Source organism: Talpa europaea, assembly GCF_964194135.1.
Source record: "Talpa europaea genome assembly, chromosome: 9".
Lineage (NCBI taxonomy): Eukaryota > Metazoa > Chordata > Mammalia > Eulipotyphla > Talpidae > Talpa > Talpa europaea.
Genome location: NC_140076.1, coordinates 45522268 through 45594356, shown reverse-complemented (window position 1 = coordinate 45594356; position 72089 = coordinate 45522268).

Below are 72089 nucleotides of genomic sequence, written 5' to 3'. Positions count from 1 at the left end.
TCTAGAGGTACAACGGGTAAATTTTATTTCTCTAACTATATTGTCACCTTTAGAGGTCATCTTCTAATTTCATTCTGTCCTTCCATGGTCCCTAAAAAATTTAACAAAAGAGGATTTTCTGAAAGAATACTGTATACCACTATTTTCTTGTGTATTTTCTCAAGAATATTATTATTCCCATACACATTTTTAAAATATTCCAGCTTTGACAATGAATTACCTGATCAACCTATTAATGAGTGACTGCAAAATGACAAATTGTTCCTTAAAGTTATTTATGTACTCTCTACCATCACAGTGGAATTAAATTTGTAGACATAAGCCAATACGTGTTATTCTAAATGTATCATCTTGTCATGAATTCTCATATTTGACCTAATAAATGAAGAAAAGTGGTGGCTAAACATCTATTTACCTTTTGCCTTTTAAAGGACGGCATCTGATCTCATATTCATGTCTGGTTTTTCTCAAAACATGATGTGCTGATGTTCTAAATCTTTATTTGTATAGTGGGAACTCATGGCATATTTCGATTCTATTTATACTTTATTTATATTTCAAGGCATCAGCCCAAAGTAGAGTGAGTTCAGCAAAGTATACAAAATAAAATGCTTGTGGTTAAGCATTTATCAATGCCTTTGGAGTCAAACAAGTCAATGAAAAGTGCTGTAAGCAGAAATGTATTAACATCAGAAGAAAACCATAAAATAAAGCCTAAACTTCTGATTTTCCTTTTCTAGAATTTATATTATTTGTTTTTATAGATATAAAACTGTTGGTTTTAATGTGCTGTGGAAGATAGTAAGCATAGATTTTATGGTCATGAAGACCTGAGTTCAAAAGTCACCTTTGCTATTACTATGTGACCTTGAAAATACCTTGCAATGTCATTTTTAATTTGTGAAATAGAGGTCATGTCATTTTCACTTAATTACTGTAAATATTTAATTTAAAAATAAGTAAAGGCAGCATCTGGCACAAGTGATACTGTTGATAAGACTAAACACTTTTCTCAATGATAAAATCTCCTCCCCTAGTTACTAAAAATTATTGGAAGTTTCTAGATACAAATTTTAGGAATTTCTCTGGTGATGCATCCAATTCCAAATATCTCCTCTCCAATCTCACCGGCATGAGTTATTCAGTGATTTTAGAAGTCTGTATGAATAAACAAGAAATGCACCTGGGGAGGAGATGAAGTTCTCGGTTATAGATCTAGATCAGAATGCAAGTCATATCTTACTTTTATGGGCTGTTCTCACTACTGTTGCTAGAAGGGAATGATCTAACTGTAGGTCAGAGTAATCTATGAGAGACTATGAGGGAAGCCAAGTGCTCAGTTCACAATTACATAACCTTATGTTTTAGTGAAATCTGGAAAAACTGCAGTAACTCTACTGCATACATGGCAGGTAGAATAAACATGCCAGTCTCTCCTTAAAAACAGACCACTTTCAACAGATCAGTTCTAGCCCACTTATAGACTAGTCTTAACAATTCAAGGTAAAATGAAATGACCTAGATCTTTATGATTTTGAAAGAAAACACCTTCATTTATTCTTCCTTAGTCATGAAGATAAACTAAAATATAAACAATCCTGTTCTAATATGTAAGCAACAGTTTGTGCTTCCTACCAATTTTGATGGGTTTTTATTAAAACAATTGGCATACGGTTTCTACATATAAAGAAAAGTAGCACTAAATCTATTACTTGAATCACCTACAGATAAAGTTTATTTTTGTCAAAATTGTTTTGATGTCGCATAATCCTAATCTAAGTACTTCTACCCTGGGTTTACAAAAAATTCGAGTAAATTTAACTTAATCTTTTCTCAGCTTTGGGTTGTTCACTCTGGAGTTGAGTAATAGCAAGACTTACAGGTATTTAATTTTAATTTGTGCTGAGAAGGTAAGGAGGCTTAAATATATTTAAAAATTCAGCAATGTGCTAGAACTAAATATATTTATGAAATCTTGAAGTCTCATGGAAAATATATTTGATGTAGGAACATCTTTCATCACAAAATATTGTAAGGAAAAGGCAATAATCAATTTTCAAACTAAGTCAAATGTACTTACAGGTTAAATGAAATATATGTTGGCTATTTTTTTTTTCTTAGACAAGGCAGAAGTTTATGAAGAGATCTAAAATATCGTTAAGAAGCATAGCTTACTCTTATCCGGTTATTAAATACTTAAATTTCTTCATAAATCTTAAGGACATCAGTTGTCAGGATGTCTGAGCTCTATGGGTTATCAGTTTTTGTTCCCTTTAATAGCTTAGAAAGAAAGATATGAACTATGAGAATTGTTAAAGCAACAAAAAAGTCTCTCTGTGTTTTCTTTTGAAGGGAAAGGTAATTTGTTAAGAAACCTCCTTGACAGGATGATGGAACATACTTCTTTTGTTTTTTTCCCACCGCGTGGAGCCAAGAGAATCAAACGAAAGCTAGGCTTACTGTAACACATTGACTGACAATTAGATTTTAAAACCCCAGGAAATAGGATCTCATAATGGTACCTAATGGGATTCTGAAATAAAGTCTACTGCTCTCAGGTATCATCAGGTAGTGAAATTAAAAGAAAAGCACAGAAACTCAATTATTGCTAGAATTGGCTCGTTAAGTCGGTTGCTGTCACAACTGGAAGATTCTTTAACTCCATGGCAATATTGCATATTTTCAGTTTCGTGTATCATTAGAGATTATTATGCTTCATAAAATTAATAAATATGAATCAAATTTTGGCATCTTTTACACATGAAAATCATTTGAAGCTTATTTTCTATATATCTTTCTCAGAAAACAGTAATTTTATTAAATTATCTAGCCAATGGAATTTGATGCATCAGCATGATGACCTAATAATTGCACTGCTATTGTTAGAACTTCGTATTTTAATAGACTTTATTCAATGCTTAATTTTGTATATAATACTAAGTTTCATTAAAGAACACAATACTTGGAGATCAGTGAAACAGTATTGAACCATGATTGCATGTAAAACCTAGACATTCAATAATGTATAAATGCAAATAATGAGAATCATGGCTTTTTTACCACCGGATTTAATTATATGACCACAATAGATATTAATGTTTGACTTCTGTTTTATGATTTAAAAAAAATAATCCTTGACTTCTGTCTTATGATTAAAAATTTGCCCATAATATTTTCTTCCTTAACCTCCCCACGGTACATTCTTAACAATGATCCAAAAATTAATTAGAAAATGAAAAATGTATTATTTGGAATATGAATCAGTTGCTATTTACAAAATTTTCAGTTATGAAACGCATTATGCCAAAGTATTTTTCATTTTTTTTTTTGTTTTTAGTGAAAGTAACTTAATCACAATGTCCTAGTAATTCGCACACATTGTTTTTCTTTTGCAGCTGGCAAAACCTAATGTCAAAAGAAAAGCTGTTTCTTCTCATCAGCTTTCTTCTTGCTTAAAGAAAGTGCAAGAGTAACTTGACAAACCAAAAAAAATCTGTGCTTTGAGATTCCTAAGATAGTGTTCACACCTTGTAATCTGTCCAGGGATGGTTTGCTCCTCAAAATCTGATTTCTCCTAAGCTGCAAAAGGAGCTACTTTGAGAAAACACCATCAAAAGATATGCTCACTCTCTTCTATAGAAACAAGTGGATGTAAATAGAAAGGATAAAGAAAAACTCAGTGGATTTAGGAGAACCAAGTTGTACCCATGACACATGCCCTAACTTTAAAATATAGATCATTTGAGCCTATTTAATTTCCAAGTTATTATTAATCCTTTATTCAAGAGACCAAAAATTAATGAGCTTTTGCTGAATTCTGGGAAGCAGAGAATTCATAAAGATATGTTGCTCCAGACATGAGAACAGAAAATCAAAAGAATTAATTGAGACAATTTGGTTTGATTATAGGAAGTTAGGAATGGTTTGCATAGAAAAAAAAAGATTTGTAAACTGTACAATAAAGTTAGTAACATAAGAATTTATATAAAAGATTTTGACATGTTTAAAGTACTGGATGGTTACAGTACATCCAACACAAAAACTATTAAGCATATTAAATTCTATAAACAGTCAAGTATATTTTTTTAGCAGTAAGGGAAAGAAAACACATACCAAAAATTGTCCAATTCAAGAAATGCAAAATACAAAGGAATTAACTCTTAAGTTATGGTTCTAAAATCATAATATTGATAAGAAGAAGCAAAACTAACTTATGAGTATTCATTCATTATGGAGAACTTTGGGTGAGTGAGAAAGGGGGAGAAACAAAGGTAATGAAAAGCTGCAAACTGGAAATTAGCATTTCCTATAAGGGTGGAATGGTCATTTTAAGTCTCATTTTCTTAATTTTCAAAGTGAGGTTAATAATAGTACTTGTTTCATAAGGTTGTTAGGAGATTAAAATTAGACAGTTCTTTCAAGTGCCTAACATAGTACCTGATACAAAGTATACACTAAATAAATGTTATTATCAAGACACAGGCACAAAAGAAAAGCAAAGAATACAGGGTTCCTACTTGACACTGTGGGCTTCTGTGATCTTCCCAAAGATGTTCTTTTGGTGGAGGCCATCTTACAATAAAAATCACCAAGTTCCATTCGCTAAGCTACTAAGTGTTAAGCGCTCAACCAGGGCTCTGTCCCAGAACAGAGATATCTTCAAGCCCCCAATTTAACATACAGAATATGCTCAGATAGGTACCATTTTTTTTGAATTTATGCAAAAACCCCATATTGTCTCAATTTTTTAGCATATTATCCTTCCAATCCAAGAAATCCAGTAAATGTACTTAGCCTCATACATTGTACTACATTTTAGCTTAAATGCTTTCAGTCCATTTCAGATTTATAAATTGCTATGGCTTTTGATGTTTGTATTTAATTCCTAGAATTATATACGTGAGACTTTAGTTACCTCTTTAATCACTTATTTTTATAGTTTTCAATCCAGCATTTACCTCATTAATCATTGTTTTACTTTTCTATAGCAAAAAAATGATACTTGCCGTATAAAGCAATTAGTTTTCAATATCTCTACCTTTTCATTGTTGAGTGATCAGGAAGCAATCACACGATTTGAGGAAGTTTGAAACTTTTAATACTACAGACTGTGTGATTTCAAAGTCAATGATGGTTTATTATTTGTGTAAAGAATCACAAAGGCTCTGTTATTTTACCCTCTTTGCAACTTACAACGTTACCTGCTATAGTGTTTATGGATGCTAGTCTAGGTCAGAGACAAAACATCTTTCACTATTCACAGCAATAGCAGTAACAAGATTAACAGTATTTTGTGTTGATTATCTGAGCCACAGTTCTTACAGGGAGATACAAAGAGCACATGTTGTGGGTTTCATTACAGGAAAATAATACCAAATATTAGGAACCCAAATATTTTTCAATATACAGTAAGAATGTCAGCCCTTCCAGTGTGCTATAGGAAAACATTGTCTCATCTAAGTCTGTTCTGTATAAAATTATAATTAAAAGTCAATTAAAACAAAAGGCAATGAGTGTGCCTCTGTTGTCAAGAAGCACAAAAAAAGCTACCCATGCAGGATTAGCTCACATGATAATCTTACTTTCACAAATTTGACTAAAATGTGATTTTAATAGATTTTTGGTATTCTTTCTGAAAATATATTTTAAGCTTTCATGTATTTCTGGAGTGAGAAGTGTTCAAGGCAATTGTTCTCAAGAAGCGAAAAAACTGAAATGCTAGCTAAGCTCAACTCCCCTGCGCTTTTATCTTCTCCCCCTTAATATTGATAATAACATTTTGTTTATAACATGACATAGATGATCATGGGTTGATTACTCCTTGGTTATTCTTTAAAATCTCGTCATTTTCAAAACAATTTTAATAAAACCAGAGATATTGCCTTTAAAATCTAATAGAAAGATTATATTTTTGAAATGAAGAGGAAATCATGTTATAATTTTCAGTTAATCTCCAAAGGGAAATGATGACAAATAAAAAGAAAAATGAGATAACTATAAAGAGCTTGATTTAAATGGAATGTTTTTTAGCCGACTATGGAATTAAAGCATAGAGAGGGGGAAATGGAGAGGTGAGAATAGGGTGAGGAAAGAGCACAATGGACTATGATAGTGGAGTATTAGATCATCTAATAATAAGTAGAGGAAAAAAATTAATGATGCTGTAACACACTTGAGTTATTGAGTTCCTTCTCTATCAGATATCAGTAGGAAAAAAATGAAGAAAACATCGTAAACAATTAAGAGATAATGAAGAATCAAAAAAATGCCATCTTACTGAGCAGGCATGGAAATTTGAAAATAATTTAGATTAAGCAAGACTTAACAAAACTTGAATTCAGGACTACTAAGAAATGATGAGTATACTTAATAAACTGCTGCCTTTTAAATAATCATAAAGAAGTTAACAGGCATAAAATGATAAGTATGTGCCCTTAGAAAACATTCAAAGGGAAGTGAATAACTGATAGGACAAGTAGAATATGCCTAAGTTATGAAACTGACCAAAAAGAAAGGTTTGTTGAGAAAGACGTAACCTACAGAAGTAACCACTCAGAGTCTGAAATAGACTAAAGGAAAAATAAATAACTTTTTAATAATAGTAATAAAAATCAATATTGTAGCAGGTAATATTAACCTTAAATTTCAGATGAATAGAATTTTTAATAAGTAAAATGATTAAGCACAATTTCACAACCAGTGATTTTTAAAAAGAGAACCACATAAGAGCTATTAAAAAGTAAAATATTCATTATATCCATAAACAAACCTATGGAAAAATAGTCTCCGAAAAAAAATTCAGCTCATATGGATGAAAATAAAAGTATATGTCCATAAAATTGAAGGAGAAGGCATGTAATCAATCACATTTTTTTTAAATGTCACAAAATCGTAATGAGGAAGGTTAAATCTACAAGGAACAATGCTTTCAACATAGAAAGCAAGCAAGGAAACCTTATTTAGCTCAAGAAACTTGATTGAACATCTTTTATTGAAGAGTTAAGTATCAGAAAATGTTCAGGATGGATGTTAAAATGTTTGTAGTTTGATATCAGTCTTAGTGGGAGCATTTACAAGATGGAAATCAGCAAATTATACAAATCATTATGATTTTTCTTCAGCAAATTCTCTCCTTCTTGCTAGCCACCACTGAAGCTTTTACAAGAAAGGAATTATTTGTTACAGTGTGCAGATCCTGCAATACTCACACATAAAGTTAAGACTAAACTTATACTGCTGCTGCTTTCTTCTCAATTCAGAAATTTCAAAATTGCAGAGGATAAACTCATGGTGCTAAACAGGGACTAATTTACAATCACAAAGCCTGATCTATCTGGATTTATTGTTTCTCCTTGATTACAATAAACAAATTCCCACTATTTCAGAACTACAATTTAAAAAAAAAAAACAGGTCAAATCTCTCTTTTTTTCTTTCATGTATTTTTTATATTGTTCTTCATTTTTTTCATCTCATTTATAGTTCTGTGATTTTACAAAGAAATTTAAGTTCTATAACACTATACCCTAGGAATAAACTTTATTAATATTTCAATGTATTATATTTATATCTTAAATATATGTATATACTCACAAATACACAAATTTTGTCTTTGGCAACTTGCTTTTTTGTATGCATTGCATTCTAACTGCATAGTATTTAATTGTCATCATTCCACGATTGTAACCATTATAGCCATTCCTCCATGGTTGGTTCTTTAGAATATTTATCTTATTTAGCTCCAATTATAAATAAAACTCCAATGAGTCTCTCTACACATGGACCATTGCATTTCTGGCTATTTCCATAAGATAAATTGCCAGGAGGGAATAAACTTTGTTGTTAAGCCTTTTACTTTATTATTATGTAGCTTCTCATTTTACCATTTTACTCTACTTGAGACATTGGTGTATATAAATGTCTGTCTCTCTGTACCTGGCTGGCATTGATTATTATCATTCTTAGGAAACAGGGTCAGCATTCAAAATCTGTAAATGGCTTTCTGAGTCTGAGGCCAGAATAATCTACTATTAAAAGTTTTCTATTTCTAGGAGTAATACATTGTATATTTAGGTCCCAAATTGTCCATCTGAATTCCCTTAAGAGGGACGTTTAAAATTGTCCCCAGATACTTCAGCTGATCCAGAAGTGTTTTTTTTTTTAATTTCCTTTTCTCTTCAATACCATTATAAGTTCAGTCTAATTTGTCTCTAAACAAAGCAAGCTCTTCAGCCTTAGTATTGCAGTTAATCCTAAACTTAGCATATACTAACAAATCATCGGTGGTAAATATAGCTAGTGCCATTATCTATTTTTTATTAGTAACTTAAAGGTGTCAGTTTTACTTACTGGAAAAGAAATTTCCAATTTCTAACCTTTATATTAGAATCTGCATTTGGGGTTTGACTATAATCAAGTACTTTCTGAACTTGTACAGTTCACAAAATAATTATCTTGTTTCAATTTACTTGACACACATCCAACTTCTGACAAGGGAGCTAATATTCATGATCTACCAATACCAACAACAACAAAAAAAAAAGCCCACATACAACTCAACAAAAAATAAAATAACCAGTCAAAAGAAGAGGTAAATGATCTAAATAGATACATCAAAGAAGACAGGCAGATGGCTCACAGGCAAATGAAGAAATACCTATCATCACTTATCACAAGAGGTAAATCAAACCCACAGTGATATCACCTCATTAGTGAGAATGAGATATCAAAAAGACCAGAAACAACAGGTATTTACGAGAATGTAGAGACAAAAGAAACCTCGTATGTTGTTGGTGGGAATGTACATTGGTCCAGCTCCTTTGGAAAACAGTTTCTCAAAAATATTAAAAAATAGATCTACCATGGCCTTTCTGGTGGTGCAAGGGGTTAAGTACCACACTATGAAGCAATCCACAGCCTCTGCAGCACAAGTTCGATCCCCGGCCAGCCAGGGAGCAACCCACATGGCACAACAGACCTCTTCTGTCTCGCCTGCTGCTCCCCTCAGCAGTGTGTTTCAGTCAGTCTGCCTGTTCAGTTCCCCTCTGTCTCTGGTGAATCCTCTTACCCTCCTTACCTCTGGCCTGTACCCCAGCTCCTGTATGCATAAATAAATCTTTAAAAAGATAGATCTATTCTACCATATGATCCAGCAATTCCATTCCTAGATATCCAAAGACTGCAAAAACACTAATACAAAGGGATTCACATGCCCATTATATCACTAATTTACAATACTCAAGCTATGAAAATCACCTATGTGCACAGCAACAGATGAGTGGACAAAGATGATATGATATATATACACTATGGAATACTACTCACCTATAAAAAAGATGAAATTTTTGCCATTTGTGACAGCACGGATGGAGTTGGCAGTGATTATAGGTGAAAGAAGTCAGAAAACAAATATTGGATTATTTCATTCATATGTGGATTATATGACTATGTATAAATGTGTGTGTGTGTAACCAAAGAGCAAAGGAATATCCAAAACTAAACCAAAATAGACCATTGAAATATGACTGCAGAATTGGTGCTACCAAGAAGGTTAAGGTAAGGGTGGGGATTTAAGGGGAAGGGAAGCCCAATGGAATGGTAGTGGGTAGTGGGTAGAGTATGGCATACATCTGAAGAGGTGTGAACCAACTCTCCTGAATTATATACAGTGTTGTATATAATCACTACTACTTCAATAAAATTTATATGATTTAGGGCCTCCCCGGTGGCGCAGCGGTTGAGCGCTGGGTTGCGAAGCTGCCCACAGCCACTGCGGCGCCGGTTCGATCCCCGGCTGCTCCCCGGCCACCGGAGGAGGATCCCACATGGCGCGCAGACCTCTCCTGCTGCCCGCTGCTCCCCTCAGCAGTGTACTTCGGTCCTTCTGCCTGCTCTGCTCCCTGCTCTGGCTCTGGTGAATTCTCTCACCCTCCCGCGCTTCTGACTGTACCCAGTGCATGTATAAACGAAACAAACGAACAAACAAACAAATAAATAAAGCATGCCTCTATAAAAAGAAAAAAAAAATTATATGATTTATTTTAAAAGTAGTATTAAATATAGTAAGTAATTTATAGCCATTTGTATTTCCTCTACAGAGCTGCCCATTAACACTTCTTGTTTTTGTTTTGGGGGAAAAGAGAAAATTTAAACATAAATCTCACTTGATATTTGATATTTAATTCCTAGTCTTACAGAATTGCCTTTTTCTTTCCCTCATCTCCTTCCCATTGTTAATTGCTTCACCATCTCTCTCAGGTTGAAGACTGGTTTCACTGCTTTCAAGCTTGCTACCTGTTGCTACAAGAGTAATTGTTCTAAAATAACTAAAAGCATTTACTTTTAAACAATTGGCTGGCTTTCTAACTCTGTTCTAGCGTCTATTGTCTATATCCACTTTCGCTCACCAGGCCCATGCATGTTTTTTTGCTACAAAATTCTTAAACTAAGCCCTGTAACGGCCCAAGCTTTCCTTCTCTGTGTTATTTTTAAAGCACAGAAAATGAAACAAAATGCTACTGTGAGAATTATCAGAAAAAAATATTCTAACTTCTATTTGATTATTGGCTCCTACTGAATCACATGACATATACTTATAAACTTAATCCATACATTTTTTAAAGATTTATTTATTTATTTATGCAAGCATGGGTACAGTCAGAAGCACAGGAGAGTGAGAGGATTCACTAGAGACAGAGTAGGGAGCAGAATAGGCAGACTGACAAAATAAACTGCTGAGGGGAGCAGCGGGCAAGACAGGAGAGGTCTGTCACACCATGTGAGACCCTCACTGGTGGCCAGGGATTGAATCAGCACTGCAGAGCTGCAGGCAGTTTCGCAGCCCAGCACTCAACCGCTGCGCCACCAGGGGAGGCCCAGTCCGTACATATTTTTTACACACATTCTATGATGTTTCTTTCATGCTCAACTTGTATAACTGGCTTTAAGCTCCACTTATAGGGTCATTCACTTCTTTTAACTGTTAACTTGTAAAAATCAGGGTGAAAAACTACACAAATGACCTGGTAACATACAAGCTAATTAAGAACTAGTAACCTACCAAGACCCACAGAGTGCTATATTGCTCAAAGAAAACATAAATCCTCTAAAACAATGCTGGTTCTTGGGCCACATGTTACTTAACCATAACGGGACAAAAATAGAAACAGAAAGTTTTTAGAAACTGTTAGAGATTTCCCCGACTATCTGAAAGTAGACTGTTCTATTTGATTTGACTGGTTATCTAGGATGGCTGTAATTTATTCCTGAGCATTTCTGACCTCCCAAATCATACCAGGTAGAAATGCTCTACTTTCAGATAGTGGGAGAAACTTGATAGCAATTTTACCTGTAATGATGTCTAATCCAATATGTAATTCTGTATTAGTTGAATATAATAAAAATATTTGGGGCTTATAGAAAAAAATAGGACCTATTATAGTTTGTGTTTGGATCCAGTAATAACACCTTTTTTAATGTTTGTCAATTACAAACTTTGTGAGACTGTCCTTCTCATATTCGTCAACTACACTAATGAAAAATGACAAATCAGACAAGTCACATAATGATTTACCCATGATAAATCATTTGAAATCCTCTACTTTGACATTACCTCAATATCAGCATCTTATGCGTTATTTTGTTTAGTAAAGTATACCTTACTAAACACCCTCCCCCAAATTTCTACTTGTTACCCACTTCTTATCCCTTCTTGCTTCATGAGAAACCAGAGTGACCTTCTGGAATTGCAAACAGGTCATCTTTTGTTGAAATTATTCAACAACAGTCCATCACCTACAAGGTCAAGTTCAATTCCTTACCAATCAAAATTTCACAGGGCACCCTATTACTTTTCAGAGCTATGACTACTTCTCCCCATGCAGTCTACTCAACAGACACAATGTACTACCCCTTCAGAGTTTTCAGCCTGCTTGGAACTGATGTGTCCACAAAGATTTTTTTTATGTGTCGTTGCTATCTATGCCCTGAATGCTCTTTCCCAATCTCACCTTTTAAGAAAGTCCAGTTCTTTCTTCAAAGCACCAGTAACAACCTTAAAAATGAAGCCCCCCTTGACATCTCCCATTTGCAAGTAGGATAATTCACTTCTCATCACTCTGAATTTCCATGCAACATTCCCCCAGTCATAAGTAAAACAATTCACTTGCCAGAGCAATATGTCTTAGAGCCTTCTGATATTCACTTAAAAGCAATTCAATTGTTTCACTCCATATTTATTATGTAGAAATTTTAGGAATTGACCACTGATAGCAATTTTTTCCCTATATCTGTATACTAGATTCAGGTGAAAGTGGAGTCGAGCCGTTTCTGTGGATATACCAGTTAAGATGACTGCCAGGCTGGAAAATATAGTGTGTACATTTTGTGTCTTCTTAGCCTCAAATACCTGGATCTTTTCTAACAAAATGACAATCATTAGTTGTATTTTTCCTGCTAATTTTACTTTTAGAGCTCTCTGACATCTAGGAGACACTCAAATATAGACCTTTTACCTCCTCTGATATCCGAGCCTCTCATATTCTCAACCTATTTCTTTCTGCTTGGTTTAGAGTACACTTTTATTGTTGACTGCAAATAGAAATTCAAGCTTGATATAAGGAAAATGGTCAGGCTTGTGTTAGGAGCCATATGAACTTGATCCTGAAATTGCTGGAATATGAAAGTTGGCCACACTCTATCACATGTATAGTAGTATCTGAGGGATATAACATGCCAGGGAGGTGGATCCTTCCTTAAATTTTTTAAAAGTTATATTAGTATTTCAGATAACTGAAAATAATGCCAAAGTAAGTATCTTTTTCATTTGCACTATCCTCTAGCAGTATGGGGTTACAGCCATTCTCTGACAATTTATGTCTTCCTCAAACTCTCTAAATTCTCCCTGCAATCTAAACCCTGCAGTGTTAAGTATATGCTTTTCCAATAATGATCTCATTGTTGGAAAAAATTTGGAGTAGATTTATATTCCTTAACAGTATAACATGTATTTACTTTTACATTATAATTTATTCTTGAATATGCTACATATATAATATAATGGCTTGTTATTATCCCAATATATGTATACTGTATTTAGTTAACTGTTCTGCTGTTGAGTATTTGTCTCTAATGTCCACTTGGAGACTCTGCAGAAATCTTACTCTATAGAAGTAACACTGATTCTGTATGAATCTTTATATGAATTTCAGATTAAATCCTTGCGATAATTCAGAAAGGTGAAACCACTCAAAGTACATGGATATTTTTAAAGTAGCATAAAACTTTCAAAATAGTCTTCTAAAATTTTGCAATTTACAACCTTACTAGCAGCAAAACAGTATGCATTTTCCATTCTTAGTTCTGATTCAGCAACTTGATTTTTAAAACAGAAAACATCCAGCTCATACTTCAGAGCCTATAAAAACCCAAGACAAAAGGAAAATGAAAACATGAATCCCTTCGCCTATGTAATAACATAAATATGATTTTCTTAATATAGATGTTTGTTTATGATCTGATCACTCTTTACTGGATCACTTGAGTGGGTTTATGAAATATCATTTCTATAATTTAACCCATGTATTAAAAAAAAGATATTTAAGACGTCAGTTTTACATCATTATTACATTCTCTCTCCTGATCAGTATATACACACTATTGGAGGGATGGGAGCGGAAGAATAAGAATTCTGACTCCCCTATCAAGCACCAGCTCTACAAATCCCTCTGGTTTTCATCACTTGGTAATACTAAGCAGTTTGCTTTGCAAAGCTTCCTTCATAAATATTGTTAGACATGTCAGAGAATACTATTTCACTCAATGTAGACATCTTAAATATCTGTCTATGTTTTCAAGTAATCATAATGTTTGTGTGCTTTCCTGATAGGGGTATACTTTGTGCCCTTGATAATTGCAAGTTAGTCAACAATTAATAATGTATGTGCATCTGTTTTAATGAGCACACAATGTAAAAGTGGGTTAAGGCTCATCCTTAATTCAGCTGTGGTACAGACACCTTTCCTAAGCTGCAAGGAAAATTTCCAAGAAAATCACATTTATCAGACAATTGCTATTTTTGAGATAATAGTTTTGGTTGAATAAATTACACAAACATATAAATTATCTCACTTTTTTTGCAAAACCCAAAGATCATGCCCTGAAATTATTAAGTGGCTTTCTTAACATATGACACGGAACACACTGAATCCAGAATCTAGATAAATATGTTTCCACCTCTACTTTTTTCTAGACACCCTAGGAATTAATAAGCATCTGCTGTAGAAAGTGATTTTACAGCCTGTTAATGTAGCTTGCACTTGATTGTCAAGCACGTGCTTCCAAACTGGCAGTGGTACGCAACTAGGTGGCTATGTGTTTAGAGGGCAAAGTGGAGGAAAATCCCAGTGTGACGCTGTTGGGGCATGCTCACAAATGGCTCAAGTCGGCCAAAAGGAAAGGTTGTAAATCATGATCCGAAGGAGATTGATGATGTTTGTGGAATATTCTCTCAGGGTGCCAAAGAGGTGTTTGTTCCTGAGGCTTGAGAATTATTTTTGTGGAAGGCTTTTATCATTAAGTTTGATGATGTGCCTGCAACCAAAGAACTGGGGTGGGGAGGAGGAGGAAATGGAGGAGGAAGAAGAGGGAGGGAATGAGAAAGAGAGAGAGAGAGAGACAAAGAGAGAGAGAGAGAGAGAGAGAGGCTTGCAACAGCACAATGATTTGTATTCTTTTGCATGACCAAAATTTTCATCATCTATCTCTCTGACAGTTATGATTTGCTCAAGTTTTCTTCAGAGTGTTTGTTACAAACCTAGAATTTATTGTTTCGTGATTTGCATCTTTATTTCCAAGGTATATGGAATCTATAGTATTTAGGTACTCTACAAGCATTAGATCTACTTTACATACAGTAGGAGACCTTTTTAAGCACAGATCCTTGGTGTACAATAAATTAGTTCTTTGGAAGAGTTTGGCTTTTCTTTTTATGAGGTGTTAAATAAGGATGGTCTCACCAATGCAAAAACATTGATTAAATTGGCACACAGCAAACACAGACCTATAATTGAGTGTTTCATTTAGCAAAGTGTATCACACATGCACATGGATTAGTATGTGGGATTTAAAAAAAAAAAGGAATTTGGGGAGAACACATGGAATTTCTTACTGAATTTATGAGTCCAAAAGCCCTTATTAAAAAAAAAAAAGAGAGACTTGTTAACAGGAAAACTTGACAAATCTTAAAATTATGGTGAAATCCATCTGAATCTTTCTTGTTTATGATTGTTTTTTACTGGTTTGTTGGAAGAATTCTCATTAAGAAGTAATTTGTCGCATAAAATAGAATTTTAAAGACAGCGTTTCCTACTCTAAATCCACTTTCAATTATCCCAAGTCACACCTTATAAAACTATGAAACATGCTATGGAATTGAATTTCACAGAAATGGGTTCCTTAAGCATTCATATTAGACATATACATGTTTCACAAAGTATAAATAACATACATACACTTAAGAGTACTCTATTTTAAAACAGCCAGGACTTTTATCAAATGTTGGTGAGGCTCCAACATTTTTGATTTAACAATCAATTTCTGTAAAAATTAGGTAATTTAACAACATCCAAAATAAAAAATAAAAAACAGACTGTTTGGGAGTTGCATACAGAAATATTCATCAGTTTTGAAATTCTCATTGCAAACTATGTAATCAAAAGTCATCATTGTATATATAACCTTTGTAGGAGCATTTTGTCATCAAGTATTTTTTTTTTGTACTAGCAAAATGTGAAATAAAATGAGTGTCATGATTTTATTCACTGTTTTTCCTGGGTCCCCCAATTAATAGAGGCCATGTAAAAAAGCACTTGAATGTATATTGCTGTATATGTAAATTGATGTATGTGAATCAGTGTATATGTGAATTGCTATATAAGAAACATTCATAAAGGATTTTCAACTTAAACCAAAGAGAAAAGATAAATATCACAGCGGAAAAGATATGACTCTGAAGGAACTCCAGTTCCTTCTTTGAAGTTCTGCATGTCTTACAGTATAATCTAATGTCTATATGACTCTTTTTCCTTATAAAAAAAGGAATTTGACAAGATTATCTTTCAGAGCTAAAAGTCTATATAGGTTACCTATAATCTATCTATCAATCATATACCTATAATACAAAACATGGGTCACTATCCTGATAATGACCTACACCAATAAGATTTAAAGCACAATGCTGAAAATTTTTACTTTGGTATAATCACTACTACTCTAGACACTAACAGCTGACTAGTATTTAAATAGCTTGACAAAGTTTTTATTTTTTTAAATAAGTGGGATAGTCATAAACAATGAACAAAATATGAAATACAAGTCTCTGAACAGAGTTCCAAAAATGAACGGTGTGAATTTATGCAAGCTATAATATGTAAAAGGCACTTGAGGAAATTGGATATTTCTTCCAGATTAAGTTACAATAACAAATTTTGGCACTGCAATTTTTATTTCTATTATTTACTTTTATTACAAATACTGGTTTTGTGATAATACATTCCTTTAAGTTATACATATATTACAGGTGTCTGGTAAATCTCATTTGCTCCAAATATTACTAAGGCTATATTTAGATATTTGTAATTATCTAAGAAAGACTAAGTAAACTTCTACCAAAACTGTAATACGAATCAATTAGGTTAATTTGAATATAATATTATGCTGATATTTTTATCAAGAATTATACATTTTAAGAAAAAAATCATCTAAATTTAGATGGCTTACCACTAAGTAAAAAAGGCACTAAAATTGAAAATCAAGTTCCAATAAATGTGCAATGTGCCCAAAGTCTGAGAAAGGAAAGAGCAGTTTAGGAAATTTGGTTGCTGGTCTGGCTCTCTTGTCAGGCCTTGGGGTTGCTATGCACTTAACTCAACTTGTACTCAGGAGGTCATGATCTCCTGTGGAACGTAAATCATCTTACAAGTCGCCAACGCCAAGAAACAGCCATTACGTGACCATGATAAAGTGATACTGCAACAAGACCACTCAGTAGTCATGGTTAAGCACAAACAATAACAAGATTGTTGTGCAAACCACACACACCACAATTACCAAATATATATCACCCCCTACTAATAGGAGTGATTACTGCTACTTTTCCAATCACAATTTTAGCCTCACTTTTTCCTTCCACCATCTAGATAAAAATCAAGACACTCACTCAGTCACATAATTGTTTCTGCTTCCAGAAAACACTCAATCTAAAGTACTACATTCTGAGACACTCCCCTTAAGCAACCTAGTAACAAGCTCTAAACATTTGAGTCCTTTTAATATCCTCTTAACTAAGCGGTTACCTGGTTTCCCATTGAGTGTGGTCTCCACATATCTCATTGCAATACTCAATAAATCCGAGAGTTTTCCTGGTGGTCTCTGAGCATGAAATATTAGCATATTCAAAGATATTTATTTCATGACTGAAAAATAGAAACCATCTAAATAATGAATAAGGCATTTTGTTATCCACCATAAAAGAGGGAGATTTATGTTCTACAAAATTCCCCATGAAAAATAATCCATATAATTTCTTTCCCTAAATACAAAATCAGAGCCCAAATAAATGAAGTCTGGATTTGCATAACATTATCTCTCATTCAGATGCAAATTCTATTAACATTAATTCATCACCTTTTATCTGCTAGCAGTGTATCTACTTTAACGTAAATGTTCTATTTAACCCTCATAGCAGCCTGTAAGGTAGATATTTTTATCCTGTTTAATCCCCATAACCATCTAGTAAAGTTGGGAGTTTAGCCTCATTTTACAGGTGAGGCAAGATTAAATATTTTACCTGCCATATAATGTTTGAGGTAGCAAAAGAATATGAATCCCCAACCATGATAACAAGAGCTACAAACTAGTCATTTACATAAAAATATTTGTTGTCCCTATCTTCTTCTATGTCACTGAACAGTAGTGGTGAAAATTCCCGTTGTCACAGAGTATACATTCTGTGACAAACAAACAGTATTAAGTAACAAAAGTACATAGAAAACAGTCTTGTAGAGAAAAAGTAATGTATCAGGAAGGGTGATAGCTGTGTGTTAGGGAGGATTTCAGTTTGAAAGAGGGCATTTAGGGAAGTTTTTCTGAAGGAAAAGTTATGAAGATATCTATGAAGAGGGGTCCAGGTACAGGAAGCAGCAAATTTAAAGCATGCCTGTACGTACAAGTAACAGCAAAGCGACCAAGCATGTATGGAGAAATGGGAGCAAGAGAAAACAAAATATGAGGGCAGGGGCCTTCCTGGTGGCACAAGGGGTTAAGACTCAGCACTACTACGAAGCTATTTGCAGCCACTGAAGCACACGTTCAATCCCCCGCCAGGGAGCTACCCACATGGCACAGCAGACCTTTCCTGTCTTGCCTGCTGCTCCCCTCAGCAGTGTATTTTAGTCAGTCTGCCTGTTCTGTTCCCCACTCTGTCTCTGGTGAATCCTCTCACCCCCTGCACCTCTGGCCTGTACCCTATTCCTGTATGCATAAATGAATAAATTTAAAAAAAATAAAATATGAGGGCAGAGGTGAGGATAGAATGTAAATGGGGTGCTGAAGCAAAAGAAGCCCTGGATAGTCATAATAGAAGTTGTCATAATATGAGTTTCACTGAGCAGGATTCTCATTTTGAGAATTGTGTGAAGGAAGCAAGATTCAAATCCTGAAAACCAGTTAGGAAGTTATTTCAATAAGCCAGGCAGAAGATGGCAACCTGTAACACAGTTGGTGGAGGTAGTTGAAGGTGCTTAGAAGTGTTTAGGTCTTGGGTGTATTATTGTGAAGACAAAGAACACATTTCTATAAAAAGACATCATGTCATTCGCAAAAATTAAAGGGCCAAGGTTGCAACCCAGATATTCTGATTCTCGCTCAGACCTTCTAAGAAGTACATTATGATAAATCTCAAAGTATCATTTTTAATCACATTTTTTAAAAAATAACTGGCTTATTTTCAGCTACATCCTCTAAAATGCAGCTATTTTTAAAAGTTAACATGATTTTCTTTATGATTACTCATGAGTTTAAAAAAAAATGAAAAATGATCTCATTTGATAGAAATTTTACCTCTAAGAAAAACAAGCCACTATCAATTACGTACTAATTCTTCAATTAACCACCAATTTTTTATACCTCTTAGAAAACTGACATTTTACTGAAACGATCCTGCTTTTAATAGTAATCAGGATATTTATACGATGTGCATCTTCCTAATTTTTTGGTAGCTTTTTTTTTCTTTTCCTCCGTCTCCAATTTTTTGTGAGTTTGAAGACTTCTCAAATAGGGTAAGTTCTCAAGCATACATCTAAAAGTCAGTGATTAATTCTTTTTTTTTTTTTTTGCCTTCTTTAAAGATTATTATTATTACCAATCAGTTTCCTAGGAAGAAACATTCTCTGTCAATTCATTTTCTCCATCTGCTTTCACATACTGCAAAATTATAATCATCCATAATTTGTGATAGATTCTTGCCAAACGTTGCTAAAACAATTTGGAAAGTGCCAGACAAGGACACTTGCCAACTTACACACATTGCAGATGCTTTTGTTCTTTATACTTTTCTCCAGAAAAGTTGAATATAAAAGTTATTTTTGATGGATTTTTATTTTAAATCCAAAGTAACTGTGACAGAATACATTTTTATCTATTTAAAACAAATGATATATTTCCCCCAAAAGAGTGGCAACACAAATGATATGGTGCTATATTGGTCTGCTAATCCTAAGTGGCCTGTTCTACCACTGTTTTTGTTACCTGCAGTTCTGCATTCCCATACAAGATCTGAACAGCCCGGTCAATCACTTATAGGAGCCCAATCTTACAAGGTGCCTTTCTAATCAATCAAAAGCAAAAAGCTTGATCATGTTGGGAAGGGCATGCATCACGAGATATGACCAGGAACAACCGGGGGCTGTTTACTGATGTATAACAAGGGACCCTAGAAGCTGATCAGTGGAACACCTTGTTGATAAGACTGGAACTATGGCTGGGGGTTTGGGGTATGGTTGCAACTATAACACTTGGCTAGCAAGCAGATAAGAAGTATCTGGTCAGCAGACTCATGACCCCCTGAAGCTCTAGATGACATAAGCACATTTTCACTTTCACCCATCTCTTTTTTTTTTTTCTGTCCTCCTACCCCAGGTAACTGATGCTATATGATTAATCTATCAATAAAAAGGCCAGGATCTTGCTCATTGGCCAGCATCCTGAATGTGTCACCTGCTCCATGACTCCCATTTGTAAGTCTGATGTTGCTGACACAACTGTGCTAAATTTCATAATTCAAAAATATAAGATAAACTCAGCACTTAATGAGGAATAATGAGGTTGCAAATTCATGATTGACCAAGGGCATGTATGTGTATATGTGTGTGTATGTATATGTATCTGTGTGTATATGTGTGTGTATATTATATAGATACAGATATAGATATAATGCAGAATCTTCAAAAGAGAGTCTGAAGAAATAGTTACTTATAGGGAAAGATCATTGCCTTTTACAGAGTTTCTAGTTTCAGAGTCTTGTAGGAAATAATACATGTAAAAAATGGGATTTACCTATTCATCTAGTTATTTGAACCAATCCTGAAGATAAATACTGTGACAGTTATTGTGGTCAAAGTACTTTCATGTTTTACTTTTTGAATGAAATGATTTTATGTTCCTTTTTAACCATTTATCTGCTCTCCTTCAGAGCTAATCTTCTCTGAAGATTTACCTTTTCTCCACTGTCTCTGCAATTAACTGTCAATACTTAAGCTTTTCTAATAAGGCTTTTCCTCCCCAAATGTTTAATTGATGTCAGAAAATATTAGTCATATCAATAGCTGTCTTACTCAACTTCTCATATGATCACACATGATTAGCCACAAATTTCTTTAACATAGTCTCTTGTTTTATACCTCATTCTCCTGACTTACCTCTTAATCTCTAGTCTTTTCAGTGCTGTTTTTTGTTTTTATTTTTCTGTTTCTTCTTTTCTTTCTATGCTAACATATTTTGGAAGCCTGAAGTCTTTATTTTTATTTTATTTTTTAAATATTTATTTATTTATGCATACAAGAACTGGAACACAGGTCAGACGTGTGGGGGCCAGAGGTATGACCCAGTAGTCATATTTAACTTCTTTCACTCACTGCCATCTCATCAGAAATATCCCTCAAAAATATATAATTCTGAATAACATAATTCTAAATCCGACCTCTTAGTAACTATAAGCCTAGCCTAATTCACCACTATTTCTGACCCAGTTTACATCAACTTCCAAGTAACATCTCTCCCTGTTTCTCACTCTTGCCCTTATAATACTCATCTAACAGCCAGAATTGTATTACTAATATTCTAATGTAATCAAATTACTACCAACAGGTTTTCACTGTAGGAAAAATAAAATCTAGCTTTTTGCCAAGTCACACAAGTCCCTATATGATGTGTTCTTCACTCAACAGCCTCTCCTCTTACTCTTCTTCCTTAATTGCCCTTTTGATTTTTGGAATATGCCCTATTGCATTCCAATCTCAGACTTTGTATCTATGCTTTTACTGGGATGATCTTCAAAGAAATCTTCAAAAAGCTTAAGACCCTCACAATTACCTAAAGTAAAGAATACGCAGTCCTTCCAAGTGTGTGAAATCATTTCATTTTCTTCCTATTACTACAGTTGCATAATTTGTTTGAATCAGCTTTCTGTATGACCTCATTGTCTACTGAATTCTATTTCCATTATATAAGCATCTTGAGGGTAGAAATCTCACTTCAAATAACCTAGAAAAGTGACTGAAATATTTGGCATGATGGAAACATATTTTGGTAATCATAAAAAGCTTGCTTGAACATTCAGTGTAAAAATTTGGTGTCTTGCACATAGTACATGATTAATATTTATTGATATTTCTTGCCTCAGTTAATTTACTGTCTTTGCAAGTCTACTTCAGGCTGTCGATACAATTATCACGAATATCTATATGGTGTTTAAAAACCTTACATATTTCCATACACTTTAAAAAGAGGTGATTTTTTTTTTTTTTTTTTTTTTTTTTGTGGGACCAGACCCTTGCCAGTGGCCGGGGATTGAAATGGCGCTGCAGAGGCTGCAGGCAGCCTCGCAACCCAGCGCTCAACCACTGCACCACCAGGGGAGGCCCAAAAGAGGTGAATTTATATACTCATCTATTTCTATGATTACTCACAAAAAAAATCTAAAATTTTGTTATAGGGTACATTGTGTGTATACATAATTAACATTATAATATTCATGCTGTGATCTAACATTTCTTATTTAAGAAAAGTCTAACATATTTTAAACTTATTTATGTAAATATTAACTTAGAGTAGACTACAACTAAATTTATTTTTTGTTTTTGCTAAGAGGTATTAATGACTCTAAGTTAAAACTAAACATTCCCTTATTTGAGAAGAAATAGAAACACTCCCCTAATTGCAAGATTTCCAATATCTCTTTGGACATTAATTACAGTTGAACTTAGGCCATGGCTTTAAAACAAGCTCAAATTAATCTCTATGGCAGCAAAGAAAAATTAGAAATGACATGAGAAAGAATCTGGTTTGCATGTCCATAGTAATTGCTACATAGGTTTCACATTTGTTAAAGTGTTCAGAAAAGGATTTGAAAGCATTTAGTACATACTGATTTCATAAGCTTTTTATTTTTTGCTTTCTGAATACTCAACTTTGTGTCCTAATTCTGTAACCTATCTATCTATAATTATATCATACTTTATATCACAATTATATTTTTATCACAATTATATTTTATATCACAAATATGTTCTAATGTGAGTTTAATAAAGAATTCTATTTCATGAACTTCATCACTGCACTCAGAGGCTTTAGTTGTCTTTCAACTGTAAGCATCTGTAATATTTCTGTAAGAGGAGGTCATACAGAATTTGTTTACTAATATAAAAGATGTATATAATAAGATCTTACTGGATACTCACTCATTAGGAAAAATGACTAAAATTACATAACTATATTCATAACTGGTAGGGACCCTGCTAATAAAAGCCATTTATATGACTTGGTATTTAATTAGTTTATAATCCAACGGGAATATAGGATAACCACAAATACTTCATTAGTGAAAAACAGAGGCATGTATAATACAACACATATGATAAAAATGACATCTCCCACATGTTTACTATATTATAAATACTGTTCTAATTGTTTAGAGTCTAAGTATTTGAATTGAATTTTCAGTATTCCATAAAATAGATATTACTATTATTTTAACCCCCTTTATATAGATGAGGCAACTGAGGCTCAGAAAATTTGGTTCTTGACAAATGCCACAAAGCATACTGATTATGAATATTTACTTTACCTTTGATTCTAGACTGTGATCTTTTCTGTGCTATGTGTCAAATATCACTGTGTAAGTGTATCCATTGAGAAGGAAAGCCAGAATGATTCACTTAAGAAACAGGATGGTAAATAAATCTTTTTTTTTTTTTCAAAAAAAAAAAAATGTTCCCAGTGGCACAGCGATTGAGCGTTGGGCTGTGAAGCTGCCTGCAGCCTCTGCAGTGCTGGTTCAATTCCCAGCCGCCTGTGAGGGTCTCACATGGTACGCAGACCTCTCCTGCAGCACCTGCTGCTCCCTTCAACAGTGTACTTCGTCAGTCTACCTGTTCTATTCCCCATTCTGCCTCTGGTGAATTCTCTCACCCTCCTGCATTTCTGGCAGTACCCAGTGCTTGTATAAATAAATAAACAAACAAACAAAAATAAAAATAAAAAAAAAGAAACAGGATGCCAGAAGAATGAACTAAAGAAGCCACCGAGGTTTATGTTCCTAGATGAGAATGAACACAGACACTCATGTATATATAACATTATCTTTTCACTCATTTTGTACTTGGCATAGTTTGCAATATTTTAATATATTTATATGTATTACATAAAATATTAATCCATTCAATCCTTATAAAACTTCCCTCAATTGCTATGTTGAATATATAGATGAATGTACAGAATATACAGTAGCAAAGGAAAGTTTTGCCAATTTCCTAAGATAAGAGCATTTTAGGTAGTGGTGTTAATAACCCATGCTCAAATGACCTTTGAAACCAGTGGTTCAGAATAAGATCACTCAAAACTTCAAGAAAGGAAATACAAAGGAAAAGAGTATATAGCTTCATTTTCAATTTTGAGAAGGCTGACAAATGAAGAGGCAACAAAATCACTATGAGGTAACAACCATCACTGGGAAGTGATGCCAAGGGAGCCAGAAGAATGTGATTTTGAGAAGACAAGACAAAGGTCAACCACATTAAAGTGCTTCTGAGAAGTTATGAAGGGATGAAGAAAACAAAAAAGATTGACTGCAAGTTGATAGTGATTATTAGAGTCCAATACCAGAGAAAAGATGGATTACACATGTGAATCTATAAATCCATACTATATATGGATATCTGATAAATATTATGGAGAATAAAGGGGGATGATACTGATTATGTAAAGACAAAAATGAGGACATCAAGTGAATAAGGATAATTAGTTCTAAACTTTTACAAAAACAAAAAATATATATATATATACACATACATACACACACTAGTATCACAAGGTACGTGTGGGGTTCAAGGTAAAATTTTTAGAAAATGGCAAAAATTAAAATGCATTTACATACCCAATAGAAAAGATCAAAGGAGAAGATGTAGCTGACCATATGGGAAATAAAGGGAACTGTCCAGTAAAGTCACAAAGAAAATCAGTGTAACAGTTTCATTTTATGTGTCAACTTGACTAGACTAAATAATGTCCAGATACCTGGACAATAATTATGTTTTTTTCTGGTGAAAATAACACTTACATGAGTGAGTAGAAAGAGATTTTCCTCCCTACTAACTGTGGACTCATCCAATTAACTGAATACCTGAAGAGAACAACAGGCTGATCCTTTCCTGGGTATAAAGAGAATTCCTTCTGCCTGAAGGTTTTAAAAAACAGTCACATCAGCTTTTGTTTATCTTTAGACTTGAAATACCAGATCTTTTCTACCTTTCTTGTCTCTCAAGCCTATCAACTTTAGTACAGCATCCCTTCCTCCAGTTCCCAGGCCTTCGGACTTGAACTGGAACTATACCATTGGTTCTCCTGGGTTTCCAGCTTTGTGACTATAGATCATGGGACTCATCAGTCTCCATAATGGTACTAGTAATTGACCTATAATCAATCTATGTAGGTGTGTATACATATCTATAAATGCACGTACATGCTGTTGATTATTGGTTCTGGTTCAGTTTCTCTGGAAAGCCCTGACTAATAACAATCGGGATCCAGAGAGCAATTTTCAAATTTGCATTAACTGGGAGTTGAACTTTGAGTTCCTGTGCTCACCTGACCATCAGAACAGATCAGATCCAAAACTGCTAAAAATGCTGACTTCTCAAATCACTCATGCTGTGCATCATTTTCAAATTTGAAAGAAAGTGGTCCACAGGCTGTCCTGAGGACCCAGAACATAAGATACAGACCTGGTACTCAAGAGTCTTCTGACTCTAAAAGGATGGCTTGACTGGCTGGCCAGGAGTGGGGAGTATGGATGATGCCAATACACAGGGATGCATCGAAGGACTGCCAAAGAAATTTTTGTTCTATGATAGTCATAGTATATGTTCTATTTTTTTCTACTGCTTCATTGAACCGACCCACAAGTCTCAGAAAAATAAATCTAACAATGGTTAATCACAGGGTTCTTTTTTTCTCTTTTTATAATTTTACTGAATTGCATTTTCAAATTTATTTGGGAGTGAATATAACTTGTGTGCTTACAAAATAAATCACATATATTTAATAAACTTTGAAATAACTGAAAGACAAATTTTATAACATCATTCTCCATCTATAATACTTACTGACAATTCTAGCCTTCAGAATAAAGTCCAGACTTAATACTGAATTCCAAGAGTGTCAGTTGGTAAGAATAAATATTTTTCTTCTTGTATTAATTTGATTAGTTTCTTTTTCCTGCAAACAAATGATTCCCGAGATGTTATTATAAATCTTAGGTGGCAGCAGAACATTTATTTGTTGTTTGTTTATGGTTTGTTTATCTGTTTAATTTCTTTAGTGGATGAAACATCATTATAGTTGTATTGTGAGTGTGTTTGGTTTCTGTTTTTGCTTTTGTTTTAATCAGTGAAGGAGAAAAATGACAAAGGGCAGCTACCATACTATGATTAATAGGACTGCAGGGAGATAGATGAATTAATCTATTTTAGGCATTATTCTGTAAGTGTTGCAATTTAATTTAATATTACAATAGTCTGTGCATTTGTTTTGAATTTACAGTAATAAAGTCTAAAATTTCAATTCTTTGTCTTTCATGCTTAACTAAGCACTTTGTTTTTGACCTCAGTATAGTTGCTGCTAGGTAGTTACATATTAGCAAGTGCAGATTATGTGCATGAAAATATCCCATAGATATTTTCTATGGGATATTTACTTAGAACTGACTGCATTGTATCTACTTAGAATAGATTGTATTGCAGGATTTAATTATGTTTCCTGGTAAGTTTTTTTATTTATATTTTAAAATAGAATACAAGAGCCAGGGTTAGGAGGAACACTATCAGTAGATATGAAATGGATTAAATGGCTTCACAAGTTATTTAATAGATAATGCTCACCTAATTTTAAAAATATCATTCATTAACCTATAGGCTAATATTATTCAACAGGTTCGATTAACTTAGTAAAGACAAATCATCTTTATTCATTTCTACAAAATGTATAAATACGTTGCTGTGAACAGGTTTTTCTCCATGCATTGTAAAAGACTGCCAAAAGTTTTAACCTCATACTAGCCATAAATAATGCTTAAATGATGCAGTTATTCTTGCAAGCTGGGGCTATTCACAGATGAATTATTTACCTAAAAATGATATCTCTACTAGAGTAGTCTTGCTTCATTATCTCATTCCAAGATGAATGAGGGGGAGGAGACGTGTTAAGCTGATTCATATTGTTGCCATAGTTGAACTATTCGCTAATCCATCCTAATGTTGCTTAGGCAAGCAAGAGTGAGATATTTGTAACAATTTGAAATTTATTTTAAGCACAAGAATTTCTTGTAAAAATTAGAGTAACATTTTTATTTGGAAGATATACCCTATTGTTAATTATCTGCAATTCATTATAGTTATTTTAATTAAAATTGCAATCATGTTACAGGTTTTATCTGTATTTTGAGTTGTGCAAAAATAGATGTGCATTTTTTTATAATGTGAAGTTCATTACACAAGCACATTCTTGGTTTAAAGTTTGTGTTTCCACTGAAGCATTCAGAAAAGGAAGAGGTTTCTGAAGAGCCAGATGACAGGAAATCCAATCATGGAGAAGTAGCATTACATAGGAAAGATACCATTAGATATTTTTGTTTCTCTTGGAGTGATGGAAGATTGTATGGGCCTGACTTATTCTAAATAAGAGAGGGAATGAGTATTGTCAGGAAGTCTTGGTCGGTCAAACAACTTGTATATGGATTTTTGGAAGAAACAAAGATGCCAAAAGGAGAGTGAAACCAAAATAATAAATGTCACCATTGATATTCACATTGTGGAAACTGAGTGACCCAGGAAATAATTGTAACTTACAAGGAAGAATTCAAAGTGAAGGAACATTAAAATTCTGGCTGGTGGTGAGAACAGCGTGAGGAGGGAGCACAATGGACTATGATGGAGGACTATGAATGTCTTGGTGGTGGGTGTGGTGTAACAGCACCTGAAGAGAGAGATCCTGTATCTCTAAAACACAATGCTACCAAAAAAAAAAAAAAAAAGACTAATGGTTATCATTTATGTTGTATTTTTCTGTGATTTCCTCTTTTATGTAGTGACTTAAAAAAAATCAACCTGAACATTTTTAATGCTGCATAAGATAGTATCTGGCATATTATCTCTTTGCCCTCCACCCTCTATAACTAATGGGAATCTTCTGATGTAAGATTTATATAAAGCATTTTTAAATATAAAAAAGTCACAGCTTTCTTCCAACATGAGAAATACAAAAAGAGTACATTATTTAATTTAAAGAGCTTTGCAAGATTTATCTTACTGAAAATGTTCACAGGTCATGGCAATATGTTAATATCATCTTCCTCCATGGGGAAAAAGATCATTATCTGACTCCTTGGGAGTCGATTCATGAAATCTTTAGGCACCACCTGGACCATTACAAAAACTCGCAGACAGACAGAATACTCTACCAACCCACAATCAATACACGCTGAATACACATTTGACTAATACACGGGCGTCCTATTTGTATTTCTTCAGGAAACTTCATTTGCTATTGAACAAGTATATTTTAGTGTATTTTAGAAATGGATACTAAAAATGTGAGAGATAGATGGTACTGGAAATCATGTCACTAGGAATCTATACAAGTCTTCCTCTTTTCTCTCCTGGAGTACTATAGCGAGTCTCTTTATTCTTAATCATTTCTATTCTTACTAATTTGGAATCCATTTTTTCAAATAATAGAGTACCTTTTTAAAAAGCAGAATTTAATCATCTTGGTCCCTGCTTTAAACCCTACTTGTTCCTCACCGTCTTGTAGAAAGACCAGTGTCACAGCAAGGTTAGTAAGTCATTGCAGGGCCTGCTTCTTTATCCCAATTTCCAGCCTCATCACCTAGACTCCTCTAGTGACAGCCCTGCTTTGGCTGCTTTAAACTTACAAAAGGCAGTAACCCTTTTCTTAAGACCTTCATACTCCTATTCATCTCTCTCATCTCAGTTTATATGTAGCATTCTCAGTCAACCCTTCCATAATTCACCATAATAACTCAAATATCCTTGTCATACACAATCACAACATCCGCATATTACCTTCATCTCACTGATCACTCTGGAATTAAAGAGGAACATTGATGATATCCACCTTTCCACTTCCTCCAAACTACATGAATATTAAGTATCCCAGAATAGTATATGACACATTTTAGGTACCAAATAAACATGTTTGAATGAAGCAATTTTAAACAGGACTTAATAAGTACATTTTACTTGCATATATTTGCTTATTTAAATGCTGTATTTATGCATGTGTTTCTATTTTTCAATCTGCATTGTGTACCCATGGGATCTTATAGATAACATTTGTTTTATAACTTTTTCCTCAAGCCTCTCTACTGACTATGACTGACACGCAATCGTATAGCATGTGGTTCTCGACTCTCTCTGTCCAAGTTTTAGATTCTTTGGGGGATGACACTGGGTGTTATTCATCTTCATATCCCCTGCCTCAGCTCACATAATAGACAAACAAAAACCACTTAGATTAGGGAATGCTGTAGAAAGTTTATTCTAGTCTAATTTAATGTTCTCATTAGAATCATTTAGTATGTCTACTAAATTCCCTGTTACTTAAAAATAAAAGTGAATGGCCAAGTGATTGAAATACTGAGTTACTCGCTTCAAAGGAAGACTCTTCTCCCTCTCAGGCCTAATTTAGAAACATGAATATTCCAGTTCATCACAGGAGAAAAAAATATCCCTAAAAAGCTATACTTTAGATTCATCTCAAGCAGTCTGAAATATTCAATTTTTGATGACCTCAAGCAAAAATAACAAAAATTTAAAAGGATCACCGGACCTTTCAGGGGTTAGGATGCAACTACATTGGCCATGATATAATCACCCCAGTCCAGTTTACATTAGTGTTCACTCTTAGTGTTGTACATTTTTTTGAGTTTAGATGATTAAGTAGTAATACACAGCCAACATTAAAAAGCCATACAAAAAGTTTTCACTGCTTTAAATATCCCCTGTACTCTATCAATCTCTGTTGATGTGTACCCCTGACAACCAATGATGTTTTTGTTGTCTCCATAGTTTCATCTTTTCTATAATGCCATATAGTTGGAATCATGAAGTATATAGCATTTTCACATTGATAACTGTTTTTTTATTATTTTATATTGAGGTAATGTTGGTTTACCAGACTATATATTATTTACAATTTACAGCTCATACCTCTTCAGGTGAATATTGCCACACCAGCAAAGCATCCACATTCTTATACATTACTTAATGCTTCATTGCACTAAGTAATACACACATAGGCTCCCCCATATCTTGATAGTTTGATAGATAATTGCTTTTGAGATTTTTTCAAATTTTGCTGAATACTATTCTGTAGTTTAAGTGTGCCAAAGTTTATTTTCTACTCACCCACTGAAAGACATGTTGATTGCTTCTACTTTAGCAATTGTGAATAGAACCACTGTATAATATATATATACACATACATATATGTTTACATGTTTACACACATACACATATGTGTGTATATATGTTCAGGTTTTTATATGGGTATCAGTTTTTAATCCCTTTGGATAAATAACAAGAAGCACTAATGGTGAAGTAAAGATTTTTGAGTTCTCAACATATACAACAAAGTACGTTCTGAATAGATTTCAGCACAGCATATTACTTAGACCCGATATTCAAGATTGCTGTCAGAAAGTGTTTTATCTGGGACTCCCTGGTGGCGCAAGGGGTTGAGCACCGCACCACGAAGCAATCCACAACCTTTGCATCCTCTGCAGCTGGAGTTCGATCCTCGGCTAGCCAGAAAGAAATCCACATGGCACAAATCTCCTGTCTCTTGCGCTGCTCCCCTCAGCAGTGTATTTCAGTCAGTCTGCCTGTTCTGTTCCCCACTCTGTCTCTGGTGAATCCTCTCACCCCCCACATCTCTGGGCTGTACCCCAGCTCTTGTATGCATAAATAAATAAATCTTTAAAAAAGTGTTGTATCTTTCTCTAAAATTTTCTAGATTTAATATATCATACAAGGTGATGTGAGAAAAGCTGACTTACCATAGAATTAAAAGTATCTGAGTTGATTTTTATTACAAAAAACATTTTAATAAAGTATCTAATGAAAACTGGTTTGCATTTATAAACATTTACAGACATATAAACATACTTAAATTTATACACATGCAAAACCCTTCAGGGAGATTCACATATATTTACATATGGCTCTTGGCAACTTTTTTTTTTTTTTTTGTCTAAGGTAAGTGTCATAGGTGAAAAATCACTCATTTCCTTTTAATGCAACTTTGGCCAAAAATCTAGAATTTCCCCTTTTAAAGGCAGAGCAGTTCATTGTTACTCACCTATTTTTTAATTTTTTAATGTTTTATGCTCATGTATTAACATACATAGATTTTTTTTTTTTTCAAGATTCATTTATATATACAAGCACTGGGTACAGTCAGAAGCGCGGGAGGGTGAGAATTCACCAGAGCCGGAGTGGGGAAAAGAACATGGGGAACAGAACAGGCAAAGTGACTAAATACACTGCTGAGGGGAGCAGTGGGGCAGCAGGAGAGGTCTGCGTGCCATGTGGGACCCTCCCCGGCAATCGGGAATCGAACAGGTGCTACGGAGGCTGCGGACAGCTTCGCAGCCCAGCGAGCAACCGCTGCGCCACCAGGGGAGGCCCTGTTTAATATATTTTTATTTGGATAATGTCCAATGAATCCTTTTCCATTTTAAAAATTAATTTATTGGGCCTCCCCGGTGGCGCAGCGGTTGAGCGTGGGTTGCGAAGCTGCCCGCAGCCTCTGCAGTGCCGGTTGGATCACCAGCCACCAGGCGAGGGTCCTGCATGGTGCAGACCTCTCCTGCCGCCCGCTGCTCCCATCAGCAGTGTATCATCAATCTGCCTGTTCTGTTCCCCGCTCTGGTGAATTCTCTCACCCTCCCGCGCTTCTGACTGTACCCAGTGTTTGTATAAATAAAAAAAAAATTAAAAAATTAAAAAATAAAAATTAATTTATTATGTTAAATGCGGTGAAATGATTCTCTCCATTAGATATCACCACCATAGGGTACCTACTACCAGATCACACTGAATCCACCACCCTAGTCTACTGAAATAATATGTAAATATTTAAAATCTAAATTTATATTTTTAGATAGGAAAACAATGTTTCCCTATTTGTGATGGACAGGCAAATTCCTTATGAACAAAGCAGATCATAAATATGGCATTGAGCAAAGATGACATAGATAAAAAAGAAGTTGATTTTTTTAAATATATTTTAAAAATAGTCAAATTTGTTAGAAATCTAGCAGGCCAAACTTGCCCTAACCTAGCCATCTTTTTTATTATTCATTACTAAGCTGAGATAGTTAGAGCTGTTAGAAATGCATGCTTCTGGTTAGGCTTTAAAGACAAATATGTCTAATAAATATGAGGTCCAGCTTTGGATCAATGAACTAGGAGCCAGGATTCCCACAATTAATTCATGAATCTTTGACTGATTTTTCCATAGATCTGGGAAGAGCCACTTAAGCTCTTTATATCTTCACTTTGCAATGTGAAAAACAACACACTATATGCATTACTGGACTCTGTACAATTTAATTCTTTGCAAAAGCACTTTAAAATACTTTGATGAGAAGTACTATCTCAAAGCAAATTATTACTGTTATTCATTTAGCTGATTGTAAACCATTGTGAACAAAGGGAAGTATGAACTCATTGCAAACTAGATAAGGGATGTAAGAAATCATTAGTGTAGTCAGAATTCTTAGAGTAAATAATTTCACTTTAATAGTTGTCACTAATAGACATGACAATACCTACTTAACACACATCTACTCGCTATTTTGAACCTAATTTGGTCTCCTGCATGAAATAACAAACACATATGTTCCTCTGCCTCACTGTATGTTATAAAGCAATTCAAGATCAAATATCCTGTATGTTTTAGCCTCTAAACATATGAAAGGCAACAGGTTCAGACAGCAATGTAATTTCACATAATTTCAACCTCAGTCCTCCCATTAAACAACAAATAACAATGTTAAGTGTATTTATTAAGATGCTTAGCAATTAATCAAAGCAACTTTTTCAAGTATAACAATGCTCATTGTGTACTTTCCAGTGAATTGTTCAACTATAAATTTTGAGCTTTACTCCCTCTCTTCTGGACATTAACTGAGGATATTTTTATACTCTGCAAATGAAGTCCTTATGCAAAATCAAACTTAACTTTCCTATGTCTTAGTGAGAATATGTATTCCACTTTCAAAGACTACACACCATTAATGATGTGTTGGCATTTTTTCCCTTAAAAGAAACCAGAAACCTCTCGCCTTAGCCAAGCACAGTCATTGATCAGAGGGTTCTCTTAAATTGACTTGTCATCAGAGGAAACCTCATTTTCTTTCTTCCTTCCTCCCTCTCTCCTCAATGAAGAGGTCACTAATAGGAACAGGAATATATCACAAGGAGTTTAGAATTTCTCTTTGGCCTTTTCAAAAAGCTACATCCAACACAAGTTCACAAAACATCACATTTCACAAAAGACCCAGTACCTTGAAATACAAAATCAAGAAAATGCAGAGAGTAACTGATCATTTTTTAAAGAAGCATTCTTCAAATGTGAGGAAATTGTAAGAATCTATGGTTTATGAATAATTACAAGTTTGTTATTCAGTGGCTCTTTTTCTTCTAGAATGGCCGTTTGTTCTTATTTACACAGTTCAGGTCAGGTGTTATGGATGCGGCCAATTAGATAACAGACATAAAATGAATGTGTTGCTTGAGAAATTTCAAAAAATAACAACAAACCCTTATGTCATAAGGCTTTTTCCTTTATAAGCAGAATTATTATAGAATTTTACCTTCCTATTTTTTTTAAATATTAGTTTTTTTGTTACAAAAAATTAAATTTTCAGGCACGTTTTGGGACCAGAAAAGAAATGTCAATCAATATGCTTTGATAGCAATTCCAGTCTTCCCTGTGCTTCAGACTTTATGGAGCTCTTTCTCCCTAAGGTTCAAGATGTTCATGTTTTGTTTTTTTTTTAAGTGTTGTGTACCCAGCATCTAGAGCTATACCTGGCAAAAAGGCACAATGAAATATTGCTGAATGAATGAATAAATGAGTCTATCAGGTCTCTGATTTCCAAATGAGTAAAATGTCTCTTGTACAAAGTTGATGTTTCATACCTATTCCAATCCATTAACGTTTGTCCATTATATTATAACCTGCTGCTGCTTAGTTGTACAATGAGGATTTTGTCACCATCTAATTTGTCTTTCAATTTTAGTTTACTCTTAAACTTTGCTCTGGCATGGAAAATAATTTAATATAATTACTTTCTGTCTGTATTTCGATTTTGACATTTAAAATGTAATAAAAGATACACAAAGAAGACATTCCATCTCCACTTAATAGTTTAAGAGCTTCTCAAATATTCTTTTTTTACCTGAAGACCATTTTAGATAATTTAAATTTTTTCCCTGATGTCTACTATTTTTAACATATACTCTATGTAAGTTGCATATAGACAATTACATGTTCCTCTATTTGTCCAGTATTTATTCATATTAGATGCTAAGGATAAAAAAGAGTAAAGAATAATAGAACACAATGAATAAGCTGTAAATAACACATTGCTTTTGCTTTATGAGTGAGTCATACTTTGCAATACTATTTGAGTTTCAGTAGAAAATTCTAACTTTCCTTCTTTTGTCTTATCAAATCAGCAGTGGAAAATTGAGTCCTTACTTGCTTACAAAGACAGAAGGAAAAGGAAGATGACAGCTAACACTCTTTTCCCAATCAGGAGTGGGTGGGATAGGATAAATATCGAGTCATAAATATTCAGTGTTGTCATCAAAGAAAATAAAAAGAGAAAAATTGTTGTTGAAGTCCAAATTACAGCAGATGGGTGATGAGAACTTTCTGGGCCTCAGTTTTCTCATTTACATTAGGAATAATGATACTGTCAGTACTATCATAATACAAAAAGTCGGCATACATAAGTCCTTGAATTCAATCCTGCTATTTATCCCTTCACAAATTCTAAGACATACCTGCCAAAAGCTATACAAGACTTCTGTTGGCCTTTATTTCTAAATTTCTATTTGGTTTGACTAGAATGCTGTTTTTGCCACTTCAAATTAAATCCTACATTACAAACTTTATTTAAATTAGAGTTAATATAGAAGTCAAGCGTATAGCTTGGAATGAAACCTAACAAGGCTGAAATCCAAGATCTGTCACTCTCTAGTTGGTTAACCTTAGCCTATTAACTTTAGAGTCTACTTCCTATGCAGGAAAATGAGGATACAATATATTCCACTGATAAATGAAACATACAGTAATACATATAAAGTGCTTATTAAAATTATGAAACATAATGATGGTCACAATTAAAGGGAATGAGGTGATTAAGTGAGAACATGTCATGTGAAAGTGATTAAGTGATTCACATTGAGCAGAGAATTTGGATAATCCAGTTTTTTTTTTTAAAGATTTATTTAGTTATGCATACAAGAGCTGAGGTACAGGCCAGAGGTGTGGGGGGGTTGGTGAGAGGATTCACCAGAGAGAGTGGGGAACAGAACAGGCAGATCGACCAAAGTAAACTGCTGAGGGGAGCAGCAGGTGAGTCAAGAGAGATCTGCTGTGCCATGTTGGTAGCTCCCTGGCCGGGGATCGAACTTGTGCTGCAGTGGCAGCCAACAGCTTCATAGGTTGTGTCTCAACCCCTTGCACCATCAGGGAGGCCCCTGATCAATCCAGTTTTTTTTTTTTTAATCTTTTTTTTTTATAGAGGCATGTTTTTTATTTATTTATTTGTTTGTTTGTTTTGTTTATACATGCACTGGGTACAGTCAGAAGCACGGGAGGGTGAGAGAATTCACCAGAGCCAGAGCGGGGAGCAGAGCAGGCAGAAGGACCAATCCAGTTTTATGTCTATTTCCTTAGTCCTTATCTGAAGACCTCCACCTAATTTAAGATTGTATCAGATGTGTACCACTGAACACTTCATCATTAGGTTCATCTGCAAGGTGCAATGGGATGAACATATGCAAATTTCCAGGGTCTAATTGCAAAGCCACATATTTTTGCTATTATTTTTGTTGTAAGATTTTTCATTTTTGTGATAAACCGTTTATGTAAATATTTTATGGGGATGTTAGATGTTCTTTTTCATTTCCTTCTATTTTTTTTAAATATAGTCCAAAGATGTAAGCGAGTCTAATATAAAGATGTTTCCTCTATATCAGGAAAAACTATACGTACATAGGTTCCCACATCATCTATCCCTGCAAACTGAAATCCTATCACTCCTGATTTCCAACAGGTTAATCAGATAACATGGAAATGAGTTTTCTGGAAAAACCTATGGAAAACATCTAAAAAAGTTTATTTACTACCAAAGTAATAACGTCTAGGAGTGTCTTTGTAGCTGTGGTAACTACTACAAAAAGCAATGTAGGAAGAAGACTATAAGGAGAAGTAATATTTGATTTGAAGCCACATAGAGCAGGATTTGAATTCTACAACTTACCTCCTACTTTGTAAGAAATCTTAAGAAAATTAAGAAAACTGTCAGTGGTTTAAATTCCCCTTTTATGAAATGGTAGTGATACCTTCACTAGATGGTTGCTGTGACTGAGTAAAACAATATCCATTAAGCATAGGGCTTGTCATATGGTTATTACTTAATGATCTTACTTTTCTTACTTTTCACCTCATCTTAAGCTATGATAATTATTAAATATGGAACTGTCTTTTATGCAAATGTTTTCAAAGATAAACTACTACTAAACTTGACAGTTTAATGACCTTAGGAATAAAAACCCTGTGACTTTTAAGTAACCAAAATGACTTATATTGTTTGAAACTAAACTGACTTTCATGAATTCAGGGCAGAAATCTGAATTTTTCTAGCTGTATTTCTCAAATACACTTAAAATCATTTTGAGCACTCACAGGATGCAAAACAAAGAATAAATTTATCTTTTATTTATAATCTTGTCAATTTGGGTAAGAAAAAGCCAATCTCTACTTAAAAAACATGGTGTTTTGGGGCCTCCCTGGTGCCACCAGGGGTTAAGTTTCAGCACTACGAAGCTATCTGTAGCCATGAAGCACAAGTTTGACCCCTAGCCAGGGAGCTAATCCACATGGCACAGGAGATCTCTCCCATCTTGCCTGCAGCTCCCCTCAGCAATGTATTTCAGTCAATCTGCCTGTTCTGCTCCCTACTCTGTCTCTGGTGAATCCTCTCTCACCCACACCCCCCCCCCCATACCTCTGGCCTACACCTCAGCTCTTATATGCACAATCAAATAAATCATAAAAAAATGGTATTCTGAAATATAAATATGAATTGACTCGATGAAGGTGCATTAATCATGAATTCTGTCAAAATATGATCTTTCTTCAGAGCCCCGCTAAATATCATGTTTGAGGTGCCAAGACTAGACAACCTATAATTTCTTATTTTAACATTCATACTAAAGAAACCTATTCAATAAATATGTGTTGATGGTCTAATAAGTGTAATAAAGTCTACTATGATCTGTCATAAAGTAGCAGTAGAATGGATAGAAAATGTAGTTTTTTCTTAACTTTGTAATCACTACTGAATGAAAAAGTGATAATTTCTTTTGATTTAAAAATCTCTAACATGGCACATCTCTTGAGAATTTGTGAGATCCTTATTAGAAATATGAATAGTCCATTTGGATATTCATAATGAAATATTTATAATATCAAGGATTGGCAAACTTGTCTATATATTAGGTTTATGAAATATATCAAGCCATATTTAAAATGTTTTCATTTCATAAAGCCTAAAGCAGATTTTGCCAAGTACTTCATTGCTTAATTTCATAGTTGTATTTACATAAGCTTAGAGCATATGTGTTTGATTCATTTACAATTAAATTATTCAAATGTTGCTTTAAAATAATTTATTTTGTTCTTTGGTAATGTCTGTCTTTTGAGAAGCTCAAAGCACTCTATAAATGTTAATGGACATTTCACAATACCCCAATGAGAGAGATGGCAATGAGTTCTGTAAATTTCACTGATGTCATTTTTCAAGGGACCAAGAAAACATTAACACACAAAACCTCAGTATTTTTAGTAGTAGTAGACCCTAAGAGAAATGCGTAAAATAATGAAGTAGGCAGATTTAAACCTGCTTTTCCTTTGTTTCTAATTCAAAATGATTTTCTAAAAATAATCAAAATTTAGCAGATAAGCTACTATATTTTTACTGGGATTAAGGGAATCTATTTCTTCTCTCTTTGCTTAATAGTTCCAACTATTAATCTTTCTCCTCTCCCAACTTCCAACAGGTTACATAGTATTTAGTTGATAATTGTGCTTCTTACAAATCCTTCATAGACGTATGCTTTTACTTTAAAAGTTAAGAAATGATTAAGCTGAATAAATATTTAGCAACTAAGTTAACCAATGTAGTTGAGAACCAACTAAATGAAAATGACAAAATAGCAAGACATTTTATACTGTGTGTTACAACCCATTATCTACCATGTGCTAAATACTTTTTAAAATATTTATGAATAAAGTAGACTACACAACATTTTAGACATGTCAGCATGCCTTTGGTATATAAGGTAAATTGATAATTACTGTCTTGGACTTACAAGATTCAAATAGTTACTTCCCACTGAGTATTAAATTTGTTAATTTTGTTAAATTTGCAGAATCTATAATTCTCAATGACTGGTTCTTAAATGGTACATACACTCTTGTGGAAAAAAATGAAGTTTGAGTAGAGAAAAATACACTCGAGTAAAAAATCTGAATCACATGAGTTAAAATTGTGATTATCAAGTAAAGCAATACACATTGAAGCAATCACTGAACTAGTGTTCAGAGTATTTTACAGTTCCCAGGAGAAAATGACATGTATTGCCATTCATAAAATCCAAAATTGTTGCTGCATTGCAATAAAATAATTTCTCACATAAAAATAATACTTTAAAATTAATGGCAGCATTTGCCAGGAAACTACATTTTTTTTTTTTTACCTCAACAATTAGATTATCAACTAGTTGGCATCTAGTCATCTCCATATACCTGTTCCGTGCTTTTTCATGCAGTCTCAAATGCTCATTTCTGGTGTTAGAAAAAAATGTTGAACTTTGTTCTATGAAGATTTATCTTTATATCCGTGTTCTTTAACTCATGAGCCTTAATTACAAAAAAAAAAAATGTTTCACTAAAATTTCTCTGATTTACTTTACAATCTTTATAAGCTCCATTATTCATACATTTCTACATGCAAAATAGTAAAACTATTATACATAAGGGAAAAACACTGGTTGAACATTTAGGCCATCTAAATCTCATTAAATGTCTAGTGAGGTGGGTCTGGTTTTGTTACAATGTCCCCATTTTTTTTTATAAATAGCCTTATGTTTAGAATATTAAACTAATTGACCATGGTTATGCATCTTAAAAGTGATAAAACCTGGGTTCAGAACCCAATATATTTATCACAAAAAAGTGTGATATTAAATGCATATCACTGAAACCCAACTTATCACTGTTTAATTTTCTTAAAGTAAATGTGAACAAGAGAAAAAATAATTAACTGCCTGATAATTTATTAACCCAAATAATTAACTTTAGTTAAATTATCTCAGAAAAATGAATTATAACAAAAAATGAAAGTATAAAAATAAAACTGCTAATAGAAATTTCCTTTAAAATATTTTGAAATATCACTGGGCAGAGATCAAAATATCATCAAGGCTATAAGAAGTCACTATTTTGATGGAATAAGATAAAAACTAATATTTTTAGGGCAAGTGGCTGTTTTAATTTTAAGTTTGTACTGCTGTGTACTTTATTTTTATTTACTGATTTATTTATTTTTAATTAAGTAATATTGGGAGCCCCCCATCAAGGTGTTACCACCATCTGCACCCACCACATATTCAGCCATATTCCACCACCATAGACATTGTGTTTCCTTCTCTCTTTTTTCCTACCTCTCCCACCATGGTGCTTCAGTTCTGTAGTCAGCTATCAAGGGTTAGTTTTTAAGCTTGTCTTTATCTGAGGATAAAAACTAATTTTACTAAATGGAATCAACAAGGTCTTTAAACACAATTATATTTAAGCCATAATAGAAGCACCGAGCTGTTTTATGAGGCAATAATCTGGTTCCCGCGTGGATAAACTATAAGGCTGAAGGCTGGTTAGGGCTTTGCAATAAGAGAACCGGATTACTGCCTCATAAAATCGTTCGGCACTGTTCTCATCATGATTATTCTACACGTCTTCGAGAATTCACTTTTAAATAAATGTCAGTCCACAAGTAAGTACTTGTATAGCAAATATATCCATTTTTAATCATAAATACTCATCTTTAGGTCAAAGAAAGTAATTTCCCATAATGTGATAAGGCAACCATTCTCAATCTTAAGGATTTTTCAATTTTTGAAATTTTTTTTTTTTTCCACTTTGGTCACAGTGTCCATACCAGTTAACAAAGCAATTTTCTTTACTATTTTTCTTAGGGATCATCTTCAGATCAACCTGATTTTCACAAAGTCAAATTAGAAGAGAATATGTATTTTCAATTCTATTAGTTTTCTTTTTTTTTTTAAAGATTTTTTTTATTTATACAAGCACTGGTTACAGTCAGAAGCGCAGGAGGGTGAGAGAATTCACCAGAACCAGAGAGGGGAGCAGAGCAGGCAGAAGGACCGAAGTACACTGCTGAGGGGAGCAGCGGGCGGCAGGAGAGGTCTGCAAGGCCATGCGGGACCCTCCTCCAGTGGCCGGGGAGCAGCCGGGGATTGAACCTGCACCGCAGAGGCTGCTGGCAGCTTCGCAACCCAGCGCTCAACCACTGTGCCACCTGGAGGCCCCAATTCTATTAGTTTTCTATTCAGATCATTGTCCTTGCAGGAATATGTCAATCAATTTTCTCCTGTTTTATTTAATTTTATTAATGTGTGTAATTTAATAATTATATTTGGTTATTAGTTATGCACCATGACACAGTATACAGTAGTATAACCTAGACATGCAAACTGAACATACATTATTGGGAATAGGTTAATTGTCTCTACTATATTTCAGAAACAAATGAAATCTATGTCTACAGATGGAAGTATTATAAAACAATGAATATATAAGGTATTTTCCCACAATTATTCACTTAACTCTCACCTCCTTTTTACCTAAGGCATTCCAAAACTCTTATCATATCAGGACATCTGGCACAAATTTCAAGATTTTTATTGGACCAGTGGGTCTAGTCTAAATGTTGTTTCATTTGATCCACAGACCAGTGAAATAAAATAGCAACCTACCTGCCCTCTATATTCAACATATAACAATCAAACAGAAAGCCAAAAAAGAGGCAGGGAGAAGGGAGGGATTTAAAAAGGATGGGAAAAGGAAGCCATACAACAGTACTGGTTCATAATAATTCAGGAATATTGCAGAGTAATTGTTGCCAGGGCCTTCTAATCCTTAATAGACCTAGTTCTCCCTGGGTGTAGGACTCCATTCTGATGGTCTCTTTGTAACATCCTGTATCATCATCCCTCCTTAGTCACATCTGAAAAGAACAAGGGAAAATATGTCCCTGCCAAAAGAAGAATTTACCCAGTTTTCTCCCTGGCCAAAGATGGGGAGTAGGTGTATTTTTCAATCTTCAAAAGTTAAGTCTCAATCAAAAACTTTAATAGAGTTCTATTAAAAATGTGTTTCAATTTTAAAGACAAAAATTTCTTAAACTACAATCCACACCCACAATTTTTTTTTGAGACATCTTTTCAAATGCAGCTCTTAACAACCAGCTATCAACATTCTGCCATGAAATCTCTTTGTCTGACAATACAAGTCCGTTAGGTTTACTATCACCTGCCTTTCCAATTCATAGAAGCAATAAAGTTGACACATGTTCTACCATTGCATAATAAGGCTCACCAATTTTCTGCACCCCCTTAACAGTTTCATCACTATTTGAAACTTGCACTTAAAAGCAATGTTTTGTACTTTTAATTTTCATTATGTAGCAAATCAGTCCTGTAATGCAGTTCAGTTTTATCCTATTTATGCTGCAGTAAGGTCAAACAAACAACAACAACAAAAAAGAATTATCAAAGATGTTCAACAGTTTCTTTTATGTTCCTTGATAATGAGTGCAACTGTGATCTGGGACATGGTATTCTTGCTCAGAGAGCAGATGCACAGGATGCCCAGTCAAATCACACAAAAATTTTATGCCTTCATTTATATCCATCTCCAAATAATTCATTGCAAAAGTGAATTATGTGTTCAGGGATGTATACACCATTTCTTTGACTAGAAGTACAAGGTAACAAGGTAAAGATATCAATGTGTAAACCAATTATATGGAGGGAATGAAGAGTTACAACAAAATCATGTGTTTTAGAAGGAATTGACAAATCTGTTATCATGACGTAAAATTCTAGCATACTACCATAATACAACAAAATAGGTTTACAGATGAATAACATACCAAGAATTTAAACTCAGTTTATGTCACATTGCTAAGAGGTTATTTTCTATACATAAAAATAAATATATGTTTCATGTGGGGAAAATCTTCACTAAATTCTAAACCCTAAACATCACAGGGGCTATATTCTTTGAACAAAATGAATAAAATACATGTTGACCAAAGTGGAAAGCATGTACAGTAAGAATATAATACACTTGGGAACCAAAAAATAATTACCTAAATAACTCTAAGATCAAAGACAAAATGGAAATGGAATTATATTCTGTTTAGAAATGACTGAAAATAAGACTTATACAAAAAGACATCATAACAACCAGAACATTCCTCAGAGGCAACTGTGTAATCATAAATGTGCTGTTTAGGAGTAAGACTGAAAAAATCAAAATAAGTTTTTAATTTAAGAAGCCATAACAAGAGTAGTAAAATTAACTCAAGTAGAAGGAAGGCATTAAAGACATAAGGTAGAACTTAATGAAACAAGGAACAAAAGAGGACTCAATTGCAAATTAAAGCTTATTAGATACTGCTTACCAGATATAAATTTAAAAATTCAAATTAAATGAAACTTCAATAGGAAGGTATGAATTCACTAAAATGAACTCAAATATATTAAACACTGCTTAAGAGGATAGGAAAAAAAGCAAAGATCTCCAATGCATGCTTCAGCAACAGCATGATGCCAGAATGAAACTCCAATTAAGAAGTTACTATACACACAATATAAATGTCATATTTAAAAACAAAAATTTTAGTATTAGAAAATTACTATTGTAGTATACTAAAAGAATAATAAATCATAACTAAGAACAAATCTATTTCAGAACATACAAGGAAGGCTCAACATTGACACTTTTGATTCAGAGTTTGAATGTGTAACATGACATAATATTTTAAATGTTGGGAAAAAAACATTGATCAATCAAACCTCATTTTTTCTTAAACATACTGAAAAAATAAAATGTATTTTAAATGAAAAACCACTAAATATGCCTCTTCCATATACACATAGGCACATATATGCATGAATGAACACACACACACACAGAGGCAATAGGAGAAAATTTATTTGTTAAGGGAATTTGGTAACACGTGAAGTCAATTGAAAAAGAATGGAACATTAAGAGCACTATTATAAAGTTAGGAATAAAAGTGGAATGCCTCCCTCTAGACTATTATGCAAAAATAATCATAAAATCTATTTAAAATAGAAAAATATAAGACCTAGAATAAAACTATAGAAGACTAAGTGAGGAAATATTTAAAGGCTGAAAGAAAAGAAATATACATTCTTGGAAGAGAAGGCAGTATTTTAGAAAGATAATGTGAAAAATATCTATTGAGTGTAATTCCAAAGAAAGTCCCGGTTCACAAAGTGGCAATAGTGGAATATAAAATGACAAAAATATCAAGATGGTTATTTCAAAGGAAAATAAGGAAGGACTAATTGCATCTCTTAGAAATCATGCCCTAAAATCATGTTAGCATCAGTGATTAGAACAACAGAACAGAAAAGAGTATAGCTGTGGAAGATAGTACCACTGAATCTGAAGTTATTAAATTGGCATCTCAATTTATCTTCTTTTGTGACTGGGACTATCCATTTATGAAATATACATAAAATACAAGGAAAATTTTTTCTCATAGGTATTTGAACTAAATTTCTAACATTAAGTTCCACTTAATATAAAATTGAAGATATTTAATTTTTATTAGAAAAAAATTATACAGTAACATTAGAAAAATTAAAGAGATAAAAGGGGAAGATAGATCTATATAAAGGGAAAGATTGATAGGTATAGCTACTGGGTATTTAAATACTGCTGTATGACCACAGATAAATTGTCCAAAAGTTCAAAAAAAGAATGTGTTAAAAAGTTTAAAAAAAAGAATGTGAGTAAATATCATATATGTTATTATACATATTCCTAATATTCTGATAAAAGCATTTAATCACTGTTTCCACCAGATTTGTAAAATTTTAAGTTTCATAATATTTAGTATTAGTGAACATGTGGGAAGTGAGTATTGTCATGTAATTTCCATTAGTCATTCAATTGGGGGAAACTTGAATGTGACTGAATACAGAAACTTCTCTGCTAGTTTCCTTATAAACAATCACATTATTCTGCAGACATGCAGAGGAAAATGTTTACTGTTGGACTGATTGCCATGACAAAGAATGAGCAACAAAGCAAGCACCTATCATTTGGGGAATGTTTAAATAAATAAAGGTACATCAATAAATAATAGGCTGTGGTCATCAAAATTAATAAGATAGAATTACTAGCCTTGAAATATTTCTTTGATAAACTGCTAATTGTAAAAAGCAAGTTACACACAAAAGTGTACATATAGCATTACCCATTTATTAGTGATGGAACATTAGAGGCGGGGATGTATTGCTTATGTGTGTTTTTTCAAGGGCATATACATCACTTATATAGTAACATGAAAGTAACAGGGTTTCATTTATTTTATTTTCTTTGTCAAAATTAAATTATTTTATCAGCATTTATTAATCGCAAAGATAAGTGATTGTTTTAAAAGTATAAATCTAGGGGCCTCCCTGGTGGTGCAAGAGGTTAAGCACAGCACTGTGAAGCTATCAGCAGCCTCTACAGCTTGAGTTCGATCCCCAGCCAACCAGGGAGCTAGCCACATGGCACAGCAGACCTCTCCTGACTCACTCACTGCCCCCCTCAGCAGTGTATTTCAGTCAATCTGCCTGTTCTGTTCCCAGCTCTGTATCTGGTGAATCCTCTCACCTCCCACACCTCTGGCTGGTACCCCAGTTCTTGTATGCATAAATTTTAAAAATCTAAAAAAAAGGTATAAATCTATATAGGCCTCATTCTGTGAGAGAAACTGCAGTTTTTATTAATGTATGTACAGCATGAATTCATTTTTTGTTAAAATTATATTAATGTAAATATCTAATAGATATGAAAATATTTTGGTAAGTTTTACCTCATTTTATCAGTTAAAACATTTTATTAGTCTATACTGTGGGAAAAGCAGGCTTAAATTCTTAAGGACACACAGAAGGCATAGAAATTTCTTTGCTGTGTTCTTTACATTACTTCAAGTTCATTAATATGAAAATTTATAGCAGTTTTATTTGAAATTGGATGTACACCATTAATAACACTAATGACAATCTATGAGACTGATACTGATTAAATAAATATGCTTCAGAGTTATTAAATAATTTCAATTTTTATATATTTACCAGATCATTCTATTGCAAGGGAATATATAAAATCACTCAAGGGAAGTTCTTTCTACAATATAATTTGGCCTATCTCAGAATCAGGATCTCAGAATTTGTTCATTAAATGACTGATCATTTTATACAAAAATTCCTTTTTATTGAGTTACAAAAGTACTACCATTTATATATGGCTTTTTTTTTTGTGGTGGGATCTCTTAAGATACCATTCCTTGATGTAGCTACTTTTTTCTGCAAATTAAAAACTATTTGGGTGTTTCTGCTTAACTTCAGGGATTTGAGATAAGATCTTTGTATAATAGTATTTAAAATTGTCCAGTTTTCAAAAAGCAAGAACATTTACAGTAAACTGAGAAGACTGGATAAACTTTGACTCAATAGTTTTGTTAATAATTGGCTAATATTCCTTGTAGAATTAATACATTTTGGGAAATTGAGTTTGACTTTACCCTATAATCGCAGTCTAACTTTCTCTGCAGATGAAAACTAACAGTTGGTCCTATATGGGAAAACCAAAAGAAATAAATTTGAGGCAACATCTGCTCCATCACAATTTTTCTCACTGGTAAAAGGGCTCAATCCCTCACACCACCAAGCAATTTGTGGCACCAAAGGGTGTCCTACAGTTCAACTCTGCTGCTACCCACTGAGAGAGGTGGAGAACTTAATCCTTCAGGACTTCCTTCAGACTCCAATTACCAGTCAGGTTGTCAGTTGTGCTTCTGAATATAGGCCAGAGGTTCCAACAATCCTGATTTGGGGTTCACTTAATTTGCTAAAGTGGATTACAAAACTCTGAGAAATAGTTTCATTACTACATTTATTATAAAAGGGAATAGATTAGGAACAGCCAGATGGAACAGGTACACAGGCAAAACATGAAGAAAGTTGAGGAATTTCCATGCCCTCTCCATGTGTACCATTCTCTGAATTTTCGCCTGTTGTCCAACCTGGCAATACTCTGAACCCCATCCTCTTCAATTTTTATGAAGTTTGCATTACACAGATGTGATTAAGTCAATGGCCACTGGTGGTTTAATTCAGCTCCCTCTCCCCTCCCAGGAGGTAAAGACTGCTACTGAAAGTTCTAAGCCTCTAATAACATGGTTTGTCTCCTTTAACATAATTAAAAAAACACACACACACAAACTTTTCTCTCTCTAGCCTCTTAAATTCCAGGGGTTTTAGATGTTCCAAGCTAGAAACAGGACAATGTGAAGTGTAAAAGCAAAAATCATATGTGTATATATGTGTACATACACATATCCATATATCCTGGAATCCAGTTTCTGTCTAATGACAAGTATCCTTAGGAAGTCACAGGTCTCCTTTCTGAAATGGAATCCTACCCCAGACTCTTTTGATGCAACACTTCAGATCATTACCAACAATTATTTGAGGTTCACATATAAGGTGAAATCCACTTGCCAATTTACTGATTTACATAAATATTTAATTTGAGCCATCTTTATTCACTTTTCCTCAAACACAATCATGCATATAACTGCTAAAATACTTCGACTCCCTTTCTATATCTTTACAATGTCCTCTTCCTATGCTGTGCTCATTTTTTTTTTCAGATCAAGCTTATGTATCACTTCCTTCATGCACCCTCTTGGACAATGCCACATTAAGCTACTGTGAATTGACTACTCTGAAGGTCCTTCAGTATTTCTCATGTGAGTAGGAAATTGAAATTGTCAAGTATTTTGTTAATTATCTAATGTGTGAAAGAGATACTACCAATAGTGACAACTTTAGGTTTTTAATGATTATAACTGCAGAGTGAAAGACATTACTGAAACTGATTTTTTTTTTCTAGCTAAGGACAAGTTCCTTTTAATTTTTTTAAGGAGTAAAGCAGGATTTCAAAAACTATTCATGAGAATTACAAAAGTGCAGATGACATTTCAGAACTTCATTTTAAAAATATCACTTGTAGGCATAGCAAAATACATGCTTTATTTCAGTGGGATTTAACATTCAAATCAAATTAGAAAATGTTACTTTACAAATTTTATTACAAAATTGCTTCTGCTGCTTGCCAGTGAGCAACATCCTCTAATTCTCTTGGTCTGGCACATGACAGCTACAAGTTTGCTTCTATTGATGAAGATCTATTTAATCCAGATTAATTGCCCCTTCAAATTACATTATCATCTATATTGCAAAGGCATGGTACTGCCACCTAATCCAATGGAGAGGTGAAATGAATTTGTTTCAAAAAGACTGTCAAAATTGGTTAGGGGGAGGCTTAAATAGTAAGAACATTTTTAGCTCATATTTTAAACACCCATTAATGAACTTAAGTTACTTAATAAAATATTATTAATAATTAATATATTATTGCCAAGTACTGAATAATGTATTTTATTTATAATACTGTTTTTAACTGCAAGATAGAGAATCATGCAGCAAGAAGAGGTGTTCATTTTTTCACAAAGGATATTCTTCATGTCAACATATGACTCAAAAAGTTCAATTTGTGACTCAAATAGTTTTTATAATACCTGTCAAATACTTATTCAGCATATTAATGAGGGACCCCCAATGTGGTAAAGCCAACTCAATGAATATTTGAGAAACAAATGTACAAAGCTAATGAGGAAAGTCATGTAGAAATTTTTGGTAAGTTAAGGATAAAATTAGTAAATATTTACAGGGCAATACAACAGTAAAAATCAGAGTCCATTTCTATATGGGAAAAATCATTTGCATTTCTACTGGATAAAATTCACAAGCTAGCATAAAATAAAAAATCTTGCTTGCAATCAATGGAGCAAACAAAGGACCATGTAAAGAATATAATACTCATTGTAAAGCCCTGTTAGACAATGTTCTGATATGACCTTGAAAGCTATGTGGTATGCCTATGCTTTGAAATTTTAAGTATGATTTTTTTAATTATTTTCTTTTAAAGATTTACTTATTTATTTATACAAGCACTGGGTACAGTCAGAAGTGCGGGAGGGTGACAGAAGTCACCAGAGCCAGAGCGGGGAGCAGAACAGGCAGAAGGACCAAAGTACACTGCTGAGGGGAGCAGCGGGCGGCAGGAGAGGTCTGCGCGCCATGTGGGACCCTCCTCTGGTGTCCGGGGAGCAGCCGGCTATTGAACCGGCTGCAGAGGCCGCGGGCAGCTTCAGAACCCAGCTCTCAACCACTGCACCACCGGGGAGGCCCTTAAGTATGTTTTCTTAACACAAAGAAACATCACTCACCTCTTATATAAGTAGCATTTTTTAATTCACTTTACATTGTAAAAACCACAGTCTCTTTTTCTCCCTCTGGCTTCTCCCTACCTCCAGTTCTCACTTTCACACATACTACACACTTAAAATTCTCAATTTTGTTTTTATCATCTTATGAGCATTATTAGGTATATGAAGACTAATGTTCACAAAATCTATGGCGAGATGAAGATGCTTGATTGGACTCAGTCATCAGTATTGCAGTTTCTCAGCAAAATTACTATTCACTGTGTTTTAGATCTTCAGGATTAGTTGATCCTACTACAAAGACTATCTTAAATTGAAAATTTTGGGGTAGGCCATACTACTTCATGAGACATCTGGTTTTCTTGTCTTTGAAAGAACATAAAGATGTTATTAAATAGAATATGGTTGAATTTGCAGGCAATGTCTCTCAGATATACACCTAAACTGGAAGAGGTCATTGTATGCCTTCATCATTAACATGTCTATATAAATAAACTGGTCAAAGTTCTATTGATTTGGCATTTCTAATCCTCATTTCCCTTACTGAGCATGAATAAATTTTAGTATGAGAAATTCACTACTGACTTCTGGTATTTATGGTTCTGGCCATTAACTTATTCCATTAACATACAGCATCAAGTAAAGTAATGCAGATTGGCTTTGTCTAAAGCTGCCTTCCAAAAGGATGAGAGGATACTAGAATCCAGTAAACTCTCCTTTTCAAGACTGGGACCATGGGGCTTCATACTTCTGCAAGGAGTACCCCATTCACAAAGGCAAATTTTGGATGAACTGTGGCTGTCATTAATCTGCCCTCTACCTTCTCTAAACAAAGTCTCATTCTATCTTTGAATCAGAAGGTACAAACTGACTGGTGAAGTTTCTTCATTTCACATTTGCAAACATCTATGTGTATGTGCAACATCTCTTCAGAATGCTAAATTAAATAACTAAGGATGGGGCAGGGTATGGACAAAAATTAGAAAATCACAAAATCTAGAGTAATGAAATTAATAGTTAATGTTTATTAAGAGCATTTGTGCCCACAAACTGAAATACGTTCTTTATGAGAATCATTTCAATATTTTGTTGAATAACAGATTCTACATATGCTACAAACTGCCTTTCGATTTGCATGACTGAATGGTTGATCAAAAATTCAAAAACTGTACCATACGCAAACAGCAGAACCCAGACTAGGTCTTGATTCCTCATAACATATTGTGAAAAAATTTATTTTAATCTCAACTGAAGAATCTCCACGCGGAACTCGTTAAGACTATATCCCAGCTGCCGCTCTTTCTTTTCAGTGTGACCCCAAACAAGGAATGTTTCACATGGTTTTAAGTTTCGGAGTGGAAGTTTAGCACAGCTGTGATATCAAATGAAGTACCACCTGGCCTAATCACCGTAACAATATGTCCTCTGTCCTGCACAGCTAACAGATGGATAGAGTATCAGCCTGATGTCATAATCTGTTAACTTTGTAACAGAGAGCACTACCCACCCATTTAGGATTCATCTCATCTTCTCTGATGGCATGTTGTACCCTAAATGGAGAGATGACACTATCATTATATGCACTATCACTAGTCATATGGGATCTTAGTTTGCATTACTTAAGGATAATTATATGGTGTTCTAATTCATTTGGTGAACTGTCACTCCACTGCTGAAATACTTATGTGGAATTTTAATAAATACTGTGACATTCATAAAGCAGATTACTAGTCTTCAACATTTATTTCACTCTTTTTTAATCCAAGTTCTAAATATCGACTTTTTTGAGTATTAAATTGTATCTCAGTAACTGTACACTTGAAGTGACTTTATACTTGCACTAGACTCATGAAAAATAATGTAAAAATTAGAAGAATGTATGCATTTACAACATCTACCATCAATACTTAAAATAATGAAATAATTTCTGATAATTGATTCATCAAGTACTGAGTATTACTTAAATGCAAGGCACAGTGATACAAAATGTCAATGCAGAGATAAAAATTATACCAGCTTTCTAGGGGATTTCAGTCTTTTCTAATCCACCTATTCCACAGTCCTATGAAGAACTCAGCACTTGAAATAGGTAAACAACAGTTCAAGGATGGCATGTCAAAAATGAAGCCACTTTCTGAATATACCAAGAATCTTCTGATTATAGGTTTCCCCATGTTTCTAAAACAGAAAATCCGTATTTGCTATTGTCCTTATTTGTCAGGTTATATTTTGAGTCTGAGAAGGCTTAAATTTTTTGCCATGTAAATTAATATGAGTTTCCCCAGAACCAAAAAATAACCTAACAAATCACATCAAGCAGAAACATTCTACGCTTAGATATGGGTAAAACCTGGAAAACCTCATTTCCTTTTAACACTGAATTTACTTTCAAATCAGAAGGGAAAATATATGACATCAAATTTTAATTTAGTTTACAATGACCACCATGATATGTATGATGTAATAGTGTCACTAAAAATATAGTTACTTTGTAATAAAGTATTAATACAGCTCATTTAACCATATTGATGACTTATCAATGAAATACCTTGAGTACCATTGGTTTTATGAAATTGAAGTGTCACATTATGAAGATGATATTTTAACTTTTTTATTAGTATTGTTTATTCTTATTTGTTTATCCTTAAAATGCTAGAATTTCATTCACAAAATAGTAATCTTGTGTACTTTCACAGGATGATATTTTCATTCAATTTGTGTTTCTTCCACACACCTTGCTTTGTTTTAGGAGCAGGCCACATTTAAAGAATGAGAACAGACCTCAAGGATTCCACAATCTAGTGAGAGAAAACCTATAAATAATTTTGTGCACTAACAGCATACTACTACCACTGGGAATACAGACAAGAAGGATAATCACCATTTTGCCTCTCTACCCAGATGTTCTCAAGACCAAAATCTCCAATTCTAAGGATATGCGGCTCCTGAAAAACCACTCAAAGCTGCCTTAACTATAAACATCCTCATATACATGGGACTGTTTCACCCAAGGTTACATGGGATCCAAAGAATGACCTTCCTGCATCTTTTGGGGACAACTTTCCAGAGCCATCCCAGATTTCTATCTCCTAATGGAATTAACTAAAGACAGTTGCAAGTGTTTTCAGGGATAGTTTCACTTTCCAGTAAGTTTTGCATTCCTTAGTTCTTTCAAGTGTATCTCTTAGGAGTACCTATACAACAGGCTTCTGCAAGCCCAAATAATAAAATAATAAAACATCTGACTAAAATCTTGATGAGTAAGTGGATATGAGAAAAATTGGGGAAAACGACAATCTGTCAAAGGATAGAATATTTGCCAAAAGACAGAACATTTCCAAAGGCACTAGTATGTTCAAGACCCTGCAGAAATAACAAGGATATTGGCAGGCAGATGTAGCTTAGGAAGCTGGGAAAGATGTACAGGAAATACCCACATTTTTTTTTTCATTTCAATCAAAAAAGTTCAAATTTTGGGCCTCCCCGGTGGCGCAGTGGTTGAGCGCTGGGTTGCGAAGCTGCCGGCGACCTCTGCGGTGCCGGTTCGATCCCCGGCTGCTCCCCGGCCACCTGAGGAGGGTCCCACATGGCGCGCAGACCTCTCCTGCCGCCCGCTGCTCCCCTCAGCAGTGTACTTCGGTCCTTCTGCCTGCTCTGCTCCCCGCTCTGGCTCTGGTGAATTCTCTCACCCTCCCGCGCTTCTGACTGTACCCAGTGCTTGTATAAACAAACAAACAAACAAATAAATAAATAAAATGCCTCTATTAAAAAAAAAAAAATCCTCAAAAAAAAAAAAAGTTCAAATTTTATCCTGAAATTTCATAAAATTAGTAGTATGGGTTAAATATTTTAGTAATACAACTAAAGTATGATGAAGGCTTGAAGTAGAGAATTGTAAATGTGGTAGTAGATATGGAAGAATTGGAATCAAAGAGATATGTGGAAAGATGTGATCAGGATTTAGAAGTTGGTATGATTCACTTATGGGACAATGCCTAAATTTCAGAAGGCTTGAGCAAGTTGGTATTTTTCATTCATTTGCTTGTCCACTCTCATTTGGTTATCACTGAGATGGAACAGGGATTATTATTCCCATTTTGGAGATTTAGTAATCAGTGTTTAGAGAGATCAAAGGATTTTCTGAAAAATCCCATGGCTAGAAATTTTCACAACTGGGGCACAAATCCAAGTTTTCTGCTTATTAAGTTAATCAGGCTTGTCTCTGAACTGTGGGATTTAGTAAAAGTCTAATGAATAATTTTATTATCTAAATTGTCAGACACCAGAAATAGGAAGGTAGATGTGCTCCTGTGAGCAATACGGCTTTATAAATCTCATAAATCTCCATGAATACAAAATGGATGATCATAGATAACAGCTATGGATGGGGGTGGGGGGACCAATGAAAGAAAATTTGTATAAGGCTGAATGCATAAAACCAGTGCATAAGACCAGGTCCAAGTTTTAAGATTTCAAGAGGTGGCATCCTTGGTAAATTTGATTTCATGACCACTGTTCAAATACTTATGTTTCTTACATTTGCTATGTAGCAAATACCCCCCAATATTACTGAGGAAATATTAGAGAAAAAAACAACGAAGACAAACTGCAGAATCTGATAGTTTAGTTGTGTAGCCACTATGTTTGGGGTTATTTTTTAATTCTACAATTAAAATGATTAAAATTTGAAATGATTGGGTAAAGCGACCTATGTTGCTCACCATCTATCACTTTTATTCCAATTCTTCCATCCCTACGACCACAATTCAATTCTCTATTTCAAGCCTTGATCATACTTTATTTGAATACTAAAATATTAATCTATGAAGTAGAACTAAGATTCAAAAACATTTTTATTAGCATTCAAATGCAGGCTGAGTGAGGCTTGGAGGAGTGGTGGTGCAGGGGTGATACTCCAGGTATAGATGGAATTACCAGAAAATGCAATGAGAATCTCTTCAGAGGAATAGGTTAAATTTCACAGTACTTTGTATTTTCGTAAATTGCTTATTATGGGAAGACGAAGAGTAGTTCTACTATATCCACTGAGGTACATGGAGTCAAAGAGAAGAAATAATTGTTTATAATAGTTAACTGATATCCCAGGAAAAAAAATAATCACAGGAAATATGCCAAACCATATTACTTTTTGTACTGTTCAAGTTTGGAGAGCAAATGAAAAGAGAAAGAAATAGAGAAGTGTTGCTAGAATTTACTAATATAGCAACAATATAGCATAAACTATTAAAGTATACATAAATTTTATATACAAGAAAAGTAAAAAGCACAGAAAGTTGTTAAGAATGGAAGGAAAAATGAGATGCACAATTTTTTAGCAGTGGGATAAAAGTATATAAAAAGTTTTAATGAAATTATTGGAAATTTGTCTTAAAATGAATATATTAAAACTTTGTAAATATCTGTACATATCATATTTACTTATAAATCTTTACCTGTGTTTACATTTTTCATGTGACATTTGCTTTTTCTGACTCAAAAGAGAGAAATACAATTATCTTATTTAGCAATTCAATAAAAAATCTAAAAATATTTTTAATATTCCCTCAACAAATTTGAGGACACATAATAGATTCATCAGCATAATCCTTTTCATTGTTGAAAGCATTAATTCTGTAGAGATTTGTTTTGCCCTTATTTCCAGCATTTCAAAGCTATCCAGCTCAGGTAATTATATTAGTGCCCCTTCTCTATACAGCATTTTCAACAACCAAGGCTAAATAATGAAGAAACAGAAAACTGGAACAAACCAAAGACAAGCAAAAAAATTTAAATAGTAAACAAAACTTCCCAAAAAACAAAAGTCTAGGGCCACATGGTTTCACAGGCGAGTTCTACCAAATATTCAAAGATGAACTATAACTTTTCCTGCTAAAATTCTTTCAAAAACATTGCAAAAAGAACATTAACAAATACATTGTATGACGCCAACATCACGCTAATATCAAAACCAAAGACACACACACACACAGACTTATCTCTCTCATAAATACATACTAAAAACCTCACAATTTTATTAAACCAGGACCTCCCTGGTGGTGCAAGGGGTTAAAGCTCAGCACTGTGAAGCTATAGGCAGTAACTGCAGCACAAGATTGATCCCTGGCTGGCCAGAGAGCTAACCCACATGGTGCAGCAGACCTCTCCTATCTAGCCCGCTCCTCCCCTCAGCAGTGTAGTTCAGTCAGTCTGCATGTTCTGCTCCCCACTCTGTCTCTGGTAAATCCTCTCACCCTTCCCCCCACACCTCTGGCCTACACCCCAGCTTTTGTATGCATAAATAAATCTTTAAAAATATTATTAAACCAAATCCAAGAATGCACCAAAAGGATTATACACCATGACCAAGTGGAATATATTCTAGGACAAAGGATGTTTTAGCATCCAAAAATCACAACATAATTCACCACATGAACAAAATAATTCTATTATATCGATAGATGCCAAAAAAGCAATTGATAATGTTCAATATACATTTATGATGAAGGTTCTTGAAAAATTTGGGATCAAAGTGATACAACATAATAAAAGTCTTATGGAAAGTCCACAACTAACATTCTCAATGCTGAAAAACCAAGACTTTCCACTAAGTTCTGAGATAAAACAAAGATGTCCCTCATACCACCACTATTAATGTAATACTGGAAGTCCTAACTATAGCAAATAAAAAGGAATCCAAATTGGGAAATAAGTAAAGCTATTATTTTCATATAATATATAGAAAGAACCCAAAAAATTCATTGAAAAATCTAATTCAAACAATAAACCAGTTTAGTAAAGTAGCAGGTAACAAAATTAATATACAAAAATCGGTATCTTACTAAATACAATCAATCTGAAGGAAGACATTAAGAAAACCATCTCATTTACAATTGTACAAAATAAAATTAAATGCTTGGGAATAAACATAACCAAAGTGGTGAAAAGCCCCTGCATGAGAAATTATAAAACATAGTTAAAAGATATAGAAAAAAAGGAAATGGAAAGACAGTCCCTGTATATGGATTTAAATAACGGATATTATTGAAATGGTCGTCCTACCAAAAGCAATGTACAGATTCAATGCAACTCCAAAAAAAAATCTCCATAACATTCTTCAAAGGAATGGAAAGAGTATTGTTGAAATTCAAATGTACTCACTCACAAAAAAAAAAATAATAATAATAATAATAATAATAATCCAAGTTCTCCTGACTGAAAAGTGTGAGAATGTGGTAATGGGGTATTGCACTCCCAGATTTCAAACCATACACAATTCACTTCATAGAAATATTAAAAATTCAGTAAAGCAAGAATTATTTATTTGGTAAAAGGATTTGCTATTTACTTAGGACTTTAATTTTAACTGTCTTACTTTATTAACTGTAGAAGAGGCAGATCTTTTGAAATGAATTTTGACTCATACAGAGCAAATATTGTCAAATTAACTTTTTCAGACTAACACTTGGTACTACTTAAAATAATTCTCGAGTCTGGAAAATATAACTTTAGAATTGAGTTAAACTCAAATATTGAGAAATGATGCAATTATCAAGTGAAAATATTTTATGAAACCCCATTTTTTATTAAAGAAAAGCAAAATTTGAATTGATACATTTTACTTTTACATTACTTATTTTCAAGAGCTATTATAAATGTTCTAAAGCTAAAGATACAGGACCTAATTAAAAGGTAATTTTACCTTAAAAAAAGTATTTTAGCAATATATACCTTGAGTGGGAAGTCTTCAAACACTCCACAGTACTCTATATGCTTACTTTTTGTATTATTTACCTTTTAACATTTAATATCTAAGGAATTAACCAAGATTTGAAATATTGAACATTCTATTTTCACAATACTTAAAATTTGTATGTTTTTCTCCCCCCCCCAAAATAAAGGTAAATACAAAATGCTTGGCTCCCATATTTCTCCTTAAAATATTCAATGTTTCATCCATAAACATCTAGTTATTAGTTCCTGAACACTTAATGCTCTTTAGCATAGTGTTGCCTTATATAGGCCTACTTCTCCCTGATATTCCTTAGTTTATCCTTCATTGATGGGAAACTAATTTTCAAATGTGAATTCTATCACCAATTCTTTTATGGAGTCTTCTCTTGCTGATTTGTCCTATCTAAAGTTAGCTCTTCATCCTCTATTCTCTAATTTTTCTCACTGATTATTTTAAATTTACTAGTATTTCCTTGAAATGTAGTATATTTTTGTATACCCATTTGTTTGTCTTCCCTTTATATCTTCAGTAAAGTTTTAAATGTATTGGGAAGGTTTTACATTTTTATTGTTAATCCTTGAAGATAATTACCTTCAAGATAACAATTGTTTCTATGGAAGATGATTTTTTTTATTATAAGTAGCAATATTTAGCTCTATATAAGGTAACTACAGAGTTCGCATATTCACTTTTTACTAGTTAACTTATGGAATTATCTTACTTAACAATTTTTACAGTTTATTCTTATGTATTTTCTCAAAGGACTATCAGATTAGTTACAAATAAGTAATGTATTGTAATCCCTGCCCTAATATTTAACTACCTTCATATTTCATTATTTAATTGCAGTGATGAGCACTTTCACAACTTTAAAGTTATTCTTCTACCATTAGTTTCCTTTTCTCTAACTTCAATTTTGTTTCTATTTTTACCAGTAGAAAATGGTTGTTGGCTTAAAATATGCATTAACATATGCTAAATATAATTTTCTTTCATCATACATAAAGATACCATTTTCTCCTTGAGCCTATTAATGGGGTCCACCTTATGGTACATGCATTTGTTGTGATGTAGTACAAATAAATGGAATGAATTGTTTTCTCTATTTTTATTAAAATTTTTGTAATGAATTGAAATAACATTTTGAAAACATTGATGTAATTTCCCTTAGATTAGTAAGTATTTGATCTAGCTCTAATTTCCTTAGGAGGAAGGGAAGTGGAGTAGAGAGAACTGGGAAGAAAAATGTTCTTTTACAATTGAAATTATTTTATTCCATGAAGTTGTATGGTAAGCACCAACTTTTACATCAATACAAAATTAGCTACAGTCTGGGAGAGTTAGTAATATGAAGGTCATTTATTCATTTTGTAAAAAGAAGGTATAAAGTATGTTCCATGTTATAGAAAACAGCAGTTTCCGAGACCCTAAATGGAGATTTAGAGAAGGTAGAAAATAAAAAGCAGAACAGTGATACAGGAGGAAATATTATGAGATATGAATTAGCTTCTCTGCTATAATTTAGAAAAGAGAACCAAATGGGAAATCATGAGATAGCTTTTTTTTTTCCCCTGATATAACTGCCTCATAGACCCACATATACCCTTGGCAAAATCCCTTGAAAATGCTCAAGTACTTTGGTTCTTCAATTACAACATAAAATGTTCATTTGGTCAGAAGATCTTAGCCATAATTACATATTGGAATCGTGTGAGGGAAATTTGAAAATACACAAGACTAGGATTTCCTCGAGAAATTTTACTTACAGGTCTATATATGGTCCACATTCTGGAAAATTATCAGATAATTTTCATTTATATTCTGGTTTGAGACTCAATGCACACTCTGATTATTGAAGATATTTACAATATTAGGTGCATTCAGAGATGGAATGTTGGTAGTTATCACTGAAGGACAGATGAAATCCATTCGTAAATACTAGTTAAAGCCATTCTAGCATACAGCAATTCAGTATTTTAAGTGCTGAATTCCACACACTGGTTCATAACTTTAGACTGATTTATTCTTACATAAATGTATAAAGCAAAACACTCAAGAACAATTTCCTGGTATTGACTAGTTTATAGATTAGAATATCTTGTAGGTAACCCCATCTATCTGTTTTTGCCTTCTTGAAACATTATTTCTTAACATGATATGGAACCCCACAATTATCCAATCTGCAACACCTATGTAAATCTGGGTCCTCTGAGAAAGATACGCGAAAACAGTTAAAATGTGTGAAGATTTTATTAGGGAAAACACTTTTGTAGAAGCAAATAGAGAGGAGCAAGAAATGGGTGAATCATCAGATCATACAAATCTAAAGAGTCAAAAAAGGGGTGGGGAGAGAATGTTGAGTCTATCATGGTTTGTTACACATTGGCAGTTTCAACAAAGCCATGCCAAAATCCTTAAGTCATCCTTGTCCCAAACAGGAGGTATGTCCTTAGGAATGAAGTGGTCTTGATATCCCACCCCACTCAGTCACTGAATAAAAAGAGTCCACGAGTAATATAGCCTCAGTACAAATTCTGCCTTTGTTTAATCAAACTCTCTACATTCTGCAAAATTTAACAGACCACCAATACTCATTCTCAGAACTTGAGCATACCTGAACAACCAATCGCATGAATCAGTCACGGAGACATGTCCGGAGCTCAGACAAGCAAATACACTCCAAGATGCTACTGAAATTATTAATGAAAATAGATACATTTTTATTTTCATTGTTCATTATTGTTATTAGCTATATAAATGCTTTTAGCTCAAAACTGGTTCTATCCCTCTGCCAGTTCATGGAGGAAGAATGAGAGAAAATGAAAAAAGAAAAATGAGATTACAGATAGATTCCTTATCATACAGATTGAATTCAAGTCCAACAGCACATCATTTTAACTTCTTGTACTTTCATTTCATTTGAAATCAAGATTTTTTTAAATCAATTTAAGCAGGTTTTTTTTTTATTTTTTGCATACAAGAACTGGGGTGTAGGCCAAAAATGTGGGACATGAGAGGATTCACCAGAGACAGAGTGGGGAGCAGAACAGGAAAATCTACTGAAATACACTGCTGAGGGGAGCAGTGGGCAAAAGAGTAGAAGTCTGCTGCACCATATCCTGGCCAGGGATCAAACTCAGGCCCATAGGGGTGGTAGTGCTGAGATTTAACTCCAGGCCACCAGGGAGGCCTCCTTAAGCAGGTTTCTATTAATTGCAGTGAAGAGTCATGGCACCACAATTTTTTTTTTTCCCTGAGTTATACAATTAAAATCTAGAGAATCACTATCCTCATTTTAAAGATGGAAATAAAGGCCCAGAAAGGTGGAGCGATTTCTCTAATTTTATCTGAGCTTGTAAGAGATTGAATTAGGACTCAATTTTCTATTTTTCAAACCTCATTGCCATTCAATAATTTACATAAGCTTAGCTCTTTAAAGTTTGTTCTATGAATGTCTAATTATAGTTTTCCTGTATTAATGTGAATCATGGGGATATCTCTGTGTGTTAGAGTCATAGCACTTATGTATGCATCATATATAACCCTATGTCCACATTCATGGTTATAGGACAAATATCTCAGAATTTGGAAAGTACCCAAATATTATACTCTATAGTTGACTATTTACTATTGATTTCCTCTTCATAAATCTATACAGTCTTACCATTTATAACATTTAACATATTTTGATCAGCATTTTTTGTCATTTGCTATGTTTCTAATTTACATAGGCCTATTAGGCTTATTTTTATTATTATTTTAAGCAAATAATGCAGAATTTCTTTGTACTTAATATTGAGTTCTTTAAATTACTTTGTAATATAATTTTAAATGAATGCTAAGGAAGGATTAAACCAGTGTGTACTAAAAGTTTGTTCTAAAGCTTAAGTTCAACGATAAAAAACCTTTTTCTTTAAATTATGTTCATCTTGTTTAAATTAATACATGCTTGATAAAACATGCAATACGGGTTTTTGCAATGGTACTAACAGAAATATGAGCTCCTCTTGTATATTTAGGTTGATGATGGCACCAGTAAATCCCTTTATTAAAATACCCTCAGTGGAATTTTTTAAAATAGGAGTTAGTCTCAAAAATCATCTAGTCTAAACTCATTACCTTGGGGATAGAACAATTATGTTCAATGAATCAGTGTCACCTGTTTAACATTACATTAGTTGGTTTTAGCAGACTGGGACTAGAATCTGTCTCTATACTTCAATTTCCTCTCATTCCATGGAATGAGATCGGCAAAACAGTGTTGGCTAATTTTTCCTTGGGTATTCTTGCTTGATTTCACATTACACAAATTTTATTTTTGTTTTTAATGTCTCAAAATTATTTTCCATTATAATTGTATATTAAATTGGAGCCAGATTCTAGTTTGTAACTGCCATTCCCAATTCTAAATTACTACCACAAAGGCATTACATATATGGATATATATGTGTGTACAAAAAAAAAGCATATGTATATATGTGATAGATCATCTTATTTAGACCCAAAGGGCACATAGGTATTTTCAGAGTGTGGCAGCTAAGGATCAAGAAAAGTAAAGATACTGGGCCTCCCCGGTGGCGCAGCGGTTGAGCGCTGGGTTGCGAAGCTGCCCGCAGCCTCTGCAGCGCCGGTTGGATCCCCAGCTGCTCCCTGGCCACCAGAGGAGGGTCCCACATGGCGCGCAGACCTCTCCTGCCGCCCGCTGCTCCCCTCAGCAGTGTACTCGGTCCTTCTGCCTGCTCTGCTCCCCGCTCTGGCTCTGGTGAATTCTCTCACCCTCCCGCGCTTCTGACTGTACCCAGTGCTTGTATAAATACAAACAAATAAAAAAAAAAAAGAAAAGAAAAGAAAAGTGAAGATACTATATTTTCATATGTAAAGCAATTTATATTTCCATTACCTTGGTTTGGGCAACATAATTTCAATTATTCCATGGCACTGCTTAAATACTTTGTATTTCCTTTCTCTCCCTAATATTCCAGATGCTATGATTTGTATTCAGTATTTCCAAATTTCATTTCCTGTCCAGTTATCATCTCAACTTCTTTAGACCCAGTCTCCATCATCTCCTTCCTGAGTTACTGAAAATACCTATAAACCAATTTCCTTTTCTGCAATCTTTACACCCTCCAATCTATGCCCTACTCAGCAAGTAGAGTGATCTTTATAAAAGTCAAATCTGATGAAGTCACTTTGATAAATCCCCAGAGTCCTTAAGAAAAGTTCAAACTCTTTAACATGGCATTAAAAGCCCTCAAAGGTCTCTACTTTCTTATCTCTCATCATTCTCCTCTCTCTTCTTTATCATCCAAAAATTCTTTCTGTTCTCCAGAGGTTTCATACCTCTAAACCGTCCCAAGGGATCCTTTCACAATTTAAAATATTCCTTTCCCTATTTTATCACCCGAAATATCTCATATTTACTTCAAGACAGTTCAGATATTATGTCAAATTCTTCATTAAAAACATTAGTCTAGATAAGATGTCCATCTGTTTTCAAGTAGAATACAACTAACATGTCAAATACAACAAAACAAAAACAGACAATTAAATCAGAGACATCTTGCAAGGGTGGAGGAGGGAGAGGGATCAGAGGGAGGGAGGAGCACAGGGGACTGAAGTGATGGTGCACAGGTGCATTAGTGAAGGAAACTCTATGGGGACTACACCTGAGGGGGTAGGGGGAAGCAAATATTGTTTAAAAATGAACAATGATGTAAAAAAATAATAATAAACATCTGTAACATTACTAAAAAACAATGTTTTTTGTGATACATCACAATTATATAGTGATACATCACAGTAAGTGATGAAGAAGAAACAAAAACTATAGACACATCAAAAAGCAAATACTTAGCAATGAAATTTTAAAATGGCACTTATACCTTTTATACTGAAAACTAAAAATAATGCTGAAGGATTAACATGGCAAGTTTATATAGTGAAAAATTAAACATTAAGATCAGATTTTTTCCAAAATGATCTATAGATTCACTTTAACACATCTTTATATGTGTGTGTGTGCACACGCACATATTTACATCATTGTTCATTTTTTGTATAATGTTTGATTTTTTCCTCTCAGGTATAGTGCCAGTGAAATCCCCATACCAAGTCACCCATGAGCCATCACCATAGCATTCTCAGTTTTTTAAAAAAGAAATCGATAAGCTACTTCAAAAATGTTCACAAAAATACAATGATCCCAGGAATCCAAATAATATTTAAAAGAGTAAGATTCAGAAAGGATTTCACTATGAACTTGTTAGAATTCTAAGATTAGTGGTTAGGAGCCTGAGTGTGGGAGTTACAGAGTAAATTTTGTTTCGAAGGACTAAGAAGGCACTCGAAGAAATATCCTACATCAAAGTAGGGGTGTGGATCCTGTAAGTTTATCCATTTCTCAAAATGGATAAAATGTACAGCTAAGATTAGTGCATTTTATTGGAGATACATTTTATTTACAGAACCATAACTATCTTATCCCCCCCTCATCTATTTGGTACAGAGAAAGTGCAGGGAGGTAGAGCACAAGCAAGAATAATAGAATGTTGGTTATTACTGAAACTGATACAGAGTTTTATTATACTTGTCTGTACTATATATTTTCATAATAATGAAACGTGGCCAGGAAAGAGTATCACTGAGCTGCACCTCTTTCCCTATATCACAATAATTTCATAGGTGGACAAAAAAGTAAAATAAAATCTGTTAATTATCTACTTAGAAATGGGCAAGTCACTTTACATATGATATTTCACTTAATGCTACTCAACTTACCTAATGCCTCTATAAATCCTCCTCTACTATCTCCATTTGGCATATGCAGAAAAATGTGCATAAAAATTAAGTAACCTTGCCAAGATTTCAAATGAGAAAATTATAATTAATCTCTTATCTACCTGATTACAGATCCTATGCTTTTTCATATATAGTTATATACATTCATATATATGTGTGTGTATGTTCAATAAACTTCAAAAACATTTCTTGTTTTGGAAGAAGAAATAACAAATCAGGACTAAGGAAGGATAAGACACTGGGCTTTGTCACTTTATAATGACTTTTTAATAGAAACTATTTATGCACTAAAAGTAAAATTACTTAAATTTAAAATTGTGTATAAATTTACCTTTTGAGGAAGGTGGTATAATTCAAGTCATAGATAAACAAGCTTCATAGATCTATAGCAAGCTCAGAGACAACTAAGACACAGAAAAAGAAAATATAAAAATTTCTGCCAATTATTGTGTCAATAAAACGTCTAGGCCCAACACTTAATGTTTCAATTGCAAACAGAAAGCAATAATGATCTTTTTGCCATGCAAGTGTAATCAAAGAACAGAACAGGAATTAGAAAAATATTATATACTATAGTGAAATCTGAGTTGGCGAAAGAGCTGTAAAAGGATGTAATGATCGGAGTTCAAGAGAGAACCAGAACAAATAGAACACATACATATACAAAGAGATTTTAAGAATCTCTCTCACATGGTTGTGGGACTGCTCATTACAACACCTGTATGTTAGAAATTCAGGTAAGAATTGAAGTTGAGTCCTGAGTCCAAAATCAGTAGGACAGACCAGAAGGGTAGAAACTAAGGCAGTATTTCTATGCTTTTGTCGTGAGGCAAAATTTCACCTCCAAGAAACCTGTTGTCACTCTTAAGGCTATAACTAATTGAATGGGACTCACCCTGATAATCAAGGGTAATCACCCTTAAAGCTAACTGTAAATACAAATCACATTTACAAAATACATTCACAATTATATTTGGACTAGTGTTTGACCAAATGACTAAGCACCAGAGCCTAGTCAAGTTGACACATAAAATTGAACAACTACAGATAGATTTTGAGAAACACAGAGGCAGGAATTCCCAGAAGCTTATTGACAGAGACTAGAGTGTTTTTGAAAGTGAATATCTAATGTGCATTATTTACTGTTATGCTATGTAGTGGTATACAATAAATTCTACCATCCCAAGTCTTTGAGTGTGAGATACATTTCGTACATGAACAATAGTTCGGGGAGAAGTGAAATGACTATTATTTGTACAGATCAAAGAATGAGAAAATAGCATAAAAAATTTTCAGTGACTGGCTGATCTATAACTATAATATTTCAGCAGGTAGAGGAAGTCAGTAGGAAAGACCTGTACAAACAAGAATCAACTCTCTCCACAAAAACCCTCAGAGATATTAGGAATGACACAAGGTTCTCAAGCACATAAGATGGGATTCAGACTAATTTTTTTTGAATCCCAGAAGTCATTATAAGCCATTTGATATAACAACTCAAAAAGACCAAGCAGTAAATTTTGGACCTGAAGCCACAAGTTATTTAAAAAGATTTTGTTAGTTTTCTGGGACATTGATGGGATATAGAAAATATCCAGAAATGTGGAACACTGGAGTAAGACATTGTATTTGCTTTTGATTAAGAAAAACTTAATTACCTAGAAATACTTCTTTCATTAAAGTATGAATAAAGCTAAGAAAATTTTAAGTCAGGACTTGTATTTGTACACATCCCAGGGCAGAATTCAACCTATTCCATTAGGGGGAGGAATTAATAGATACCCTGCTTGAGGTGAAGTTAAAGCAAAAACAAGAACAAAAACCTCTGGTGAGGGATTAAACCCAGTTATAGAAACTCTTAACTATAATTCACATTCCCATTGGGGCGGAAAGCTCAGCAGAGTTTCAGGAAAAATCTGGCTGCTTTGCCTTTAGCAAAACAGGAATTTGACATTTCTCATGGTCAATACCAAAGTAAATCTCATTGTTTTCCTCTAAATTTATTAAGGTGTATCTTCTGTGGTTCTTATTATCTGTAATACAACACGGTGCTTTTAAGTAGAGATGTATGTAAATATTTGAAGACAAGTCACTTTATTAAGTCTATTTCCATTTAAAATGGAATCTCAAAGTATTAAAGACTTAGCTATATTGCCCATTTCTCTAAAGTCTTGAAACATTGTGGTAAGTGATTTCTATCAAGACTATAAGCAGTACTGGCATAGCTTTCTTTTTTTTTTAATAGAGGCATGTTTTTTTATTTATTTGTTTGTTTGTTTTGTTTACAAATGCACTGGGTACAGTCAGAAGCGCGGGAGGGTGAGAGAATTCACCAGAGCCAGAGCGGGGAGCAGAGCAGGCAGAAGGACCGAAGTACACTGCTGAGGGGAGCAGCGGGCGGCAGGAGAGGTCTGTGCGCCATGTGGGACCCTCCTCCAGTGGCTGGGGAGCAGCCGGGGATCGAACCGGCGCCGCAGAGGCCGCGGGCAGCTTCGCAACCCAGCACTCAACCGCTGCGCCACCGGGGAGGCCCACTGGCATAGCTTTCTGATGGACATTTCAACAAAACACACAGAACAGGTGTGGTAGCAATGGAAGATATGTTAGATGTTGACATGAATGTGTTTAAGATACATTTTCTTAATAAATCTGATAGTCTACTCTTATTTTCTGTCTGCATTTTGAAGTCTATTTTTCTCAATTTCTTCTTGTACAAAACTGGGATATATTTATTCAACAAACATTACTGAGTATATATTATGAGGCCGGATTCTATTAAGTGTCAAGATACAAAGGTAAATTAAATGTCATTTGCATTCCAAATAATGGCATATCTAATCTCTATAGGGTAATAGAAATATACTGTCTACCATCATTTTGCAAAGACAGAAAGTAGATGGAAGAGTTTCAGAAGGAAAGTAATCTGATTTTGAAAAGGTTGAAGATAAGTACAATATGGAATTTACAGTAGTTACCTAGAAACAACTTAAGATGTGTCTGCAACTAAGCAGAGATTTAAATAGGTAAAGATGGTGGGGGAAGAGGGTCAACTGAAATTATGGATGTTAGCATATTCTATAAACTATAAACCATTCTGCAGATTTAAGTACTATATATATGATGCCAGAAAGCAGTACAAGGGAGTTGTATTTTATATGTGCAACTGACAATATATTATTTTACAATTTTTTCATGTTGATGTTTAAATATTAAATCTTTTATGAAAGTAGTTTTTTCTTATTTATCAAGGCAAATATAAACTACCACGCAAAGCATTTTCACCAAGTATCCTTTTCACCTAACATATATGCTCCATAAATAATGTTGACCCATTAACAAATGGCAGAGCCTTACAGCGATGGGAGGAGAAAATTAAAGTTATTGCTAGATGCCACCAATATGTACTCTTGAGATCTCTAGGTTTATAAGTCACATTATCCAAAAATGAAATTCATAAGGGATCGCACACTCTAATCATCACATCGTTACCATAATCTCATAAATTAATATTTATGGAGCATTTATAATGCAAGAGGCTTTACCCTATGGACTTAATAGGAGTAACATAATTGATTCCTCCCCAAATCCCTTGAGGTTGGGGTACCAGAGGTAGTAAATTAGCGTGATCAAAGCTGGAGTTTTGGGCCCACAGGGACTGAATTAAAAATTGGGTACTACTCTACAAATGTGGTAATTTGAGTTATTCCAAAGTCACAATATCTCCAGTTATATAAAGTACATTAGTTTCTTTCACATACTTTTCTAAGGGTAAATAATCTGGTTTATCCAAGGAGCTAGTAAGACTGTCTAGAATACCATTTTTATAAATATTAGCTGTTACCTTGTTCTGTTTCCTATTGCCATATGTGAAAATTTTTATTAATATATCTAAATCTATTGCACAAAATTAGATATACATGGCTCAAAAATTCCAAAAAGGTTTTTTTGGGGGGGCTTTGATTTTCTTCCTTTGAGTGATACATATTTTACTTGCCTTTGAAATATTCTTATACACGCATTGAAAGTCCAAATATTCACTTTTTAAATTGGGTAGCCAATCTATGATAAGCTTGATTTGGAAATGAGTTCTTTGTAGTTGTAAGAATGAAATAGCAGTGATGGGGATGATTTATTGGATCTTCATCCCAGGAGAAATGTATAGAACACAATCAGTAACTCTGTCCCTAAAACTGCCAGAATACTAGATTAGCTCATCCCAGGTGACAATCTGTAGTTGAAAGATTCTATGATTTAAAAACTCAGAATGAGCACATTTCAATGCCCATATCTGTGGATTTGTGTAAATGCAGTATGTATTTATATGAAAAAGTACCATTCTTTCTTATGTCTTATACTTGCAGCTGATTATGTACTTTATCAACATTAATGAATTTGGGTTAAAGTCTATTTAAAATTACTTTCAGTTATCATATATACTCTCAAATGGTGACTTGAGTCCCTGCTGCAGATGTGGTTGAGGTATTATACTATTTAGTCAACTTAATTGGGAATTTTTAAAGTAAAAACTGGCAAAATTCCATTTGCAAATTTGTAGTACAACTCATTTTGTACACCAAAAAAATGTAGTATAAGCTTCTCTCAGACATGACCTCTAAAAATCCACATAAAGTAAAAGAAGTTCTATTTTCCATTTTATATCCTATCACTGACATTTGCACTCCACTAATGACTTTAAATGTAAAATTAAGTCATAGTCAATTTCTCCAAATCTCCTTTAGGTTTTACACCTTTGGCTGCCTGTTCCAAATCCTCACTCCTGTATATACTACCAGAATTCTCTTATGTACTTTTCTATTTGACAGATGAGTTGAGAACATGGTGTCCCTCCCTTCTCTTGGGCTCAAAATACTAATAAATATAAGCATGGTTTGCAATTAACTTAGAGATTTTTCACGAACATTATTTAGCACCGTGAGCTACAACTTGAACAGTTGCATATCCACTCAGGAAACAGACAGTTTTGTTCATATATGCCACAGCTATGTATTTGTATCTTTCCTGATTTAGTAACGTGCAAGTTAGCCTGTTTTAAATAAAATTTTATTTAAAATGCATATTACTTAATCCTTCTCTTTTAGATTAAAAATGATTAACGATAAATCCAAAATAAATTGTACTTCACTAGGTACAAACCTGTGGTTTTGTAAAGGGCAGTGAAGACCCATGATTTGGGAAGTGGGACAAGGATAAATTTCAAAATAACCTCATAACTTCTTGCTAATTCAAAATAAAATTATTCTTGTCACCACCTAATTAAAATAAACAAACTGTCTCCTTTGTAGGTCAGTCACTCCTTTCATGCCACCCCTTTTGTTCTCTACTTACTCCCTGGCCTCTTAAAAAAAAATGTAAAAATATGCTGAGATAACAGATATATTTTCATTTTATATGCTGAATCAAGGAATGATGATATCTCTAATATGTAAATGAATGCAATTATAGTTAGTATATATTCACCATTTTTTCAACAAAGTTGATAATATACATACGGCACAAAACAATAGAAGTTCTATTTTTTATGATTCAGTTGATTTTTCATCAACTTCATTCTGAAGTACTTACTCTTACTGTATTATCAATGAGGAAACTTGATCCACATATATGTACAAAAATTTTGATTATTTAAATAACATATTTATCCTTTTTTTTTTTTAAAGATTTATTTATTTATTTATACAAGCACTGGTACAGCAGTCAGAAGTACAGGAGGGTGAGAGATTTCACCAGAGCGGGGAACAGAACAGGCAGACTGAGGAGGTACACTGCTGAGGGGAGCAGTGGGCGGCAGGAAAGGTCTGCGCACCATGTGGGACCCTCACCCGGCGGCCAGGGATCCAACTAGCACTGCAGAGCCTGCGGGCAGCTTTGTAACCCAGCGCTCAACCACTGAGCCAAAGGGAGGCCCCATTTATCTTACAATTCTCATAAGGAAGGATAGGCAGGATAAAGATTTGTACTTACATTACTATTCTATTTACTTGGGATTCCAGAAACAGAGAATTAACAAAAATATCCCATTTTTACTGTTGTTACCATTGACTTCCAAGATCTTCATTAACACTGGGAACACTGTATGCAACTTATTACTTCATGGAAATATTGAAGAGCTAGTCAAGTCTATAAAAGCTCTTTATAAGATCATAGCAATATATAGTATAATGAAATCTTCAAAACCTTTTATTGATTCACTTGAAGAAAGAATAATTTTTATTATGGTATGATATGGATGGTGAGTATAATTAAATTTATGAGAATTATTCTAAAATCAAGGATGTTGGTTTCTCTATTTGAGGGTTGAAACATCAGATAATGCAAACTGCTTAATACACATTGTGATATCTTGTCTTTAGATAATAGTCTAGACTATTAACTATTATATACTGCACACTTAATAGATGCCAGACACCCTTTTTTTTCTAGGGACTTGACAAAGAAGAAATTAAAGTTCAGGCCTTAGACTCAACATTCTTGATAAGAATCTGAAGCTACTGTTAATGACTCAGTCTTTTTGTCTTGCCTTCATCCATGTGATCAACTACAAATGCTGGAATCTGACTCTTACATAATCTTCCAAATATAAAATCTACTATACCTCACATTATAGCCTGAGTGCACACCCAATATTTGATGTCTCCTTCTGAAAGTGCTAAGCTCAAATTTTCACTTGGTGAATGACTCTTAATCTAATCTAAAGTTTACTATTGCTTCTATAAATTCCTGTGTGACTTTGTGACTTCTCCAAGAAGTGTAATACTGGGGTGGGGGGGCCTCCACAGTCTTTTGCAATTATTCCTTATTGTCACATATCTCACTACATTGCCATGATATACATTTATCCCCTCCATTGGACTATGAGCTTCTGAAACTAAAGATTACATTTTCTTCACTCTAGTATTCCCAACAAAGGCCTTAATACATGGTACATAGAAGGCACTCAAAAAAAAAATGTTTGATGATAATTAACTGGTTAGTTAAGCTGAATTCATGATTAGTTAAGGTCTCATTGATTTCCTGGTTAGAAAGTTACCAACATTCTCAGTAAAATTGTATCCACTCTTTCCATTCTTTAGTTACACAAGAAACAAACATCTTGGCCCTGGAATTTTAACAGAGCAACCTAACTAAGCTTTATCCTTCCCAAAGATATTAAGCACTGAATAAATTGATTATATTCCCCTCATGGATGCGTGAATGAACTGAGACCTCCAGACACAGCCATATTCTGTTTCTTTTAATGGAAGACCTACATGATAATTCTGATCAGAGGGAGCTCTGTAATAACTACAGATAGTTGTCCTCCATTACTTAGAATAAGACATTAACAGTCACCACTCAATCACTGACAGAAACTGCTCTGTGCACTCATCCACAGACACTTAGAATTTGTAAACACTAAATTATTAAAGGAGTTAAGGAACTTTTTCCTAAATTTCAATGTAATTATTACTACTTTAACTTAATAAAGCATATCGTTAAAATTCAAAATTGGAAAGAAGAGATTTAAAATATTATAGTATTTTGCTACATAATATGAACTAAAAAAGTTTAAAATTTAGGTGAAATAGTTCTGTGGAAAATGCTTTTCAAAATTTACACTAAGTATTGTAAAATATGGTCAAATATCTCAAAAGAGGTAAAAACAATCTAAGATAATCAAAGAAGAAACTTCTAGTGGAAGTGGAAAGTGGAAAAAGTCTAAATCAAATATATTAGGCTAATTTATTTTTCAATACTTCAAACAAGAAAAAATCCCAAGCAATTTGAAGTATACTTGGTCATAAAGCATATAGTTTTTTAAATGTTTACAAATATTTATGATTCTAATTATGTAACTTATATTATTAATCATAGGAAAACAAATGTCCAATAGTAGAGAGTTCCAAAAATATAAAATTTAAGGAAAGACCAAACCTTAAAAGTCAGTTGTAAGTTAATACCACAGAAAAAATATAAAGTATTTCAGCTTTGAGAAGTTATAAAACATGTCAATTATGATAACAATTATGTTAAAATATAATTTGCTTCCAAAAAATTCTGAATTTTTATTCCAAAATTTTAGCATTTGTTTATATCTTGGAGATAAATATAACATGGGTTTAAAAGCAGTCCAAAGAAAAACAGATATAACTTAAGTTTTTTAGCATAATGCATTGCATAAAATGAACTAAATCTAAATTCATTTTTATTAAAAGCAAAATGTTTATGAACACTTTCATATTGATATTTTTCTTTACTTTAAATTTGAGATTTTATATTTCTTTTGTGGCAAGATTAAAATTTTTAATTATTATATGGAAAGTGTAAAATAACCTGAAAACAACAAAAAGCCTGCTATAACTATGACAAAGGAAACCTATCTAGGAAGCCATTATCCTATAACCCACTCTCTTATTCAAGTCAACTTTTTCTGGGAATCTCTACCTAAATACACTAATTTTTTTTTCTTGTTCCTTTTAGGCACCACTTGTAAGAAAACACATCACATAAAAAGGAAGTACCTAGCAATATAATGAAAACATTATACCATTTCAGTTATCATTCTAATGGCTACTTTAAAATCTTGGATTATGTTGTCAATAGCCATCAGTGTGGATGAGAACAGAGCATAAGTGAATCTCTAAGAAGTATGTGCCATGTTTTTAAGACTCCACATCAAATCTATAGCTGCCCTTATGTTGGTATTTTTTTTCAATTTATGTACT